The 72089-nt window shown below is 33.2% G+C and overlaps 2 protein-coding genes and 2 long non-coding RNA genes across 6 annotated transcripts; all 4 read right to left on the reverse strand.

Moving 5' to 3' along the window:
• Positions 1 to 9437: 9437 nt before the first annotated feature.
• LOC145797201 (uncharacterized) lies at positions 9438 to 20044 on the reverse strand. Its single transcript, XR_014338424.1, has 7 exons — positions 19761 to 20044; positions 11953 to 12093; positions 10909 to 11001; positions 10628 to 10717; positions 10423 to 10501; positions 10107 to 10179; positions 9438 to 9637 (listed from the first exon to the last, which is right to left on the reverse strand). It is a non-coding gene; the product is annotated as an uncharacterized LOC145797201 (long non-coding RNA).
• Positions 20045 to 25668: 5624 nt separating this feature from the next.
• LOC114311621 (chorismate mutase 1, chloroplastic) lies at positions 25669 to 27103 on the reverse strand. Of its 3 annotated transcripts, none has more exons than XM_082883795.1 (3): positions 26924 to 27103; positions 25999 to 26135; positions 25669 to 25847 (listed from the first exon to the last, which is right to left on the reverse strand). In XM_082883795.1, exons 1-3 carry the CDS (start codon positions 27014 to 27016, stop codon positions 25844 to 25846), a joined length of 234 nt encoding a protein of 77 aa, XP_082739921.1. In that variant the 5' UTR covers positions 27017 to 27103; the 3' UTR covers positions 25669 to 25843. The 3 variants fall into 3 exon arrangements, 2 of the variants coding, with proteins under 2 accessions (XP_082739921.1, XP_082739920.1); XM_082883794.1 differs by adding an exon at positions 26220 to 26358 and having other exon boundaries at positions 25669 to 26135; XR_014338425.1 differs by lacking the exon at positions 26924 to 27103 and having other exon boundaries at positions 25949 to 26916.
• A 21-nt stretch (positions 27104 to 27124) lies between these two features.
• Positions 27125 to 28616, reverse strand: LOC145797202 (uncharacterized). The gene is made up of 3 exons (XR_014338426.1): positions 28372 to 28616; positions 28150 to 28214; positions 27125 to 27402 (listed from the first exon to the last, which is right to left on the reverse strand). It is a non-coding gene; the product is annotated as an uncharacterized LOC145797202 (long non-coding RNA).
• A 35628-nt stretch (positions 28617 to 64244) lies between these two features.
• LOC145798178 (uncharacterized) lies at positions 64245 to 64883 on the reverse strand. Its single transcript, XM_082885664.1, has one exon. It carries the CDS (start codon positions 64881 to 64883, stop codon positions 64245 to 64247), a length of 639 nt encoding a protein of 212 aa, XP_082741790.1.
• Positions 64884 to 72089: the final 7206 nt, after the last annotated feature.

Here is a 72089-nt window from a genome sequence, read left to right on the forward strand (position 1 = left end):
CAACCTTTGCTGCACTTCCGGGGACCTCACTGAAAAATATCCCTGAAAGTTGGGCCACACCACAATTTTCTAAAAATTCTGGGCCAAATTGCAATTTTTAGAAGTTCAGGGAATTTCTGTGTACCAACAGAATATTTCGTCCGCTGTAACTGATGCCGTCTGCCACTTTAATCTGCTTTCTTTTTACAGAAAATTCGATTCCAAAATATGACCATACAGATGTGTCCGGAATACTCTAAATAGTTGGAAACCACTATTGGATCACCAAAAACAGACTCCAAATGGCTTAGATCAAGCCAAAACATTTTGTACGCCTCAGATCTGCAGTTGCACTATAGCCGCAGCATACTGGATCACTCCTCATGTGGCTACACCTTAGTCGCGAAGCACTGGATCCTTCCTCAGGCGGCTGCACCCTTGCCGCGTCGCACTGGATCTCACTTCTGATCGATGACGTGGCAGATGACTGTGCTGCCATGTGGCGCTGACAGCCTGATGTGTCGATGACGTGGATGACACGTGGCAGTGGTGCTGACATGCTATTGCTGACGTGGCTGTTGACGTGGCGCCACGTGGCTAGCGCGTGTCGCACACGTGCGATCCCCAGTCACCTTCTTCCTCGCGTCGCGTGTGTGGCGCGTGCACGAGACTAAGACGACGCGCCGTATGTCTGCACGGCGCGTAAAGGCACGTGCCGAGATTGGGCTTCACGCGCCATTTTCAGGAGGCGCGTGAGGGCGCGTCCTTGCTCTTCTGAGGCTCTGCTTTGTATGTTTGGACTCCTATCATCGAGCCCTTGCTCTTGATATGCTCAAAATCGAATTTTGAGCAATTTGATTTCTGGGCTGTTTCGAACAACACACTGTTTTTGTTCCGAAACGCCACCGACGAGGCTTTGATACCAATTATTGGATCGGAGATCCCGCCCAATACCTTATAGAAATTATAGCAAGCAGAAAAACACACCTACACAGAAAGAGACACAATATTTAACGTGGTTCGGCGTTAAAGCCTACGTCCACGGGAGAGTAACTGGTTATCACTATAACAATGGAGAGATTACAGAAAGATTACAATAGAGGAGGAGCTCACACTCTCCTCTCTCAGCCACTCTCCCGTCTCCCTCGCTCACACCGAGATAGACGGTCTCTCCACCTTACATCTCTCACTCTTTGGTTTGTTCTCTCGGTTTGCTCCCCCTCAACTCTCCTCTCAACCTCTCTATATACACATTACAGATGAAGGTGGAGAGGCTGGCCTTGCACATGGCCAACTCATTTCTTCTCCTTTCGGTGGCCGTCTTCCTTGACATGGTTGGTGGCCTCCATTCTTGACTTGGTTGGTGGCCTCCTTCCTTGACTTGTGTGTGTTCCCATGGAGAAGAAAAAACATCACCCCCTTCACGTGGGGTGATATCAACAAATCTAATTATACCTAATTTTACAACTTATTTATTGAATAATTAGCATTCATCCTATCTAAATCTAATGATTTATATTTTTTTTATGTATCACATATGAAAACCACTTTCATGGATGATAAAATTTTTCAATATAATAATGAAAATAACTGGCCGGTGATGAAAATGATATCCCAGCAATCAAAGATGACAAATTGTCAACAATAATAATGCTCATATTTTTCCAAGTGGGACATGGGGATTCTCTGTGAGTTCTCGTGGAGAATGGAATCCAAAGATCTAGTAACTCCATTAAGCAAAACATACATCCACTCAGGAGGAACTTCCTCCATCCAAGTCCGCTTCTCACATACATTTTTCAACAACCTTATCCTTGGATTCATCTCAAAAAAAAAAAAAAAAAAAAAAAAAAAAAAAAAAAAAAATCTTATTCTTGGAGTTATATTATAGGGGGTCCAATTATCGTATAACCATACACAATTAATATTCTAATAAAACATCTTTCAACAACCTTATTCTTGAATTCATCTCAAAAAACCAAAAAACAAAAAAAATCTTATTCTTGGAGTTATATTATGGGAGGTCCAACTATAGTACAACCATACACAATTAATATTCTAATAAAACATCTTTCAACAACCTTATCCTTGGATTCAGGGCTATTTTCGAAAATAAGTTAAAATAGCAACTTATTTTTCAAATTAGGCCTAGTTTGGACGAAATTCTCAAAATAAGTTGAAACATTATTACAAACCACACTTTCACCATATTTCTGGCCCCCCCAACAAAAAATTGATAAAATCGTAAAAGTGTGGTTACAAACCACGCTTTTAATTAAGAAAGTGTTGTTACAAACCACGCGTTTAAGAAAATCTGTTTTGTAAGGAAAGCATAGTTACAAACCACGCTTTTAAATAAAATTGTTTTGTAATCAAAATAAAAGACAAGTAAAGAGATAGCTCAAATGGTCGTGCACTCCTGAGAAGTATGGGTTCAATCCCCCTCATCTCCAAACTCTTGCTTTTTTCAAATGCAATTCAACTTTTTTTTTTTTCCCCTCTTCCACTTACTCTATACTTTATATATTTATTATGTAATTTTTTTTGTCATAAAAAGTAAAACGTTTGTTTGGTTAACTAATGTTTATAATAAAAATTATATTTAAAATAAAAAAATAAAATTTCTTAATATTTAAAAAATATATAATTTTTATTATAAATATTTTATTTTATTTTATAAATATATTTTTAAATATTTTATTTTATTTTGTTATGTGTTTGGTTACGATTTAAGTGTAGAATTTTGAAAGCAGTGTAGAATTTCGAGTTATTTGTTTGGTTATGAGGTTTGAAAATAATTTTTTAATTGAATTTTGAGTTATATGTTTGGTTATGATATGAGTGTGGAAATGTGTTTTGAGTTTAAAATATTAAAATTAAAAAAAATTAAAATATTTACAAAATAAAATAAAACATTTAAAATAAAAAATTATATATTTAAAATAAAAAAATAAAATTATATTTTTTTTATTGTAAAAAAATTATAAAATTATACATTAAAATTATATATTTTTTTATTGTAATTATTTTTTTATAATAAAAATATAAAAATTATGTGTTTGGTTATGAGGTTTGAAAATAATTTTTTAATTGAGTTTTGAGTTATGTGTTTTGTTATGATATGAGTGTGAAAATGTGTTTTGAGTTTAAAATATTAAAATTAAAAAAATTAAAATATTTACAAAATAAAATAAAATATTTAAAATAAAAAAATTATATGTTTAAAATAAAGAAATAAAATTATATTTTTTTATTGTAAAAATTATATAAAATTATAAATAAAATTATATATTTTTTTATTGTAATTATTTATAATAAAAATTATATATTTAAAATAAAAAAATAATTTTTTTTAATATTTAAAAAATATGTTTAAATATTTAAAAAATACAACACATAAATATTTATTTATTTATTTTAATGTGCATTATATTTCATACATTTATGTGTTATATTTTTTACATATTTTAATTATTAAAAAATTTAAAAAATTTAATTTTTTATTTTAAATATAATTTTTACTATAAATATTAGTTAACCAAATAAACATTTTACTTTTTTGATAAAAAAAATTACATAATAAATATATAAAGTATTGAGTAAGTGGAAGGGGAAAAAAAAAAAAGTTGAATTCAATTTGAAAAAAGCAAGAGATTGGAGATAAGGGAGATTGAACCCCGTACCTCTTCCATGAAAAGGAGTACACTACCATTTGAGCTACCTCCTTACTTGTCTTCTATTTTGATTATAAAACAATTTTATTTAAAAACATAGTTTCTAACCACACTTTCTTTACAAAAAACAGATTTCCTTAAACGCATGATTTGTATCCACGCTTTCTTAATTAAAAGTGTGGTTTGTAACCACGTTTTTACGATTTTATCAATTTTTCGCAACGGGGCCAGAAATATGGTGAAAGCGTGATTTGTAATAACGTTTCAACTTATTTTGGAAATTCTGCCCAAATTAAGTCTAGTTTGGAAAATAGATTACTATTTTAGTTTATTTTGAAAAAAGCCCCTTGGATTCATCTCAAAAAACAAAAAAAAATCTTACTCCTGGAGTTATATCATAGGGGTCCAACTATCGTACAACCATACACAACTAATATTCTAATAAAAAAGGGTTGGGTCGTTGGGAGTCACTGGTTTTATCAGTAATGTGATGTGATTTGATATTTATTTATTATTTTTTGAACTTACAAGCGGCATGGAAAAATTATTTGGTGGTCATGGAACATGGTTAGGTGATGTTCTAAATGTATTGTTGACCCCCTTAGCCTAAGAAATAATTTTTCAATGGTATGACCCTTTTTTTACAATATTTCATAGTAAATTATATACATAAAAAAATTAGAAAAATATTTTTCAAGATTTAAAAAATATATTAAGTACCACAAAATTTGACATATTTATGTTGAATTTTCTCCAAAATTTATCAATTTAAATAAAATTTAGCTAATTTCTCAATAGTATTTTGTTAGTTACATGAATAGAAAAATAATGTCATTTATTTAATATTGGAATATATATACATTACATTTGTATTTATTCTTGTGTTTATAAAAAAAAAAAATTATAATACACATTCTTGTTTTGGATGTGTACTAGATGTTATGAACTTTGTAATATTTGATTATTACTTGTTGTGTGTTAATTATGAGTATAATTATATCAAACTTATAAGATTATTTGTATTTAATAGTAAATTAACTCGCAACAAATGATAATTAGAGTCCTATTAAGTAATAAACTTGTTTATTAGGGGTGAGGATGAATTAATTTGATTTGCTTAAAAATAAACTAATGATCAAACAATTACTTACAGATTTGTGAAATTTAGAATGAAACTATAAATATTTTAAAACCAAATCAAACTAAAGAAGCAATTTTACAACATGATTGCAAAATATATATATATATATATATATATTTTTTTTTACAGGAAAATCCTCTCACTCTCCTACAGGTCCAAGGCAACGTCCTTTACAGAGATCACTAAGGTATCCTGTTGTCCGTTCCGAGTTAAGAGAATATAACCTGAGAACTTGCCCCGATCTCCCAATATAAGTTTTGCTTAAGTAGGTATCTTGCTGTCTGTTTCGAATTAGAAGACTATAACTTGGGAACTTGCCCCGATCTCCCAAGATAAGTTTCGCTTAAGTCGGGACTCGCGCAGCGAGAGAGAATTGAACCCACACTGTGGTAGCAATAACTTGAAACTAACCTCCCAACCAACTACGTTACGCCCAAAAGATTGGCCCAAAGTATTTTGAACTTGAGACCTAGGGTCTTAACCCCAGGCCTTTATCAAGTTGCCAACACCCTTGGGTGATGATCACAAAATATTACTTATAACTTCCTCAAACATCAAGCAAATAAAAATAATTTACATGGTTATTAAAACCTAACTGTACTACTATTCAATTAAACATAATTTACTACTTCATAAAGGTCCACCTACTACTACATTAAATTATTAAATAAATTAGTTGGCCATGTTAGATATTTTTTAAAAATATTTGAATTTATAAAATTACTAAATAATTTTCATTTATCCTACTTATTGATACTTCACTTACTACTCAATCAGATTGACTTACTACTGAATAAAATCTCACTTACTAGTTAATAAGACTCCACAAACTACTTAATCTAAGTTGACTTACTATTCAACCACCGTTGTTACTACCGCCGCCGCCGCCACTATTATCATCGTTATTGCTACCACCACCACCACCACTACTATCTCCATGCCACCATCAATATACTACCACCACTTTCATCATCATTGTCATTGTTGCCATAAATATCACTAAAATTTTATTACCACTACCATCACTACCTTTACCAGCACCATCGCTACCACCACCACCACCACCACCATCAACAATACCATGCCACTACTGCCACCACCACTACTACCATGACACTGCTACCACTAATACTATCACCACCACCATGCCACTACCATTACAATCACGACCACTATCACCACCACCACCATCACCATCACCATCACCTCATTACTACTCACTACTACAAAATTATAAATAGATCACACATTCTATGTGTGATGCATGTTATTTAATTACACATTAAGTTTTGTCAAAGTGTGATATTTGAAAGTTTGATTAAAAATGAATCACATGTTTTGAGTGTCATTAAAAGATGATTCCATCACACGTTATGCATGTGATAATAAACATTTAAATCACACTTTTTACGTGTGATAATAAACATTTAGATCACACTTTTTATATGTAATGTATAACTAATAAAATCTGTGATAATAAACATTTAGATCACACATTTTAAGCATGATGAATATCTAATAAAACATGTGATTAATAATGAGATAAGATCACACATTATATGCATTTCTCATCACAATTAATGTGTGTGAAAAAAAAGGATTCGACATATTTGAAGAATAATCAATATTATTTTTGTACACATTTGAAGAATGTAATGCACACTATATACTATCCTTTGAATCACAACCACATATTGAATGAAATAACGTCATATATTTCATAAATGAAAGTTGAATGTTCTAAAGTATATATAAAAGAAATTAAAAAAAAAATTTAACTGTGATTATATATATTAAAAAAATGAAAAAACTTGAAGCACAAAGTCTTTGAATTCTTTAACCATATTATGCATTTCTCCGAGCAATTTTGGACCTAAAAAATAAAAACACAAATTAATTCAGAGGCAAAATTTGCCTCTTCTTTAGAAATAATTTTGGGCTAAAGGCAAGAAATTCACAAAGATGTGTTTGATCAAAATAATTGAAATAATGTGATTATTATGTTTTATGAACTTTGACTACAAAATAACTTCTGGGTAGTAGCACATGTGAAAGAAGAATAAAAATTGGATAGTCAGCGTATTTTTTTGGTACTTTTTTTTTGGATAAATTACCAATAGGTCTTAATAGTTGGACTTAATTCCCATTAAGTCCTATTGAAAATAAACCTTGATAAAATTGTCGCTAAAAATAATTTTTTTGTGACAATTTTTTATATATGTCACTAAAAATTGACAATTAGTGACTTTTTTTGTCATGATTTTTATAAATTGTTACTAAAACTTACAATTAGTGACTTTTTTTATGACAAATTTTTCCCATAAGACCTATTAGACAATAAGTCCACTTATTAGGACTTAAATATAAGTATCCCCTCTTTTTTAAATCAGCAAAAGAGAATTTATTAATGAGAAAAAATGTACAAGATAAAATTTAAAATTTAAATTGCATTGTTGTCAAAACCACACATCCCAACTATGTTGGCACCCATGGCAAGACCAATTATGTGCATAATCCAAAACCACATTAGAAAGTTGGTAAGATTCCAATTCAATAACAGACAAACCTCAAGCCAAACAAGCACACAAAAAACAGAGGCTACCCAAGCCTCAAACCAAACAAGCTATAAAATTCAATAATTTAAGTGTACAAACCAAAATTTTAAAAATTACCTACTTGAGAGAAGACCCATCTACAATATAGTCATAGAGCTTCATCTTGATGAATATTAAATAGCAACTCGTTAATACAAACTACTAATATGTTTTTAGTTGCTTTAACCCAATAGGACATGCAAACCTTAAACCCCAACTAATGACATCTACAAACATGAAAAATTAACATGTATACAATTTCAGAGAGGGAGAGAACAATCTATGTAGAAGCCATAGATTTTCAATTGATCTCCAATTTTCAATACAACTCTCAAATTTTCTATGCCAATACAAATAAAATAAATAAATAAATATATAACAGACTGATCAAAGATAGGAATTGAGTTAAACCCATTGAAATTATATTACCAAAATGGAGGACTTTCTAATGCCAAACTGAATACAAAAAGAGGTTAAATAAATAATAAAAGTTGTAATTACAATAGTTAGGAACACTAAAATTTACTACATTAGAAAGAACTATATATAGGCTATGCTACAAAACAGTGTAAAGATCAAGGGGTGGATTAAGGGAAAATCCAATGGAGGGGGGCCAAGGGTTGAGTTGTCTAGTTATAGTTTACTTTAAAACTTCAAGCCTCTATTTAATTACAATTTTAAAGTACTACGCTTAATTTTGAGAGCAAATATGCTTTTTCACTCTCAAAAAATAAATGCTTCTAAAGAGTACCAACGAATAACATAATTAACATAACCTTTTTCCACAAGGAACCTTTTCCATCTCTTTAAAACTGCCACCTTAGCAGCTGCCAGGGACGGACCTGTGGGGAGACCATGAGGGGCCATGGCCCCCCGCCTGTTTGGAGAGTGCAACTGTTATGGCTAGTTCTTTGAAAGTTGTATACAATTTTTATTAATGTGGCCCCTTTGCTTTGAATAGATGTAGTCCCATCTTTTTTTGATTGCCCACGTCATTCTATTAACAAAAAAATAATTGTGTATTTGAAATTTTTATTTATTTGTTTCTTGCAAGTTTCATAATACAATTTATAATGAGCATATTTTTAGGTTGTATTTAGTTTATAAATTTGAAAAGAAAAAGAGAAAATGTGTGTACAATGCAAGTGAAATATAATTATATTTCATTTATATTTTATCTTTTTTTTTTATTTCTCTTTCTAAATTTATTTTCAAATTTATGAACCAAACATAAGGATATAAAAAGAGAAATGTTATTCCACACTATGTGGATGCATGTGTAAATTATTACGTGAAAAATTAGATAACTCACATTACACATGAAAAAGAGAAATTCTCAAACAAGTGCATATTGTGCGTTACGATTTGGAATAACCAAAAGGAAGATTACTATCCTCATTTAAATGACAATTTTTTCAATGGCTTGACATCTCACATATAAATTTGAGTCATTCTTTCCATCCCATTGCCTATTATGATAGTGAATATTATTGTTATACTAAAAATGTTGAGCAAATTTTATTAAAATAAAAAAAAGACTAAATAAAAAATTTAAAGTGAAAGAGAGTTGATTGCAGACAAGTTTTATCTTCAATACTTCACGGATCATAAGAAAATACAATTGAGAACTAAAGAGATTACAAAAAATTTGCGTCAATGGTTGAGAAGGACTAAAAAATGAAACAATCTATCCACCTGTTTGCAAAGTAATTGCATTTGTGTTTACTCTTTCAGTTACTACTATAATTATGAAGAAAATTGTTAAAATTACGTGTTGTAACAAAATGGGTGATGATTTTTTAACTAATTGTATTACTTTGTTCAAATAAAAACTTATTTTATTTTTTACGTATTAATTTAGTATTACGTATTAATTTATTTTTCATTCTTTAATTGAAATATAATTGTTTATATCAATTGATATAAAATTTAAATAAAAAAAAAATTATTTTTGCCCCCCCGAAAAAAAATTCCTAGTTTCGTCCCTGGCAGCTGCTGCTTTCAAATGTTTGTTATGTACCCTAACTGTCATTAGGAATGAACAAGAAGTTTCAAAAAGACCCAAACATAAACTTAATGGAAAAAAATTAGTCAAATCAAGGATAACTTCGGAGAGAACAATTACTATATACAAAGATATCAACAAAAAGAAAGCGACAATGATTTTATTTAGTGCAAAAAGAATTTAAATTTATTACCGACAAGGCAATCCCGGATACGTAGTACTCGCTCCACTTAAAATTGTAGAGCTGTAAAAATTAAAACAAATTAGGAGTTAAAAAAATAAATGAAATAAACCCGACAAAATCATTTGTGTAAATACAAGTACACTCTGAAAATCAGAATTCTAAGTGTTGAGAATGCTCCAACAATATCGTAATTTCTATTGAACTCCACCAACAAATCAATGAACATAATGTTAATCAATGAGCATAAGTCATAGGGAAACACATAGTGGTTATATATATAAAGAGAGAAACACACGTTAATGTTAATCTTAGAAATGGAGACAAAATTCATAATCATGAAAATTTATAAGGCTAAGGCTGAGACTGAGAGAGACTTTATTTGGTTCCATACCATCTAAAGTATTAAGCACCAGGTCCATTACTCTCATCCTGGCTCTTATTAGTTCCTCAGATGTTCAAAATCCAACCAAGCCACCTTAGCATACAGCAATAGAAGGGTAAGATGAAATGTGGGACTAAATGTACAAACCTCGAACTCTTTTTTCTATTCTTTGGTTCATGGAAGGCTTCCACCATGAGTTTTGGCCCCATTCATCTGCCACCTTCAAAAGAATGACAACAGATGCAAGTTGTTTAGGTAAACTGAATAAAAAAAATATCATTCATCAAAGATGAAAGTTTCAATAAAAATAATATTCCTATGTTTATGGATACGAATGTGAGCTGCCTCATAATTTTTGAAATTTCTTAGCTCATTAACAAGTATAACTGCCATTAGAGAACAAGGAAACAAAGACATGAAAATTACTAGACATATTAACAAAGCCTAGCAAAAAAATTCTAACCTGTAGAATTGAACACTTTGTCATTACAACATGTTCAGCAGCCATGGCAGCCAACCTATTCCAACTCTTAGTGTACTTTCTGGTCCATGGATGGTTTTAAACAACAAAGTGGGACAAAGATTAGCTATAAGGCCCATTACTTATAAAAATTAAAGAGCTACATTTTGAATATTGCTTCTAATGAGATGCGAATATCAACAAAAACCTTCTCTTGTAATGCTTGTGCAAAGGCTTCAGAGGCATCATCACTAGCAATAGCCAGCCACAAAGCTTTACCATGATTTTCTCAAACCAACTAATCAACCAATAAACACGAAAAGAATCGAAAAAAGAACAAAAAATTAGAAAACAAAACAAGCTATTTATGGATCAAAGAACCAAAACAGAGGTAAAAAATAAACAAAAACAGAGCCAAGGGCAGATCTGCATTGCGATGCTGAATACATATACAGGACAGAGAAGTTGACACCCTAAAGTGTAACTTACGGCTAGAGAAGTAGCTCGAATAAATCTCCCTATAAGATTCCACTTATCTAGAAATGCCTGTTCAAGTTCCTCTAGATGATGCTTCCTTAAACTCTGAACACAAGCAGAACAATAATAATTGCATTCAAGATCAAAAGTGCATGCAAAATGATGGTGCAATCTAGTTAACAAGCCTTTTCAACAAGATTGTAAGAACCAAAGTGTCAGGTCAGGTAAATGAAATCAAAGTTCACTCGAATTCAAAATATGAGAGATTCTAAATGTCATAGTTGTACCTACTAACTATGACATTGAAGTTAAACCTGTAACATGTTGTAAGATGCAGGCAATCGGCTCATCAGTCACGGATCAGGAAACTTCAATACATAGCCGATTTGGAAAGGACTATACAAGTTTTACAGGCAGGGAAGCATAAACATCTGTACTTTGTATTTACTATTGTTTCCATGTAAAATGATTGACACTTCGCGGTATGTGCATGATACCAGTTTTGACACATTCTTGCCTATTTCTTGCCTTACAGGCTGAACAATCTGAAGTTTCAGCCGCGCTTGAATTTCATGATCAGAAAAATCTTATATTAGGAATGGAGAACAGAGCCCTAAGGCAGTGATTAGATCCCAGCAGCATATGATAAAACACTGTAAATATTCTTTCCTAATGAGATGATTTTATCTAGTAGTAGTAACTTCATTACTAAATCATTCTATTTATTGAACACTGATGTCTAACACAAAACAGAAGCTAAATTTGCCTCACTTCAATCGAATATAAATTATGAAATATGTTGCATCAATGATATTACTCCCCTTGGTTTTCTTTGGATCAAATTTGTAACTTTGTAGATGTTTTTAAATGTCGATGTTTTGTGCAATAAACTAAGACGAACTCTCTTAAATTTTCCAATTTGTTTATCAAACAAATCAGCATCAGAATTCCAAGCATCGGCTACCTTAATACAGTAACAAGAAGAAAATAGAGGACAGGAAACATGATATTGAAGACTAGTATGTGATTTGCCCAATAATTGAATCATTCAAACACCTTTTTCTGATGCAGAAGCAAGATGAAAAGGTCCAATAGCAGGAAGATAACATTCCATATGCTATATATTGGTTTTTGGCAATGCAGCCATTCAGCACATCCCTAGTGAATTCATCCGGATTCTTCCCCTCATCAATTAAACTAAGAAATACCAAAAAAACTAAAAATTATCAGAATCTCAGCCAAAACAGTTTAGATCTCTTCATACCAATTAAATCCTAATCAAACCAACCCAGATCAGGAATAAAACTAAAAACTGTTGGAAAATCTTCACTGTATTTAAAAGGATTTAATTCTGTTGTGTACAAAACAACAACAAGAATAAAAGAAATAGAGTAAAGGAGAGAATATGTTTGATTACAAAAATCAAACTCGAAATAAAAATAAATAAATTAAAAAACAAAACAGATTTTATTTTGTTACAAAAACAAAATTAAAATCCGAATAAATAAACAAATAAAAACAACACTGAAAGTAATTAAATAACTTACTTGATTTAATTTCTTCGAATTATTTTTCTGATCAAGTCCAGTGTTTAACACTGTGTCCTTAAGACAGATTCGTCCTCTCCACGGTGCTTTCAGAATTCGGACGTCTATCTCCCAGGATGAAATGATCTACCACAAACAATAGCAGCACTACTAACTGTTTGCCTTACGAACACACTAAGTGTTTACACTTTTTCTTTCGGAAATAAAATGCAGCAAGATGAAGAATAGAAAACAGAAGTGAAATACGAAATTTCTGAATGCAAAACATCAAATGAGGGTGGTCCTATTTATAGATGTGAAGGTGGCTCTTGGATTTGAAATAAACAGGTATGTAGCTCTTAGTTTTGAATTGAACAGGTATCATACTGTTGGGTTTTGAATTCAAACAGATTTGAATTAATTCAAACAGATAGTAAAACGGGAAGGGCCCTGTTTGGGTGTGCATTAATTCCAAAACAGTTTATTTCTGTTTGAAACCGGGAAGGGCCCTGTTTGGATGAACAAAAAATCCAAACTAATTTAATTTGAATTCTGGATTTTATTTTAATAAAAAATAAAATTAAATTCAAATGTTTTTGGCCCAAAAAGATTAGAAGCCCAACCCAACCACACACCCGCGCCCAAGCCCAGGCCCAGCCCAGCCCGCCCGCCCGCCCGGACGGACGGCGGCGGCGGCGCGCGCGCGTGGTGATTTTTGGGTCCAATGGGTCTAGCCCATTTTGCCCATAACCTCTCCCTCTAAAACACTTGGGTACCCCTTGGGGCACACCCCAAGTATCTCACCCTAAGCCTTATAAACCCTTTCAAAACCTCCCACCAAATCAATGTGGGACAAGCCAATTTACAACCTTAAGGAATTTCCACCAAAACTCCATTTCTATGGAGCACACTTTGGCTTCAATTTTCCATTCACTCGGTAATGGTTTTGAGCAACCAAATATACCACGTGAATCACAACGCGGCATAGAACGCGTTACCACTTTGACCCGAGTAAATCGACACTCGGGGCCCACCTAAAAAATAGACCGAACTTAGGAAAAAATTCTGGTTTTATCCAGAATTTTATAACCATTCCAACAATCCCCCACATGAATGGAATTTGATGACAACGGAAATGCAACAAAATGCAGACTTTAACGAAAGAGTATAAGTCGAAAATATCTTGCATCAGGATAGGTAGTTTTCGGCTTTGAACCTTCCCTAGTGATAACCTATCGGACTTACTGGCTAACCAATGGACGCGATGCCTTGAATTGTTCAGCCGTTTGTGTAAGCCAAGACAATAGATTTCACACAAAATATCTTCTAACACATCGTGGTTCTCACTGTTGTGTTCATTTTGGCCTTGAACGCGCCTGGTTTTCATAAGTGTTTCTAGAGAATTTAGCCTTTGCATTCTCATAGAACCGGCCCCAGTTCAACACTCATATAGGTGATTCTTATTGTGAGTATCTCCTTATACTCGTCTTGATTTTATGTCTTAATCAAGATATAAGTAATCATTAAAAGCAAAGCTTATCCTTATACCTCTGCATACAACATATGTTGCAGATATCACTCTCACCATAGGAATGGGTAGGAATTTTAATCCCTTGGTGATTTCTGGCGAGCCATACATAACTTAGTTGTCCCTTTGAACTTAGTTCTTGGGATCTCCAGTCATATAAGTAGGGTTACCATTATGACGACTCTTATGTAATAGGCTTTAATCCCATCCCATTCGATGAACTATACACTAGCTCTTTTGTCAAACCTTTTGTTAACGAATCCGCAATATTCTCTTTAGATTTTATATAATCTATTGAGATTATTCCGTTTGACAACAATTGCCTTACGGTATTATGTCGACGACGAATATGTCGTGACTTACCATTATACATATGATTTTGTGCCCTGCCTATTGCAGATTGACTATCACAATGAATGCAAATAGCTGGCACAGGTTTTGGCCACATTGGAATGTCTTCTAAGAAGTGACGAAGCCATTCTGCTTCTTCACCTGCTTTGTCTAAAGCAATGAACTCGGATTCCATTGTGGATCGTGCGATGCACGTTTGTTTCGTGGACTTCCAAGAAACAGCAGCGCCTCCTAGAGTAAAGACATATCCACTAGTGGATTTTGAATCTTTAGTATCCGATATCCAATTGGCATCACAATAACCTTCGAGTACTGCTGGATATCGAGTAAAGTTCAAACCATGATCACGAGTAAATCTTAGATATCTAAGAACTCGAATGATCGCTTTCCAATGGTCTTCTCCAGGGTTACTAGTGTACCTACTCAATTTACTTATAGCATAAGCTATATCAGGACGAGTACAATTCATTAGGTACATTAGGCTTCCAATGATTTGGGAGTATTTTAACTGAGACACTGCATCACCTTTATTTTTCGATAAATAAAGACTGATGTCTACAGGTGTTCTAGCTAAATTCAAATCATCCTTGATAAATTTATCAAGAATTTTCTCAATATAATGAGATTGAGATAATGCATATCCGTCAGATGTTTTAGTAATTTTCATTCCTAATATAACATCTGCGACCCCCATATCTTTCATATCAAATCTTTTGTTAAGCATCTGCTTAGTTGATTTGATCATGTTTTGACTGCTTCCAATGATAAGCATGTCATCCACATAAAAACAAACTATGACATATCCTTGGTCAGTGTTCTTAACATAGACGCATTTGTCACATTCGTTTATCTTAAACCCATTAGTAAGCATTGCATGATCAAATTTTTCATGCCATTGCTTAGGTGCTTGTTTTAATCCATAAAGGGATTTTACAAGTCGACAAACTTTCTTTTCTTGCCCTGATACTACAAACCCTTCGGGTTGTTCCATATAGATCTCTTCATTTAGATCACCGTTTAAGAAAGCTGTCTTAACATCCATTTGATATATTTCTAAATTAAACAACGCTGCTATAGCAATAAGCATGCGAATGGATGTTATTCTTGTCACAGGGGAATATGTGTCAAAATAGTCCAGACCTTCCTTTTGTCTGTAACCTTTAACAACAAGTCTTGCTTTATACTTGTCAATTGAACCATCTGCTTTCATTTTTCTCTTGAATATCCATTTATATCCAAGAGGTTTAGAACCTGGTGGAAGATCCACCAATTCCCAAGTATGATTTTGCATAATGGATTCAATTTCATTATTAGCAGCCTCTTTCTACAAAGGTGCTTCAGGACCTGTCATTGCTGCCTTAAAGCTTTGAGGTTCATTTTCTAACAAGTATGTCAGAAAATCTGGACCAAAGGATTTTGATGTTCTCGCTCTTTTACTTCGTCTTGGTTCATCATTAGTTAAATCCAGTTGGTCGAGACTATTACTAGTCTCTTGTGTTTGATTGTCATTAGTCTCTTGACTTTGTGTACAATCATAAGTTCTTTTCTGTGAACTTAATTCCTGTCCTTTCTTGTAAGGAAAGACATGTTCAAAAAACACAGCATTCCTTGACTCTATAATAGTGTTCACATTTATATCAGGTATATCTGATTTATAAGTCAGAAACCGATATGCACTACTATTCTGAGCATAACCAATAAACACACAATCTACTGTTTTTGGTCCTATCTTAGTCTTTTTAGGAACAGGTACTTCAACTTTTGCCAAACACCCCCACACTTTTAAGTATTTGTAGGAAGGTGGTCGACCTTTCCACAATTCATAAGGAATGCTTTTGGTTTTCTTGTGGGGTATTCTATTAAGAACATAATTAGCAGACAATATTACTTCCCCCCACAAGTTCTGTGGTAAGCCTGAACTTAGTAACATGGCATTCATCATTTCTTTTAGGGTTCTATTCTTCCTTTCAGCAATTCCATTTTGCTGTGGAGAATAAGGGGCTGTAGTTTGGTGAATAATGCCATGTTGTGCACAAAATTCATTTAATGGTGCATCATATTCACCACCCCTATCACTTCTAACCATTTTAATGGTTTTACCAAGTTGATTTTCAACTTCTGTTTTGTAGAGTTTAAACATTTCTAAGGCTTCATCTTTACTTCTAAGTAAATAAACATAACAATATCTTGTGCAATCATCGATAAATGTTATGAAATACTTTTTGCCACCTCTAGTTTGAATAAACTTTAAATCACATACATCAGTGTGAATTAATTCTAGAGGTTCGGTTTTTCTTTCAACCGATTTAAATGGAGCCTTAGTTAGTTTCGCTTCTACACAAATTTCACATTTATGATTAGGATTAATTTCAAACTTTGGTATATAATCTAAACCAATTAATCTACGCAAAGCATCAAAATTCACATGTCCTAATCTACCATGCCATAAATTTGACTCAAGAATATAAACAAAAGATGTGTTATTCTTATTCATAGCAACTTTCGGTACAACTGTCATTACATTTAACTTAAAAAGACCATCACTCATGTATCCCTTACCAACATACATACCACTCTTTGTTAATACAAACTTATCAGACTCAAATACAAGCCTAAAACCATTTTTACTTAACAAAGACCCAGAAACTAAATTCTTCCGGATGTCAGGTACATGTAGTACGTTGTTGAGGGTCAGTTCTTTCCCTGATGTCATCTTCAAGATTACTTTCCCTTGTCCAGCCACAGCAGAAGTAGAAGAATTTCCCATGAAAAGTTGTTCACCATTTGCAGCCTCATTGTAGGTAGTGAACATCTTCTTGTCCGCACATATGTGACGAGTTGCTCCAGTGTCAACCCACCACTCTTTGGGATTTCCAACCAAGTTAGCCTCAGACACCACAGCAGAAAGGTTGATGTCATTCACTCCGTCAGAGATGTAATCCAATTCTGTTACATTGGCCTGATTGGTGGTCTTCTTACTTGTACTTCCATGATTCTTTTTAGGGCGGCGGCAGTCAGAAGCTCGATGTCCAGTTTTGCCACAGTTATAGCATTTTCCTTTGAACTTCTTGCTACTATCGCCTTGTTTAGGACCATCTCCAGTAAACTTCCTCTTTTTGTTATGTGGTTTATGAACTTGTTCAACCACATTTGCCTTGGACTCAATGGGATTTTTCCCATTCCTCTTTTCAGCCTTTCGGTTATCTTCTTCAATTCTTAATCTTACAATCAATTCATCCATAGTCATCTCTTTGCGTTTATGTTTTAAATAATTTTTGAAATCTTTCCAAGCCGGTGGTAACTTTTCCACTAAAGCTGCGACTTGGAATGACTCGCTAAGAGACATACCTTCTGAATGAATATCATGCAAAATTATTTGAAAACTTTGAACTTGAGATATTACCGTTTGGGAGTCTACCATAACAAAGTCCAAAAATTTACCGACGACAAATTTCTTCGTGCCGGCATCTTCTGTCTTGTATTTCTTCTCCAAAGAATCCCACAATTCTTTTGCTGTTTTCAGAGGACTGTATACATTATACAGCATATTGTCAAGGCCATTTAGGATGTAGTTTCTGCACAGGAAATCTGAATGTTTCCAAGCATCTACAGCGGCAACAACTTGCCGATCACTTTCACCCTCTTTAAATGCTGGAGCCTCTTCATGGAGAAACCGGGCCAAATTAAGAGTTGTAAGATAGAACAGCATCTTCTGCTGCCATCTCTTAAACTCGGTACCATTAAATTTTTCCGGTTTTTCTCCATGATTGATTGGTACATGAACATGGTTCTGGATAGGGACCGATGTAGGTGTAACAATAGGAGTACCACTGCCAGATGCAGTTTCAGTTGTAGTAGCCATAATCTCTGATTACAAAAATCAGAAAATATTAAAACACAAATTAATTTTCTAGTTACTAAAACCAGAAAATAATTATAACAACAAAATAATTTTATTTTCCTTGTTACTAAAACTTGAAAAATAAAATATCACAAGAATTTTCTGTAATACCAAATAATATTCTGAATTGTTAATGACACCAGTATCGTACTACTAGTAGTTGTCAAAGAAAAGAGACAGTATATTACTACTATCTGTCAAATAGCATAAATCACTATTTGTTTTTCCAACCAGAATATTAATTTGAAAACACAGAAAATTAAATACAATGAAGATACCCAAAAAGGAATCTGTCTTAAGATTGTTGGAAAATCTTCACTGTATTTAAAAGGATTTAATTCTGTTGTGTACAAAACAACAACAAGAATAAAAGAAATAGAGTAAAGGAGAGAATATGTTTGATTACAAAAATCAAACTCGAAATAAAAATAAATAAATTAAAAAACAAAACAGATTTTATTTTGTTACAAAAACAAAATTAAAATCTGAATAAATAAACAAATAAAAACAACACTGAAAGTAATTAAATAACTTACTTGATTTAATTTCTTCGAATTATTTTTCTGATCAAGTCTAGTGTTTAACACTGTGTCCTTAAGACAGATTCGTCCTCTCCACGGTGCTTTCAGAATTCGGACGTCTATCTCCCAGGATGAAATGATCTACCACAAACAATAGCAGCACTACTAACTGTTTGCCTTACGAACACACTAAGTGTTTACACTTTTTCTTTCGGAAATAAAATGCAGCAAGATGAAGAATAGAAAACAGAAGTGAAATACGAAATTTCTGAATGCAAAACATCAAATGAGGGTGGTCCTATTTATTGGATTTGAAATAAACAGGCATGTAGCTCTTGGTTTTGAATTGAACAGGTATCATACCTGTTGGGTTTTGAATTCAAACAGATAGTAAAACAGGAAGGGCCCTGTTTGGGTGTGCATTAATTCCAAAACAGTTTATTTCTGTTTGAAACCGGGAAGGGCCCTGTTTGGATGAACAAAAAATCCAAACTAATTTAATTTGAATTCTGGATTTTATTTTAATAATCAAATGTTTTTGGCCCAAAAAGATTAGAAGCCCAATCCAACCACACACTCGCGCCCAAGCCCAGCCCGCCCGACCGGACGGACGGCGGCGGCGGCGCGCGCGCGTGTGGTGATTTTTGGGTCCAATGGGTCTAGCCCATTTTGCCCATAACCTCTCCCTCTAAAACACTTGGGTACCCCTTGGGGCACACCCCAAGTATCTCACCCTAAGCCTTATAAACCCTTTCAAAACCTCCCACCAAATCAATGTGGGACAAGCCAATTTACAACCTTAAGGAATTTCCACCAAAACTCCATTTCCATGGAGCACACTTTGGCTTCAATTTCCCATTCACTCGGTAATGGTTTTGAGCAACCAAATATACCACGTGAATCACAACGCGGCATAGAACGCGTTACCACTTTGACCCGAGTAAATCGACACTCGGGGCCCACCTAAAAAATAGACCGAACTTAGGAAAAAATTCTGGTTTTATCCAGAATTTTATAACCATTCCAACAAAAACTACCTTTCTTGGCCAGCAGCAGTGTCCCAAATCTGAGCTTTGATGACTTTGCCATCAACATTCAATCTTTTGCTAGCGAACTCAACATCGATTGTAGACTTGGATTTGAGACTGAACTCATTCGCCGCCATTGCCGCCGCCCATCACTCTTCACCGGTCGAAGAATGGAGACAGTGCCGGCCGATCGAAGGATATGCAGAAGACTAAGGTTAGGGTTTGGGGGGAGAGAGAGAGATAGAGGGGTTTGGAATCTCAAAAGGTGAAAATGATTTGTTCGTTTGTGGGGGAGTCCGGATTCTCGGTCGCTCTTCTCGGCGGCCGTCCCAGCAGCCCCCCAAAACGACGTCGTTTTGGGGGTTTTTTTGATTTTTTTTTTCTTTCTTCTTCCTCGTTCGAACGAACCAGAGGGGAGGGGAGGGGAAGAAGAGAGAAAGGGGGAGGGGAGGGGAGGGGAGCCGCCGGTGGGCCGGACTGGAGGGGGCCATAATCACCGGGGGAGGAGGAGGAGGAGGCGGAGGCGGGCCGGAGGCGAGGCGAGGCGACGATCGAACGACCTGCGAAGGCGAGTCTTCGGCGAATCCGGACCCCCTCCCCTCCCCTTCCTCTCTCTCTTCTTCCCCTCTCCTCCCCTCCCCTCTGCTCTGGCTCTGCGAAGAAGGAAGAAGAAAGAAAAAAAAAAAAATCAAAAAACCCTCAAAACGACGTCGTTTTGGGGGGCTGCTGGGAACGGCCGTCGAGAAGGGCGGCCGAGGATCCGGATTCTTTGTGGGGGTGGGTCGCTGCTGCACGCCAGAGGGGGAAAACAATAAAAATGGTTAAATGCTATAATGACATGTTAATTAAAAGGTGTAATTAAAATATATATATATATATATATAATTATATTTAATTAAAAAGTGATATAAAAAATAAATATTATCATATTTAATTAAATTAAGTGTGATTAAAATATCAATTTAATTATTTTTATTACACTTTTAATAAAAGTGAGATATTTTCATTTGTCAAAATATGATCTTTAACTATTTTTATAATAGTGTTAATCAAACTCCATTTATTACTCAATTAAACTTGACTTACTACTCAATAAGATATTACTTAATTAAACCTGATTTACTACTTAATTAAATTTCATTTACTACTAATTAGATTTTACTTACTATTTTATCAGATTTATCATTGTCCAAAAAAAAGTTAAAAAATACGCATTAAACTCCTACTTAATACTTAATGAGCTTTCACTTATTACTTCACTAAATTTCACCTACTAGGAGTGTTCAAGCAACCGATTCATCCGATGAAACCGATTCACCCGACTCGATAAAATCACATAACGGACGGTTTAGTCAAAATAAACGATCCTGCGATTGGAAATTTCAAAAAATTTCAAAATATCAATCGAGCCACGATTTCCTAAAGCCAAAAAATCATACAACCCAAACCGATTGACCTAATTAAATATAATGCATCCTATACGTGTCACAGTTTTATTTGCTAGGCAGATTACATCTTTATCTTTTATTAATTTTGTATTTATATATTCTCAAAACTCTACACTATGTCCAATACATTGAAATTTTTAGAACAGAAAAGCTTAGGACCCCACCAGGGGAGACCCCAGCACCTCCAGTGGATGCTGATTGGTCAATTTTATTTTTTTTTCTTCTCTAATCACCAACTCCACGTGTGTGTGGGGGTGGTGGGAGTGGAGGAGTAGGGGTCTCAATCAACATCATATTTAGAAAAGTGGACTGGTAGCCTAGGTGTTTATCCCAAAGCCTAGTGTCGTAATTATTTTTTTTTTTTAAATTTCATTCTGAGACTCTTTATTCAACTCATTCATATCCTTCTCTTCACAGTTTGTTTCATAGTCTCTCTCTCTCTCTCACAGTTTGATATCTTTTTTTTTTCCCCCTTTCAGACTCTCTAATCTTATAAATTTTTAATCCTCAACACCTTTACTCTCGAAACCCCTCATCTCCCTCTCACACTCACCCTTTCATACAAACCAAAAAGTTCTTATAACGGTGATTTTAAAAGCAGAGGACATTGAAGAAGCTTATAATGGTGATTTTGAAAGCAGAGGACATTGAAGAAGCAACTTTGGTCAAAAATCAATAATCTAAACCTATAAATGAATATATATATATATATATATATATGCACTCGTGCAAGGCTGCTACAAATCTCTTTAATTTTTATTTTTTTTTCCTTTTCTTTCTTCACTCTCTTTCAAATCTGAATATCTATGCATATGTATGTATAGATTAGAGTTTGAAAGAGAAAAGGGTAAGGTCACCAGATTTGTCCAACTCGTTTGCCCAACAGAAATCCAACCGCCAAAATTGGTTTATAGTACGGTCGAAAGCAGATGAAGAAATCTCTAACCCGATAGAGTTAGTTCGAATGACGGGTCCATGACAAACCCGAGCCGACTCGACCCGTGAACACCCCTACCACTTACTACTCAATTTTAATTTCACTTACTACTCAATGAGTTTCTACTTACTACTTCACTATACTCCACTTATTATTCAATGAACTTCTACTTAATACTTCAATAGACTTCACTATCTACTCAATTTTGGTTTCACTTACTACTCAAGGAGTTTTTACTTACTACTTTACTAGACTCCGCTTGCTACTAAATTTTGGTTTTACTTACTACTTAATGAGCTTTCTTGTTATTTTACTATACTCTACATAATACTCAATGAGTTTTCACTTACTATTTCATTACACTTAACTTATTACTCAATTTCAATTTCATTTACTACTTAATAAGTTTTCACTTACTAATTCAGTAGACTCCACTATCTACTCAATTTTGATTTCACTTACTACTCAATGAGTTTCCACTTACTATTTCTTTACAGTTCACTTACTACTCAATTTTAGTTTTATTTACTATTCAATAAACTTCCACTTACTATTTCACTGTGCTCTACTTATTATTGAATGAGCTTTCACTAACTACTTCACTAGACTCCACGTACTACTCAATGAGTTTCCACTTACTATTTCATTATACTTCATTTACTACGCAAATTTAGTTTCACTTACTACTCAATGAGCTTCCATTTACTACTCAATTTTGGTTTCACTTATTACTTCATTACACTAAACTTACTACTCAATTTTGATCGTAACAATGCCATCATAGCAATTATAAAAGATCCACTCTTGGTTTCTAATCTAGAAATTTCAAGCTTCTCTGATGATGGTGATGATGATTTCATAAACTATTTACCAAATAGTTTATGGGTTCATGGAAAGCCATTATATATGTTGTTATGAATATCGTGAGTAAAATCATAATGAAACGTATTGTATTAGTAAAATCATATTATAGAAACTTTCTCCATTTTCATTGTGACGCCCCAAAAATAGGGAACATTAGATAATATATTAACCATTAAATACAGGCTTTATCTAAGGTTACAAGAGTAGGAAACGTCACTAATGAGTTCTTTGGCTAATAACCAAGCAAGATCTCAAGAAGGGTCGGAGGAGTCAAAATAGCATCCCTTCTAAGTCCAACCACCTTAGATAACAAAGCTACATTTTTGACAGATCTTGACAAGGTATTAACACAAGGCCTACATGAGTTGACGGAGTATAAGGATAGGTTACAAATGTTATATATATACAAATTACAAAATCATGTCTTAAATATAACATGGGATCTATCACTTACAATCTCAAAACACGTTTAACATAACTAGTTCCTAACTCTCATAGGATAGCCATACGTCTTCAAATACTTCAGTTTTGCCTTCGATCACTCTAATAGTCTTCAATACCTGGCATAAACGCTGTGAGCTTTGAATGCCCAGTAAACGCACACATACCCCGTCGTTTTTTTCCAATCCAATACACCATCACATTTATAACAAGCAAGTAATGAAGCATGATATTCAAGTCAATAACAAGGATTACAAGGTTAGATGTTAGTATTCTAGAAATTTTTCAAAGAGATTTCATCATCCCAACCATAAGAATTGAACACTGGGCTATTAGGAACTCTCCCTTTTGCTGCTTTGTTACAGAACTAACTTCGGATGCCTACCAACGGTTATATACCGCGTAGCGCCAACCGTAGGGCCTCAAAAGGGATGGCGAAAAAAAAAAAAGGTTTTATCACCCAGAATCCATCCTTATCCTTCCAAAAAAAATTTATCCTCCTGAATGTCCCATCCGAACCTAACCTTATCTCACCAATCAAACCATCTTAAGGAGTCTGAATACGTCTGTTCCATTCTAGGATTTACGCAACAACCGCTTGCGCAAGACTTAATCTTCAATTAGGGACTACATCCCATCAATCCATACATAACACATTATCATCTCTTCAATATTCAAGTGATCGAAAACCCAATACCACCCCAATTAAGTTTCCCGTTGAGTTAAATGTTTTAAATTAAAGTTAGAACAACTTAACAAGGTAGTAATATCCACATAAGCATGAGCATCATTAAAATGAAGAAGATAAGGAACATAACCATAACACATGTAATATCATAGCAAGACATGATTATAAACTAATAAGTATATTCATGAACACAAGAACATAAAACACCCATGTAAAACTAAATTTCCAGATTCAGGACCATTTAAAGATTAAAATTAAAAGGGCTATTTCAGATTTTTCCCAAACTCGACCTTCTTATGGTTCGTAGAGAATTTAATCTAGTTTTCAAAACGTGTTTCAGAAATGTGATAGCTTTCCTAGATTTTTAGTTATTTAGGAAACACTCTAGCACCATCCAGATTCGTCGACCGTTATGAAAATCGAAGTTTCTCACAAATCGCTCACTCATTTTCAATGAAACCAATTTTCGTTGAAAGCTGACTCCTTAAGGAAGATTTTGAAATAAAATGGAGGTCTAGAATATTTTTCTAGAATTTCCAAAAGTTGGATGTAAAACAGATTTTTCTGGCACAGTTCTTGAAGAAAGAAAGTTGGTGAGAAAATAGGTCAACTAGGGGAATTTTCCAATTCTCTTGTGATGAAAACTTGATAAATAATATGTATTAAACTCAGAAATTTAAAGTGAATGTGTACCTTTGGAAATTTTGATAGTTTGATATGGAAAAAGATATTCTTATACCGATTAAGAGAAATACAAGAATGGTAGAATCAATACTCAACTTCTTTCATTTTTAATAAAAGAATACTATCAAAACACATCTGAAAATACCATTTAAAACTCCTAATAACATGTATTTGAAAAGGGAAAATGAAAGAGAGAGTTGTGTTGTGGCTTACTTGATTGCCTAGTGAAGTGTTTGCACAATTTTCTCCTCTTTTCCTCTCCTCTACTACCAAAGTTCACTCTCTTCCTCTTCTTTCTTTCTCTCAATTGAATGTGTAGGTGTGCTAGTGCATGAGATGTGTAACATGTGGAAGGTGGTGGTGTTTTTATAATAGAAGTGGGGTAAAAGGTCCAAAACACTACTAAAAAAAATACTTTTTGCGACTGTTACAAGCTGTCGCAAATAATAAAAAAACAGTTGCAAAAGACCTTTTGCGACGGCCTATGCGACGGCAAATGGGGGTCGCGAATGTGGGGGTGGCAAATACTTTTTGCGACCGCAAAACAGCAGTCGCAAACTATTTGCGACTGCTTAATCTACTTATGGCGACCAATGTTTTGCTATCGCAAAAAAATTTAAAAAATGCCTACAATGTATTAGCGACCATCTTGTTACTGTCGCAAAAAATTATATAAAAAAAAACTACAATGTTTTAACAATCTATATTCTCATATATATATATATATATATATATATTCAAATATTATATACAATAAATGTAAAGTGATATTTGCAAAAATTCTATTACACATGTATTATTTTCCATTACTTCCCTCATCAAAATTATATTTCTTCTTCTTCAAAAAAAAAAAAATGTGCATACAAAATATAAACTTCTATACATGCAAAACAAATATCCATCAAACCATCCTTAAAAGTATTTATACAAAAAACTAATAGATTCAAGTACTAAAAAAAAAAAAAAAAAAAAAAATCTCAATTTAGCTCTCAATATCGCCCACCCAATCATATCAACTACTCCCTCAACACTACCTGCAAAAATATACATCAATATATTAGACATCATTCAAATTATCTTTGCTTGAGCAATAAATACCTATTTGGTTCATTTTAAACAATCAAACAACTTAGACCTTCAAGCTTAAATGTTTTTTTTTTGGATAAGCTTTGAAAAATTGTATACTGGATCAGCTCCGCTTTCTCTACATTATTATTATCTGTCACCTCTTTTCCGTAAGCTTTGGCTTTCATCTCTACACTACTCTTTATCGCCTCTTCCACAGTGGGATACGTCAGCAAATCCATCAGTCGAGTCCTATCCTGCAAAATCACAAGCACCACAATTTAACAAAATCAAAGTGATCATGACCTGTTTCAGCACACAAGGTTTTGAAAAAGTTATACTAAAGGAATGGATGCACTGGGTGCATCTGAAAAATAAAATATAAACTTGTGCTCTAATGGCAGCTTCATATGCATCTGGTGAAGCTCGAAATTTGGCCTCTGCTACAAATTTACCATAATGAATTCTCTTTGAGAGAGCCTGCAAACAAAGTACAGCAATACATAGAAGGAATAGTTGCAAGTTAGAATGATTGGTTAATCCCCAACACTACGTTAAATGCCATGCTTTGGGATATATAAAAAACATATCAAAAAACGTTATGCTAATATATATATATATATATATATAATTAGTCAGCATATATCTACAAAAGCAACAAATCCATCAATTACTTTACTTCTATCATGAGAAAGAATGTTGGATCATTAATGTAACTAGTGAAAACAGTAGGCAGTCACTAATACTCGGCAAATGGATCATTCACTGTTTTACAACGGGGAAAATGTCTTGTCTATAATTCAACGTAGGATATTCAGTTTAGGCTGCTTGCTTTACCATTTGTAGAAAATTTAACATGATGAGCTTCATGGACAAAATCAAATTAAAAACAAATTATTATCTACAAATAGGTGTGTTAAAGCAAGCACACATTCAGAAGCATTAAAATGCAGCTCACAGTACATTATTGCAGTGAAATCATCTCCTGTTCCAATAATTCACAGTTCAAACTAATCGAGATTAATTATATGTTAAAAATGTATACCTGCAAGCAGATTGTGTCACAGACAGCAGCTGAACCGCAGTTACCATCATCTCCTTCCCTGACTAGTCTTGTAAGAAGATCCCTAAAATACATATCCCATATTTTATTGTTGATATTGATTGCATCAGCGATGGGATGAAGAACCTATTTGAATATATAAAACAAGGGGCTATGTCAGTGATGGCTGGCATAAAACCATGAAATCAACCGAGCCGTGGAACCCATCCATGAAGAAAGCATTAGGGTCATATGTGTCAACATTGAAACAATATTGAGCTCTCTCCAGGAGGCTAAATATGATGCTGTCCTCTTGTCGAATTAAATAATTTCTTATACCCTCTAGAGTAATATGAACATTAAAATGTTTCCAACAGATTGAGTACACAGCAACTACTAAACAGCAAAGTCGAAAAAAATAAAAAGAGAGAATGATTTTGAGCAGCCACTGTTCGGAAGGATGATAACCAAGCGATACACATCTGCTCCATCATATGGATTTCACCAATAAGCAGAGCATTAACAATTGAAAGTAAAATCATATCATATATACAGATAAACAATGGCCTCCAAGTGCCACAGAACAATACATCAATAGTTTAGCATATTTATTTCTTGAAACCATTCTTGTTGCAGGTTTCCAAGTAAAACATTCATAGATGAACAATGGCCTCCAAGTGCCACAGAACAATGCAAATGAAAAGATCAAAAACACTAATATATTCAATCATGAGCATCTCATCAAACAGAAAAAAAAAGATTGACTCATTGAATATAACAGCTATATAAACAATAAAGGATTGGATTGAATAGCTATATAATCTATTTGATTTTGTTATTTATCGAACACTATAAGGTCTGAATCTATTTTCAAGCAAATTACATAAGAGATGACAGAAATTTGGATATAGAAAATACACATTCATCATTTTCGCAGCACAGAACTGAAATCAAATACACAATTAATGACAGAAAATACACAATTATTTATTGAACGCTATAAGGTCCGAATCTATAAAAGCTTCGTAAAAAATACACAATTATTTATATCTCCTTGATCTAACTTTCAAATCCAGATTAGCTGATGTTACACATGCTCCAATCTAACATGACAGAAAATAATAATAATAATTCGAATTCAGAACTGAAATCAAGCAAGTTCAGAGCAAGTTCATCATTTTCACAGCACAGAACATACACAATTAAGAATTGAATGGTTCAGTTTGTACCTGTAGCAGATGAGGAAGGATTGATTCAAACCAAAGCTTCGTCGAAAGGTGATCTACGGTTGCGACTACAGTGAGTTCAGATGATAAGAAACAAGTGATCGAAGTAGAGAGACAAAGAAGTTGAAATACGCATGAATGATTCGAAGAGACTCACTGAGACGAGAGAGAGAGAGAGAGAGAGAGAGAGAGAGAGAGAGAGAGAGAGAGAGAGAGAGTTCATACCGTTGGAGGTCACTTCTTCAGACGACCATGGTGATCTATAGAGGGAAATCGAGAGAGGGAAATCAGATTCTCTTACTCACACACCATCGAGCGAAATTAGATTTGGGGGAAATGAGAGTCTAGGGGAAATCAGTCTCTGTTAGGGCATAGGTATAATAAAAGGAGGGTGTTATTGCAAATATTAGTTTTTGCGACGGTCAAATAATCAGTCGCAAAAACATTAGTCGTAAAAAGCCAATTTTCTAGTAGTGAAATGTCCATTGGTTGGAATGGAATGGAATTGAATTGAGATGTCTTTAGTTGGAATGTAATGAAATGAGGGATCATTAGGGAGCCTAATCATGTATTAAGGCATGATCTAGTTAGGGTTAGGCTTAGGCTTAAGTAGAACTAAGATAATTACAGTACAAGACAACTTTCCTTGAATTATGGTATCAAGGCCAAATTTTCCTCCATGAATCATGCAATGTTGTTTCCAAAAGTACACTACAAGTGCATATGCTAGGGTGGCTGGCCATGTGATATAGATTTGAGTGTCTTTTCTCATTTATTTATACATATACATATTGTAGATATTTTTTAAAAAAGATTATAATATTGGGGTGTGCTTTTATATGTATAAAGAATGATTTGGGCTCAAGATGTAATTAAAATAAAATGTGTGGGTTTGGAATTGATTAGAATATCTATTTCAAGTGTAGTATTAATTAAATAATGGTAGGAAAAATAATTTGGTTCGAATGATCTTGCTTCGAATTAAAGGACGCACAATCGAATGAAAATGATAAAAATAAAAAATTAGGATTTTAAGCTACTAATCTAAAATTTGAGAGTTAAATAATTAATACTAGAGTATTAGAAATGATTTCTAAGTTAACGAGATCGATTAGGGTTTGTACGGGTTCATTCGTGATACATTTTCGGTTCTAGGGTTAATTTTAAACGAAAAACTAAGGGCTTTATTATAATAACTCAAAAGAAAGGGTCTTACTAGGATTTACAAAATTTAAGGGTCTCACATTCATACTTTTCCTTAACATAATAGATTGAATTATAAAATTTTAATTTTTTTTTTTTAAATTTCACCATAGATAATTTTAACTGAGATAGCCAAACAATATTCTATAAAACAATTCATGCATTTGGTAAATAACCATCTACTACTTCTACATAATTCACCAATTCAATTGTTTAAAATAAATAAATAAATAATTCATAAACTTCATTTTTAAACTACTAATACTATAATATAGTTTTGGTTTACTGAAATGAAATTGAATTGAATGGAATGGTTATTCTTTAGTCTCTTTATTGAATGACTATTCCCTCCTAATGGTAAATGATGATTTCATTTACAATATTTTTTATTATTTTTAGTAAATCAAATGTAAAGATAAACATTATGATGGAATTATTTTATTTTATTTCATTTCAATGGATCAAATATAACTTAAAGATCGAAAATTATTTAGGTGTCCTATTTTTTAAACTGAATTCAAGGATTCAAGACAGCGGCTTTGTTTGCCTTGCCTTAGAGCCAGCCCCAGTAACATTCAGCAAAAGCAAAAAAAAAAAAAAAAAAAAAAAATAATTACAAATATATTAAAAAAACTTATATCTTAAATTATTAAAGTCAATAAAATTTTTAGAATTACACTGACGACTTCCAATAATTGAAAGAGGCTCTCGTGTATATAATTAAATTAGTAGACTTTTTAGTCAATATATATATATTTTTAAAATTTTTTGGTCATCTAGTCTAGTAGTAGAACGTAAAATATATATATATATATATATATATAAGTCTATAAAAAAAGAAATTTTTTTTTACTAAAGTTCAAAAAGTTACTAAAAAACCAATCCCAAACACTCAACTATATTGGCCATTTTTTTTTATTTTTTATTTATTTATTTTTTTTTATGGGTATTGCATAAAATTTAAATTAGTCTATTATATGAAATTTCCCTAACATCTAATGCCAATTGATTGAAAGTATAAGATGTTGAACTAAAGATGTGGTGTCTTATGGCCAAGTTGTTGTCGATATTGGTTAGCAAATCTGTATATTTGTTCTCAATATCAGTGACTAACTCTGATTGAATTTGAACCCACCTTATCCAATAGGAAAAACTCATGATCAAGAATAATATTATTGAGACTTGTGGTGAGTTTATATCTTTTACCTGCAATAAATTCATAACGATGTTAGCATCAACTTCCACAATAACGTTTATGAGCTCCTAGTTTACCGTCAATGGCTATAGCGATGCCAATGCATCTGCAAAAACTGGCTATTGTGATCCTTGATCAGTCCATTAGTGTTGAGTGCCATCCTTTATTAGTTATTGTTTTGGAGTTATTGGCCAAACGATTAATAAAGTCAGCAATTTTTCTGAATTGACTTTGTGAAATTGAAGTGAGTTTTTGGGTCAAGGCCCAAATGCCCAATAGGGCTGTAAATAATAGCAATGAAAGTGGGCCAGGGTGTTTGTGAGTTTAGCCCGACAGATTATTAGCATTGATAAAAGACCAATTGGCCAAATGTCTCATCATCTTTTAGGGGATGAAATTCTCAACAGCATGAAAAAATTATTTCATAGCACATGTGATAATGTTACTAATAGATTTGAATAGTCTATTTATATGAGTCTCACTTGAACTTCACATAAGTCGACGACCTAATTTGTATGTGGCATGGGTATAGTAGCGGTTTTATATTGGTGGAGGTTTGGTTTTAGTAATAAAAAATTAAAAAAAAAAATTAAAAAATTTACTTTACTTCTTTGTGTGTAGATTTGGAGTAGTCAATTAATCTCAATGTTAGTGGTAAAAAAGATACTAATACCTTTTTATCTTCTTCCTTAGTGAAGCAAAAAATTAAAAAATTAAAAATCAAAAAATGAATTATCAATAATGTTTTTCTAATTTTTAACCAATTTCTAGCCTTTTAATTTCATTTCTAATTTAATCACAATAAATTTATATATATAACTAGGGATCATGCTGTGATACATGAATATATACTATATGCAAATCATAACATTTATGAACGTAATTATCTCAATGTCATAACTAAATCATTTTCTGTTATTATTTAATGACTTTCATTAATAAAATTTAACCAATAACATATAATGTAAGAATGTCATTAAAATAAGTCAGTAATATTGCAAATGACAAAAATAACATCCCTTGACATCTACCCAAAAAAACGTCCCTTGACTTTCCATCGAACCTAATAAAATAAAATAAAATAAAAATTAGCTCCACGTGTATAACTTAACTTTTCATCTACTGGCTTTTTTCCCACCAAAACTTTTTTAGAATTTTTTTTTAAAAATTATTAGGTACTTCCGGAGTATCATGTGTCCATATTTCTTTATTAATTATCATTTACTATACCCTTCATGTTTTTCAATCACCCAACACAAAATCATAATACCCCACATTCTCACCAATCATAATACCATAGAGTACCACGTGATCATAATCTGGGAGTACTGAATAATCACCACTATAACATATCAGAGTTTTAGAGACTAAATTTTTTGGTCTCTAAAAGTGAAAATTTTATTGCAAAAGACATTTAGCGACCATTTTTATTATCGTGAGGATAGTCGCTAAAAGGTCATCCTGAAAAGTCCAAAATAAGGCTTTCAGCGACAAAATTTTGAAAATGTCACTAATAAATAGACTTTTAGGGACAAAATAATTTGATCTCAAAATGATTTATTTTTTAAGGCAAAAAATTTGGTCTAAAAAAGATAATAATTCATCATTAATGTCCAATTTTTGTTGCTAAAAATATAATGACAACACTTTTTGCAACAAAAATATTTATTCCCTAAAAAATAATTTTATCTCTAAATTTTGGCCTTTAAAACTTTAATTTTTTATAGTGCACCCGAATTTTCTCACCAAAATTGTGTTCTCAATAACAATTTAAAGAGATGATTTTAATGTGCTTACACTTTTGGCGATCAAATTTGGTGACTAAAAAAAATTTAGTAACCAAAAGTTGTGGAATTGGTGATCAAAAATTATATTAGTCTGCAAAAGTACAAGAGTTAGCTACTAATTTTTTTTAGTCAGGGTATATTGATTATTGGCGACTAAAAAGGAAAAAGTCGCAAAAAATGCCACAATTGGCGACTAAATTTTTTTTTAATCGTTGTATAGTTACTTTTGGCTACTAAAATTATTTAGTCACCAAATGGAAAAAAAATTAATACAAACAAAACAAGCATGCAGTAGATTAAAGAGGTGTTTATTTATTTATTTTTTATTTTTTAAATTACTAAGTACTTGAAAGAAGGATGAGTTAGAGAGAGAAAAGGACAAATGAAGAAATGTTGTTGCATACTGTTCTTTTTCGTATACTTGGTTTGTAATTTGTTTTGATCACTAAGAGTTAATAATTTGACAAAGTATCTAATACTAAAGAGACATAACTCATGTCTCACTCAAGAAGGATTCCTATCCCATAATATTGTGTAATAGCAATGAGTAGCTTATAACAAAAATGTAAGAGAGCTATGAGAACAAGTGAAGCATCTAGTATAAAGAGAAATGTTGCACACTTGGTTCCCATCTCTTTCTTTTTTATTGTATTTGTTCTGATTATTAAGAGTTAACAATTTGATAAGGCATCTAATACTAAAGAGACATATCTTATTTCTCAAAGGTCATTTTTGTCCCATATTATATGATAGCAATGAATTACTCTAACTATGATCGTAATGTAAGAAGGGATTCTCTTTTGCTTTTTCTTTTTCTTCTACTTCTTTTGATCACTGAGAGTTAATCATTTAGGAAGGCACATGGTATTAAAGAGACATATCTTGTGCCTCACAATTGAATTCATGTCTCACATGCATAGTAAAGGGTAATCATTAAGACATTTTATATTTCACATGAAATCTTTGTTCAAAACTAGAAAAGTGAAAAAATTTGTTCATGTCTCACATTCATGTCTCCAGGACATCCATCCGGACGTTCTCTCAGACAACTAAAAAAGTGAAAAAATTTGCTAAAAATTCTACTTTTAGCATTGGAGTGAATAGTGTCAAACTAAATTTTTCATCAAATTTTTATTAAAATTTAATGAAATTTTTTATTTAACATTGGAGATGGTCTAAGAGTTAATCATTTAATAAATCATTTCGTAATAAAGAAAAATATCATGTATCTCACAATGAGATTCATGTCTCATATTGTATGGTAAAATTTAATGATTTAATAAACATATAATGTTAACAGTACATATTTTGTGTTACATATGAGATTTGTATTAAATCATGTAGTAGCGATGAGTTATTTCAGCCCTAATAAGGACCACCAACATAGCGTTTCAGGAAAATTAGATAAAGATTTGGATTGGAAGGTATTGTTCAGACTCGTGAGCCTCACTATAAGTCTTATTTTGATGATTAAAACTGTTCATTTTATAAGATTTTCGTGTATATTACGCATAAAAAAGATTATGTCGATTTGATAATTATAATATATTTAATTTATCGCTTTTGTCTCCAAAAATTGGACGCCTAGTGTATTTTGAAAATAGATTATTTATTTATTTTTTAGGTGACAAATGCAAGAAATTGAGCAGGCTACGATTATTGGATCGATCTAATTCTTGTTTGATTGGTCTCTCTCCAATTTTGGGTTAAGTGCTGGCACAGACCCTTCAGTGCCAACCTAGCTGGGATTGTTGTGGTTAGCTATGATACTCGATGCACTCCCCCCCCCTCTTTATTGATGTATGCTTTTTGTTTGTCTATAGCTTATTCATCAACAAAGTTTCCTTTTTTTTTTGTTGATAAATATATATATATATATATAAAAATGAACAGCCTTACAAAATGAACACTTTAGATTAATCAAAATAAGACTTATGATGCGCTCCACAGACTTGAGCATCACCCACTAGCCTAGATATTGAATTAGAGGAAAACCCAACCCATTAGATAATTACTTTACGTCATTAATTGAGAGCCATGCATAAACAATTACATATGATACTTTAGTACTACTTATTAGAAGTTGTTTGGGGTGCACTAAAAAAGTGTGCACGTATTTATCTTTTTATCTTTTTTGGTCATATTAGTTATCTATTTTTCTATACATATTTTAATAAAAAGTTAAAAAGTATACTTCTTTAGATTATCTCAAATAATCCCTTAATTACCCACAAATATGAAGAATTTCATATATAAAAAAGAAAAAAAAGGTTAACAAACATAAAGAAAGAAAAGCTTGGTCTATATATACATGCCCTCCAAATCCGAAAACGAATAATCTCTTACGTCCAATTCCTGAGCATCCACTTGGGTTATGAAGTAAACAATCTGAACCATGTGAGTTTCTTTATATATCTAATTTAGCATTCTTATTCCCCCCCCCCCCTTGAATCTAACATCTACAATTCATCATGACTCTTGTCACTTTCTTTATGTGTACCAATTTTGTTTTAATTTTTATTTATGATAAGATATTTTCTTGATATTTTTGTTGTATAGTCTTGAATACTTGGAAGTTGGAAAGTTCTTTTACACCCCCCCCCCCCCTCCCCTTTTTTTTGACGGAACCTATTTCTGTTGACAGAAATTGAAAAACACAAATAATTGACAGACATTTGTGGTTGAGATTTATTTAAAATGTAAGTCTCACATTACAATTGAATCTACACCACATATGAAGAAAACTTGTTTTAAAAAAGAAAAAGAACAAAAACCTGTATGTTTTTTTTCCTAGTTTTCTTTCATTACTTAATAGTGTTGAAAATCATTGCACAGAATGGATCCCGATTTGATGGAGGCCACTCGAGCAGGAAATATCAATGACTTGTATGCAATAATTCAATCGAAACCAAACATTTTGGACTGTATGAACAAAAAACTTTTTGTGGAGACTCCTCTGCACGTAGCGGCGTCAGCTGGACAAACCCATTTCGCCTTAGAAATCCTGAGATTAAGGCCATCATTCGGCAAGAAGTCGAATCCAGAAGGGCTAAGCCCCTTGCACTGACATATATTTGGTGTTTTTTTTTTAATTTTTAATTTTTGGATTGAAGAGTACATATATTTTGTGTAGTAAAAATTTCATGAAATGTGCAATTATATTTGATATATAAAAATTGTGATTAGCTTAATGTATGGTTGGCATATGGATATGTAAATTTGAGCCATTTGTGTTTTTAGTTAAATTCTCAAACTGTCATCTTAGTTAAATTTTTTTTCCCCTTTTTTTTGTGTGCAGGAATTAGTTAAATTATTTGGTTTATACTCTATTCTCCCCCCCCCCCCCACCACACACACACTCCAAAAAAAAAATAAAAAAAATAGTGGCGTTTTTTAATAAACGCCACTAAATGACGTCATATGTTCGTGTGTGACGGAAGGGGAAACAGACGTCAAATATTTTGCGGCGTTTTAAAAAACGTCGTCTAATATTTTTAGCGACGTTTTTCAAACGTTGTAAAGCTATTGCAGCAGCCGTATCAGTGGCGAAAATATTAAGTGTTGCTGTAAGTTTTTACGGCGTTTTTCAGGATTTTAGCGGCGTTTTAAAAACGTCGTTGAAACTCAAATTTCCTGTAGTGCAGATGGTTTTGCATATTTTTGTGTGGGAGTTTAAGCCACTTGTTTTGTTTAGCTCTCTACTTTGCTGCATTGTATTTGGCTTGTCTTATTGATGTTTCTCTTGATGTTACTCTCTTTGTACTCAATTAAACTTTTCCTTTACTGATAAAAGAACTAATGCAAATTATGTGTAAACACAATATAAACAATACCAAACTTGTGGGCTTGATGTATTTTCTCTAAAAACTCAAGAGGGAGGTTAGTATAGTTTACCAAAATAAGAAAAAAATTATTTGCTCCTACCTCAATCCAATATGGTTCAATTGTTACCTTTCGAATAACAATTACCCTTCTTGGCTTTTAATGTACTTTAATGTTGTGTTTGGTTAAGGGATTTGGGGAGGAATTTGAAAATGGAAAAGGAAAAGGTCACTACAAAAAATTAAGGTATTGGGGACCAAAATTTAGAAACAAAATTATTTTTTAGGGACCAAATATTTTTATTGCAAAAAATGTCGTCGTTATATTTTTAGCAACAAAAATTGGACATTAGTGATGAATTATTATCTATTTGGGACCAAATTTTTTGTCTAAAACAATAAACAATTTTGAGACCAAATTATTTTGTTCCTAAAAGTATTTATTAGTGACATTTTCAAAATTTTGTCGCTAAAAGCCTTGTTTTTTACTTTTCGGGATAACCTTTTAGCGACTATTCTCACGATAATAGAAATTGGTCCCTAAATGTCTTTTGTAACAAAATTTTAAAGACCAAAATATTTGGTCTCTAAAACTCTTATATGTTGTAAGTGTGTAAAATTAAGTGAAATGTAGGTATATTTTATTCTTATTTTACCTACCTTTTCTCTTTCCCTTTTTAAACTTCTTCCCAAATCCTCCAATCAAACATAGCGTAACTGAATTGCCAACGTTTTTTTTTGCCACTTTTGTTTGTTTTGCTGGTATAACTGTTGTTTTTTTAGCCAAATAGAAGTTTTTGTTTTTTTGAATTGTTGGGCAACTTAAATTGCACTAGTAGAAGAGTTATACACTAGTGTGTAAGCTTTTCCATATGAGCATATGTATCAGTTTTCATAGAAGATTGAAAGGGTTACAATTACTGATATATCTCCCTAATCTTAGATTGGGCCTTTTTTCTAAGGTCTAAACCCTCCTAATAAGTACAAGTGTTTCATTTCTTTCACTTTTGATATATAAACAAATTTCCAATTCACATCAATTTTAACCAGTTTAGCATGGAATTGATTTTCCAAACCAAATGAATAAATCAGAAACTCTGAAACACATTCAAAACTCAGAACCCTTGCATTGCAAAACCTTAACTTAAAAAAATTCCATTATACATTATTCTACTCAACTAATCAACTCCAAAAAAAAAAAAAAAAAAAAAAAAAACCCTTTGAATCTCAGTAGTCAAAACCTTTCACTCCCCCTATCTCATCATTTTCCCATTTAAAATTTCATATACACAGAAACATACATACATATATATGTTGCAAACCCTAGATAAGAAAGGAAGAAGGTTGCGTACATTTTTTTTTATAATTTTTTTTTGAATTAAAATAGTTAAAATAGTCAAGAGAAAATATAGTGAACCCATAAGTTAAAAAAAAAAATTAAAAGAATTAATAAAATAAAATGTTATATCTTATATATTAATTATTATTTTTTTTCCAACCATCTATTCAATCAAAAGAAATTTACAAATCATTTTAAACACAAATTTTTTCATTTAATAAAATAATAAAAAAAATTAATTAAAATAATCAAGCTTTCAAACGAGAAGGGCTTAAGAACAGTAACTTGGTGACGAGACCGCAATTGGAATGAGAGCCTCAACGATACATGTGGCGATTTCCATAGCTGCTCTGTAGAGAGAGACAGAGATGTTCAGTGCTTTGAAAGCATTGGCGGGCCGTGCGTTGTCTTGATTGGGCTCAATAACTTGAGTTGCAAGAGTGGACAATAGCTATTATTGAACTGGAAGCGGCCCATTAGTACTAGGCCCATTGTAGCAACATTAATTGGATAACCCTGAAGTTATTCCCCATGGTTCAAAAATTCTTCAATGTTGCATCGCTTTCTTTTTCCTTTTTAGGTACATTAATGCATCACTTTTCCTTCTTTCCTTTTCTTTTCTCTCTGTTTTTTTTTATTATTTATAATTTTTTTAATTTTTTAATTTTTTATACTCTTTTTGACAGCCAATCTATAATCTTGGTGTGGTGCGTTGCCTGATTAGAGTTTTCCAAAATTACTTTTCAAAAAATTAATCTTTTTTGTTTTTCGTATTTTTTTGTTTTTATTGAATTTTTTTTAATATTTTAAACAATTTTTTTGATTTTTAGACATACCTAATATAAATATACCTAAAAAGTAAAAAATTTCTGAAAAAAACCTTTTAAAAATTCACTAAATACCAAAAACACAAAAAAAAAAAAACGGGAATTCGGTAATTTTTTTTTGTATTTTTATGTATTTATTAATTTTTTAAAATATTTTTCACAAATTTTTTATTTTTTAGATACATCTAAGTAATGTGCATTTAAAAAAGTAAAAAAAATGTTTAAAATCTAAAAAATATTTACTAAAAACAAAAAAACACGAAAATCAAAAAATTCAATTTTCAAAAAACTTAATCCAAAAAACTCAAACCAAACACAAGTTTGCTATAAATTGTATACAAATTGACACGAGTACAATAATAATAAATCAAATTACCCCTAAGCCATTAATTTGAACAATTATTCACTTAAATTACTAGCATTTAATCATTGATGGCGTTAATTTGTTTTACAAAATATCACATTTGTCAATACAAAAAATATTTAAAGAGAAACATCAATAAATTTTAAATAGTGATCTTATTAATTGTTTGATTCTCTCTTTTTTCTTATGAACCTAAAAGTCTCATTCTACTGTGAATTACATAAATGGACAAGTATAAATGCGCGTGTTATGTATTGAGAAATAAATGTGAGCTCTCTCATAATATTAAAATTACTAAACATAAAAAAATTCCTTAGTGTATTTTTTTCAAATATAACAACGTAACATTTCACAAAAATTTCTTAATATATTCTTTTCAAATGTAACATTTCAATCAATGTAACACTAAAAAAATCTTTTAATGTACTTTTTCTAAGCGTAACACTTTAATATAATACACTAAAAAACTCATTAGTGTACTTTTTTCAAACGTAACAACATAATATTCTAAAAAATTTTTTATTGTCCCTTTTCTAAACATAATACTTTAATATAACACACAAAAAAACTCTTTAGTGTATTTTTCTCAAACGTAACAATGTAATATTCAAAAAAACTCATTTAGTGTATTTTTTTTTCCAAACGTAACACTTTAATCAATGTAACACACAAAAACTCATTAGTGTACTTTTTTCAAACGTAGTACTCTGATGTAACACTCTAATCTAACACCAAAAAACACACTAACAGAAATATAGATTTTCACGCTTTACAATCAACACTTCAGCCACCAATTCGTCCAAAAAGAATCTTTGACACCTCACATTTTCATTTTCATCCCAAAAACAAATCAAAAAATTGAAAAAATAAATTACAAAAGGACATTTACACTTAAATGGCATCAAATCAAATAAATACAACTTTTGAAAACAAAAATGATTAATTGATTCATAAGAAAACTCTTAGGACTAAATGGATCAACATTCTCTCATGTGAGATTTATGAATAAAATTTTCAAATATTTATATATGTAGTTTATTTTATTTGATGGTATTTAGAGATGGTAATTTGTTACAATTGGTTGAATTTGGTGTTTTACTAAATATTTTAACTAAAATAATTAAAAATTCAAAACACTTAATCACATTACTTTTTATTTTTTATTTTTATAGATTTTTCATAAAAAATTAAAAAATCAACTACAATAACCACTTAACAAACGAGAGTTTTGCATCGCTTCCTTTTGTGTTTTTCCTTGCTAACCACTTGTTGGTGAATGTATCTTTAAAAAGGAAAAAACGTGGTAGCTCGAATTGGAGGGGTCTCGAATGGGTGTTAGCCAGTCGTCCGCCCGGAGCATCGGCCGGACGTCCGCTTGGACGACCAAGTGAAAGATTTTCTACCGCGGTTATCACCCTTGTCGACCGCGACTATCAACCTCCTCGCCAGACGACCGGCAAGGTGAATTTCATGCCATTCGAGCCAACTTCATATTCGGGCTACCAAGCATTGCTCCTTTAAAAAATGAGTTTAATACCAAACAACTTGGATACACATGCTGTTTTGTGTTCCCATACAAGTTGATAGTGGACTCACGCGCCGAAACAGTTTCAAAGGTAGACTTATCGTTCATTTTTCAAATTATGAATTATTTGATTATTATACAATAATCTAAAATTATTATCATAATTTCACTAAATTAATGGAATCCTGAAAATTGTTTCCCATGTTTTGAAATTTCCTAAATATTGCCTCGTTCTTTTTTTCTTTTTCTTTTTGTACATTTCTTTAGATAGAAAATCACAAAACTTAATATATTGTATATTCGATAATAAGTCATCCAATAAAACACATCATACTAATACGGAACAACTTATTTACACCTAAAGCCAAATTCATTACTTGGTTGGCCTGGAAAGGTGGATTTAAAACAAAGGCTTTCATGCGCAAAATTGAAGTATTGAGGGGGAATGTGGATTTATCTTGTTGTAAGTCGACTTTCTGCACTCCTTTCGGAAGGCAAATAGCTCTACAGTTCGGACTCCACTTGTGGTTCTGAATCTGATTTCACAAGTGCAATGTGAAATAGTGAAAACACAAAAAGAGTCCAAATCCGGCAATTCTTTTTGGAAAATTAATGTTTGAATCAAATGCCAAAAATGGACTATTTTGCCAAATTTCAGAGTCGCCACCTAAATATTTTTGAGAAATTTAGGAAACCTGAGACTCATGCCAAAGGCCATTAGTCCGTCATCACCAAAGTGTCTCGGTTCGGGAACTTAGGTACGAGAGGGGAAGGTCATGAATTGAGCACTCCACTCGCCCGATCAAAGATCGGCCTCTACTAATCATGATGTGTTTCTTATTTACATTATATGTTCTTGTTCCGATTATTAGCTATTTTTTACTATGTGACGCGCACCCAAATATAGACTAGTTTGCAAGAATTGGAACATTTGATCTCATGTTTTGTTTTGAAATTGTTTTGTGAATTTGCCACTTGAAAAAGTGGGCTAAAAAAATAAACATTTAATCAAACGGTCCCAATTCAAGCAATTAGCCTTCATCCACAAGTATTCAAACAGTTATATCAATTAAGCACTTAGCCTCATTGTAGACCGCTTGAGCTCTCTTCGCGCGCCCCCCCTTTCGGAGAGGGCGCGAATTGGGTCGTGCTGCTACTACAGTTCGGACTCCTGTCACGGTTTTGAATCTAATCTCACAAAGTGCAATGTAAGACTGATAAATCATCAAAGAGTCCAAATTTGGCAATCGGTTTTGGAAAATCAATTTTGAATAAAAAAGCGACAAACATGGACTGCTTTGCTAGATTACAGAGACGCCACCTAAATATTTTGTTTTTGGAAAATTTAGGAAACCCTGACTCGTGCCAAAGGCCACATGTCCGTCATCACCAAAGTTGCCTCGGCTCGAGAATTTGGGTACGAGAGGGGAAGGTCCTGAAATGAGCACCCCCGCTCGCCCGATCAAAAGATCGGCTTCTACTAACATGATATGTTGTTTGATAAACACATGTGTTCTTATTCTGGTTATTAGCTAACTTTACTATATGATGCGCACAGCATACAAGTACAGACTCAGTCACGAGAATTAGAACAAAACAATTCATGTTTGTTTTTGAAAATGGTTTGAAAGTGCCACCCTCAAGTGGGCTTAAAACATGATTTTGCTACTTCACAAAGTGGGCTTAAAACTCATATTCATCGAGTTGTTCCAATTTAGGCAATCAAGCCTCCATCCACAGGCATTCATGCAGTTAATCACTTAAGCAAATAGCCTCATGGCAAGTGAGAAGGTAATTTATATGAAAATTGGGCCGAGCTAGGTAATGGGCTGTCATGGGCCGCAATACAAAGGGCTGAGTAACAAGGCTTTAAAGTTAGTCCGGTCCAAGAGCCCCGAAGCTAGCCCGGCCCGGAGGAGACTTGAAGTTAGTCCGGTCTAAAGACACTTTGAAGTTAGTCCGGTCTCAGAGTTAGCCCGATCAAGGCGTATCGTGGTTAGAACGGTCAGAACCTTACTATTCGGTAGCTCGGTCTGATCACGCCATGGTTTGTACATGAGAGAACCGAGATAAGGTGTAGCGAAAGGAAGAACCGAACTAAGGATAGTTCGGCTTACTCTGCGGTTCGGCATAACCATGATTATTTCGGTCATATTAGAGTTCGGCCATGGTAAAAACCATCTCACTTGGTTTAAGCAGTGAGGGGGGTGTTGAAGGATAAGCATTATCTTTCAGGAATATGAATCCTAGGAGGACTCTGCATGGAGGAGTAGAAGTCCTACTAGGATTGTGCCACGCAAAACCTATAAAAGCTCACAAACATCACATTTGGAGAGGTAACACAACTTTGCTTTCTGAATACACAGAGCTTTTGTCTATTTGTCAAGCTTACTGACTTAGGCATCGGAGAGGTTTCCGGGGCACACCCGCCAGCTAGCTCACGTTTGTGTTTTTAGGTGATAAAGCGACGACGTACGGAGGAGCGCAGACTTGATCAACAGGATTATACGAGAAGGTTTATTCCTTTCCCGTACAGCAAGCATGCTATCATGGCAACACTCACACTCATACAAGGATGCTAAAGTATAAACGCTTACAGTGTACTCCGAGCCAAAACAGAAAACTAGTTAGAAATCAATGCATGATCCTAACTATGTTAAGATGCCTAATGCAATACATGCAATAATGCAACTAAATAGGCTCGGCTATCTAATATGGCATATGAATGCAACACTTGATAATATGCTTTGAAACACATATTCAAGTAAGTATTGAAATACAATGCAATTTGAATGATGCGTCGAGCCCGGTGCATGCAAGACAAATGAATGAATGCAAACATGCAAGCATAAGGTATGCTAAACAAAACGTGCCCTAATCTAACCACTGAAAGCGGATAAATAAAAGGAGAAAGAAATGAGGTTGGAAGACATGCACACACACACGCACGCACACTTATTACAACATTGTGCCCTCGCGAAGGAGGGTCCGAATAAGAGCTAAGCTAAGCTAAGCTAACTAATCTAATTAAACTAATTAGACTAACTATTGCAAATCAATTGAATAACTAGCAAACTAATTACTAATTATCACAACACTTTAATTAATTAACAAATTAACTAATCATGACATTTAACTAAGCATGTAAGATATGTAAACTAGGCTGCCTCAGCTCTGCCTTGGACAATGAAGGATGCATGCTCTCGGTTGCCGCCTCGAAACGCCTTCTGGTTTGCTCTCTTGAGGCTCTATTTGCAGGGTGTCTTCAAGGAATTTCTGCTGAATCATACCAAAACATTGTTGGAGATTGCACCAGTGGCCTGCTGACCATGAAGAGTTACTGCCGACCATCTGCCGGCCAAGAGTGGGCCTCTGCCGGCCAACAATGGAAGGGTGCCGGCCATCAGTGTGGCACTGCCAGCCACTGGTGTGTTGTGACACCAAACTGCAACAGAGCACAAAACAGAGAAGATGGAGGGTCTCCCAAGGACATATGTGTACTATGCCACTCCATATCGTCTCAAAACATCAAGAGAGAGGTACCATTGGATCCAAAACCATCAATCAAGCATGCAATGCATGATGGCCAAAGATCTAACTTGCACATATTTCAATAAATGCAATGCAAAGAAGACTCTAAATCCACTACCTCATCATGGACGATCAAAGGCAATGGAGACAAAGGGGATTGGCTCACTTTCATCACTTTGAGTATGAAGTTGACCAATCCACATTGTGTTCAACATAACGTCCGGTTGAACACGATGCAATGAAACACAACACATGTTTATCTTGGCATGTTTTACTTAGCTCAATTCTTGTTTACACATTTTAGCTTACCAATTAGTCCCTTAATTGATTTGTCCAAATGTGGAAGTCCTCTAATGAGAGGAAGGTCAATCAAAAGATGACTTAAGACGTGGGAGAGACCATGTCTTTGACTAGAAGGAACCCTCAAGAGAGGGTTAAAGCCATTTAAGCATAAGCCTCAATCCTATGGCTTAAGCACAACTTAAGACCAACTAAGCCTCAAAGCAAATCAAAAGTGAAGAAATGGGGGAAGGTGGCAGAATTTCAGTGCTGAAATGGCATGAAACATGAGACTCTAACATGTAAACAACTCATGTACAACATTTAGGAGACTTAAGCACCAAAGTTAGTGAAGAGCACAACACTAGGACCATGCAATACAATGCTCAAATGGCCAAATCAATCATGGACAGACCTCAAACATGTCAAAACAGTGGCCAAAATGTGCTGAGATGGTAGCATGAAAGGCAAGAAAATCATGTTCATGCATTGGCTCACAAACAAGGCATAAGACACAACTCCTAAATATCATGAAGGAGTGATATACGTGAGTGTGTGATGGAGAAGTATGCTATGAAATCACATGCTAAATGATGCCAAAACATGCAAACATCACAAACAAAGCATGCTAATGGTCTTAAAACTCGAAGCTAGTAAGGACCAACAACACTATAGCTATACAAAGCAAGGCATGCATGACCAGAGCTATTCAAAACAGAGCTAGAGCATGCTAAATAAAGGCCAAAAACATGCTGGAGCGGAGCCAACACATGCTAGGATAATGAGCTAAAACATAAAGCATGCAAGGCTAATGAGCAAGATTACACTACAAGTGTAAGAAGCATGCAAGAAGTGGCCAAGCCAGCCAAAAACAGAGCTTAAGCATGCTAAAATAAAGCCAAAAATATGCTGAGATCAAGTCAAGAGATGGTAGAAACACATGCTCAACTACCAAGCCATCAACACAAGCAAACAAGATATGAGGAAGGGGGACCACCCCCTCCTATTTTGGTCCTCAAAACCAACTTTCTACCAATGAAATTCCTCTGAGTTTCAGTCGTTAGAAGGTCAAGCAAAGGTTACTACAAAAGCTTAGAAAGGTAGTTCAAAAAGCTTTACAAGCCAAAGAGCAAAAGAGGGGAACCACCCCCTAACCACACAAGGCTCAAACCAACATCTTCAAGCCTTAAAAATAGAACTTTTTTGAGACTAAAAACAGCTTCAAAGGTGCATACAAAGATGACAAAGCAATGAACTAGAACAAAGCTTAAAAGGGGAAAACTCTTACCCTTGAAGCACATCAAGAAAACAGCAAGCTTCTGAGCCAAAACCAAGTCAAAACCACTCAAAGGAGCTCAAACAAGGTCTCCAAGATCCTCAACACTAAGGTAAAGGTGTTTGACTAGGTATTTTGGTGCAAATACGAGAAGAAAACACACTTTCAAGCCTAAAATATATAGAGAGAGAGGATTCTAGAGAGAGAGAGAGAAAGAGAATTCTAACTCAGCTCAATTCTTGTAATCCCTTGCATGCATATAGAAGACCTCTATATATAGAAGATACAAAGGAGCCTTGAAGAGATTCAGCCATCCACGTGGGTGTAGATGAGCTAACCTATGCAAATAGCTGTCAAAATATCTGCAAAAATATCTGCTGAAACATTGGTGGTCGGTCGGCCATCAGTGATGGCCGGCAGTGCCTCATTGATGACCGGCAGGCCTCATCAATGGCCGGCAGGCATAAATTGATGGCCGGTAGTGCACTAAAACAAGCACTATGGAGGGGCCAAAGCATGGTCCAAAAATAAGGCAGAAATGATACAGGGTTTGGAAAGCTTAAACCTGTGACGTTCCGCTGCGAAATTCGAGTGCTCGGCGAACAACCAAACTTGCCATCGGATGTACCTGCAAGCACATCCAAGTCTTGAGGACGGTCAAAAATGGGGTGTCTACACTCATAAAATGCACGATTTGAACATGGCATCACAAACATTCAATGTAAGATGCTAAAATAAAAAAAACTCACCTAGTATTCCGAGCCAAAACAAAACAAAATAATTAGAAAAGTATGCATGTTCCTAATTTTATGCGATTATGGCTAATGCAACACACACATTATGTATTTTATAGGCTCGGCTATGAATATGGCGTATGATTTCATTCAAGGCACGCGATAAGGCACGTATTCAAGCAATTAATTTAAACATTTGGTTAGTATGGTGAGTCAAACCTAAATGCATGCAAGACGAATGGATGCAAAACATGAGAATGCTAATGAAATGTGATGTTCTAAACTAACCATCGTAAGCGATTAAATAAAAGGGAGAAAGACGTGGGGTTGGAAGAGATACACATTATTACAACATTTGATCCCTCATACAAGAGGGTGTGAATCAATGTCCGAAAGTCCGAATTAACTAACTATTACAAAACTAGGCGAATGAATAATAATTAACTTAACTAAGCTAATCAACTAGCTAATTAGGCTATCTATGCTATTACAACGGATAACCAAGATTATTACAACAATTTAACTAGCTATACCAATTATCAATAAGCAATGGCTACAATCATACTAATCCAATAAGATCAATTTATAACTATAATAATCCTAACACTAATGGAAAAATTAATCGCATTCGACAAAAGCGTAAGTGAAGATGGATGAAAGTTGCATGTACAACGCTTGAGAGTTACTCTGTCTGTCCAAGCCAACTTTATTTCACATTCAGCCACTGCCTCTGTTTCCTGCAAAATTGCACTGCATGCCGCACACTGAGGGCCGGCCGTGCCTCAATGATGGCCGACCGGGTCTACAAATGGCCGACCGTGCATCAATTTGGTGCAAAACTCTGTTTTTGTGTTCTGAAGTGAATTAGTGCAGACAGAGTGTTCTCAAGCTCTGTTTGTCCCATTTTCCTTCTCTGTTATGAGAAAAACCTCGAGAGAAGGTTGAAATTAATTCCAAAGCCATCAATGAGCAAATTAATTACTTGATGATCTTGGATACAATTTTGGGCAAAAATCAATGAATGTAATGAATAGGACCACCCCTGTCACGCCCCAAAATTCGGACAATTAAATATTAAATTAGGACTAAACCCCAATTAATATTCCATCATCCAAATCCTAGGGGTGAAACAAAAAAAACTAAAAAAAACTAAACACCAACCAAACCATCAATCATAATTTCATAACTAACCAATACCTCAACATTCAAGTAGTAACAACCAGTCAAAACAACTTAAATAAAGTACGGTTACAAACCATGCTAAATTATTCCAATACTAAAGTCATAAAAATAAATAAATACATAAACTACTAACAACCCTAAGCTCAAGAAAACAAAAGAAATTCAAGAGATATGCCCAAAAACTATAGTTACTTCTCGTCACCACCGTAGCCTCAACTAATCCTGCAAAGAAAGCCCGGCTGCGCTCAAACAGAACGCACCCGAGTTGCCAAGAGACACAACGAGTCAGTATACAGGTATACTGGTATGAGTACAAGATTCAACACTCACGTGTCCACCAGACACAAACAAAAATACAATAAATTCTTATTACGAGACAAGACAAGTAGTTCCAACCGCACCGAGACGAATGGGTAGTTTCTCGAGATACGGTGGCATTTAGTTTCTTGTCCGTACACAACGAAATATAAATCGATTATAAAATAGACAAAATAGAAATAAAAATATGGTGGGTCAGCCCTGCATAAAAAGTTAGTAAGACCCACCATCCTGCAAAAAAAATAAAGTTAGTATAATTTAATCATAAGTAACTTGCTGAATAAGTATAAAAATGCACCGTTTCATGCTTAAATAATTCGAATTGACCAAAACTCAAAGAACGAAAGTTGTATAGAATTAAATTTCCTAAAATAAAAAGGAACGAATTTAACATAAACTGAACAGGTTGAGAGAAAAACTTGATATAAAAACTTAGAGGGATTTCAACCGAAAAATATGAAACTGAAAACGAACAGAAACTATCCTAATATGATTTTTTTCGGAAAAGTTCAAAACATGAAAAGTGTGCAGAATAATGTTTTACTTCATTTTACGCGAAACCAATAAAAATGAGCTCGTTTCGTGGGTTAAAACAGCCTTTAAAATCTGCATTGCTAAAATGAATCAAACCGACAATGATCAAGATAATCCGATTATAGGTTCTAATTGATCTTTTTAATAAAAAGCTAAAACACAAAAGTTGTCTAGAATCACGTATACATGTCTCTGCTCAAATTTCATAATTTATCGAGGTCGTTTACTATTTTTCAACATGAACAAATCAATACAATTCACACTATAGAAATAAACTCATAATTAAATTCTTTATACCTTAACTCCACCACTTCGGCCCTCCACTTCTGGCCTACACATATATCTTATGTGCCTCCCGTATACCTAACACCGCTCCGAAGCCAAACTTGCACGGGGATATCGTCCCGAGTTTGACTCACACTTCCCGGATGGTTAGCATATATATACGCGCGTAAATCAAAGCACTCGTCTACTCATGAGAACGATGCAACAATATATATATACACAACATCTCACACATGAGAATAAATATAACAATGCCAAGCTTAAGGCATTCAAATAAATCTCATAATCTTCACTTTTTTTTCTACACTCTTTCTCACCAACACTCAAATAAAACAACAATCCATGGAGTCATGGTGGAGTATAAGGAATTTATCTATGGGTTCCTAATTAATTTTAATTTCATATGTTCATGAGTGTGATTACAACTATAAAATAAATACATATATAAAAACTCTAAACTTGGCATACACAACTAATCTAATAATGAAATCAATCAATCATCTACATGCAAATACAAAATCAACATCAACATCAAATAAATAAATAAAAACAATTAATCAATCCATCATCTAACCAATACCTATAGATTCTAAGTTTATTTCAATTTCATATAATCATGAGTGTGATTACAATCATAAAATCAATCCATATAAAAACCCTAAACCTTGCATACACAACTAATCAAAATAATTAAAATCAATCAATTATCTAAAAATCCTAAACCTTACATAAACAACTAATCAAAATAATTAAAATCAATCAATCATCTAAAAACCCTAAACCTTACATACACAACTAAACAAAATAATTAAAATTAATCAATCATCTAAAAATCCTAAACTTTACCTACACAACTAATCAAAATAATTAAAATCAATTAATTATCTAAGAACCCTAAACTTTACATACACCACTAGTCAAAATAATTAAAATCAATCTATCATCTTTATGTGAATACAAAATCAAACTAATATCAAATAAATAAAAATAAATAAATAAAAACAAAGAATTAAACATAAATCAAGAGAAGTGGATTTTGTACTCACAATATTTTTTTGAAGATCAAAAAATTATTTGAAGAACTAATAAAACCACCAAAATAAAATCCTAATCTTTTTTTTTTCTTCTCTCTTTCCACGCCAAACACACACAACACTCTCTTTTTTTCTTCTTTGATGATCAATCAATCTCTCTCTCTCTCTCTCTCTCTCTGGCTTGTCGCCGCACAACACTTCTCTTTTTTTTCTTTTGTTTATAACCTAATAATTATTATATTGTATAACCTAATTGACTTATATTATTATACTCTATAAATAAAACGTAAATACACCATATATAAATATAAATATAAGATTATATATATAACACCTTATATATATATATATATATATAAATATTCAATTTAATTATATATAATTAAACACCATATTAAACTAATTAAATGCCACATTAAATTCTCATAGATCCACACAATTATAAAGCCAAATATAAAATAAAGTAATAATAAATAAATAATGGCTTATGAAAAATTAGGGTCGCTACCACCCCTCCCTCTTGTCATAGAGTGAGTTCAAAGAGGGAGGTTGCAGCGCGTCAAGAATCATTAAAATGCCATGAATTAGCATGTGACGACTCTTGACACAAGGTACTTGACATAACATCCGGTCAAGTTCAAGCAATTTTAAGCCATTTTCTTTGTATGGGTTGTTCCAAATTTTAAACCAATTTTATGAAGTCTTGCCATTCTTTAGTCCATTTGTCCATGGTGATGTTAAAGTCCTCCAAACAAGACGTAATGTCAAACGAGAGGTTCTTCAAAAATATGAGAGAGAGACTATACCGTTGACAATGAATCTCCAAAAAGATTAAGCCATTAGATAGAAGTCTTTCTTACATATTTTGAGCAACCTCAATCGGTTAAAATCATTCTTAAGAATGAAAGAGATGGGTGTTGGATTGACTGCTAAAATTAGACTTTGACATGGAAATAAATTGAAGAAAACTTGGAACAACTTACAACAAGTTATGTATGCAAACTTATGAGACAACAAATGAACTAAACAAAGCATGAATCAATTTAAAAGGCTTGGACAGCCCTAAAACAACCCTTATACATGAAAAATAGAAGCTTAAAGTTAATGAAAAGAACCTAAAAAAACTAAATAACAAAGAGAAGGAACAAAGCTAGTAAGCAAGAACAAGTAGGGGTGGCTAACCCCTCCACTTTTGAAACCTCAAAACATGATTTTTAGCTCCTTTTTGACTTTGAAAATCAGTGCAAGGAGCAAAGAAAAAGAGTGTAAAAGAAAGGTTTGAGCTATAGGTAAAGATATAGAAAGAGTGTAAACTCTCTTTACTTTTTTGGTAGCTTTTCAAACCCAATCTTAAACACTTCAAATAGGATCAAAACAACACAAAACAACAAGAACTAAGTAGTAAATGGAATAAATGAAAGCAAGAAGGAAAATAACAAGCTTATACCTCTCAAAAGAGTAAGCTTGTTGTTTGTGATCAAACCAAGCTCCAACACACTCTCAAGCTTGAATTATGCTTCTCATAGATCAACCGAGGCTCTAAAATGGTGAAACAAGGTTGTGTATGGTGTATGGAGATGACACAAGGGAGCTAGGTTAGCTCAAAGGTTGTTTGCTATGGAAGAATGAGGAGGGAGGAGCTCTCAATGTGTATATAGGCTTTCTAAATTTTGTTCAATCCTCAAAACAATAACACAGCTTTGTTTTTATAGAATTTGAGCTCAAAATGTGATAAATATCTTCAAAAATGGACTACTGCCGGCCTCCCGCCCAAAACAGTGTTTTTTGCCACCAAGGGCCAACCGGCCATTCATAACCACGGCCGGCCATCACTGATGCCCGGCCGGGCTTTGATGCCCTCCCCTGTTTTTTGGTTCAAACTCAGCTCAGGGTGGCAAAAGGTTAAAAAATGAGACTCAGAGGTACAGACAAGGTAAATGTTGAAGATTTGAGGTTATTTCGAGAGCCTGACTGAATCCGAATCACTGTAAATTAAAAGCACACAATTCCAACTTTCATCATCGAGTGTATCGAACCAAGTGCCTAAATCTTGCGGGTGGTCAAAATGGGGTGTCTACACTTGTATGTTCTGCAAATCTAAATTGGAATCTTCTAATCATATTTTATTGTTATGCCCTTTTGTGTGGCATGTATGGATATGCATAATTGAGTGGTGGGGGCTAGAGCGAGTAACACCAGGTTTAGTTGAGTGCCTATTGCAATGGTGGTTGAGTTGGAATTTCACAAAAAAAAAAGAAAAAAGAAAAAAGGGATGATTTGGAGAGCTATTCCCTCAACAGTGTTTTGGTCTGTATAAAAAAGTAGAAATGAGTGTATTTTTTCTGATAAGCATCCAGATTTGGTGGAGTTATGTGAGACAATTAAGGTAAGGTTATGTCACGACCTAAACCCACCCCTATGGGTTTAGCGTCGTAACTGGCCAGTAATCCGTGATTACCAAATGTCTGCTTAACAATAATGACAATAACACAATAATAGGGGCTGTTGGAAGCCAATCAATAATAGAAAATAATGTCTAATGAGCTATGAGGACTTAAATGAATAAAACAAATTTCACATACTTGTGATTTCACAAACACTCAAGTCCATAACACACATGTGTACAAAACAAAACATAAGCTAGGGAATTAAATCCCATTGCCAAAAAAAGTTAACAAAACTCAATAAACATTCTTATCTCATAAACACAATGCCAAAATAGTGAATCTGAATCACCTAATAAGCCCTGACATGCAATAATTCAGAACCTCGCAATGAGGCACAGTAGTTGGCTTGACAAAAAACAAATTTCGGGTCGACGCTGCTACAATTGATCCGGTGCTTGATCAACTACATATATATAATAAACAGTGAGCTAAAACCCAGTGAATAACAAATGTGTAAAGGAGTCAAGAATGAATGTCCTTTCAGTATTTAAAACAGTCAATTGCATTAGTAGATCATTTATTCGATCAATATCTAAGATTTCATATCGTATCTGTCATATAGTAATCATAGCAGTCATACGTGGTACATCCAATAGTAGAACAGCACAATAAGTCTTAAAAGACTGAACAGTCAGTTGATGTCCATCAAATAGTAAACAGTAGTTCCAAAAATTGGAACTGATAGAGATCTCTATAGCAGTAGCAATAACAGTAACAGTAGCAGTAGCAGTAACAGTCCGTTGCTATGGATGCCACGATTATAGTTTATAAAATAGGATAAACATTCACTCAGTAAATAATATCATTTTAGAAAGTAGTACAGTTAATCATTTAAAAAATAATTATAATTGAACATAGCTTTACAACATTGTTGCTCACAGTAGGCTCCTTAAAGTACGTGCTAAAGTTGCACCAAGGATGCGACATCCAACCTAAGCAAACAATTCAAGCACAATATCTCAATATACAGTTCAATCATTCAGTCGGTTACTTGATTTCTATTCGGTTTCACTTGTTCGGTTCTAATTGTTCATTTGTTCGATTCAATGCACATATGTAATGCAAATGCATGTTTAAACACTTTAAAATCATGCAAATGAGGCTTGGAGGATAGAGAAAAGAAGCAAAAAAAATGAAACCAAAATTTTTCCTAAAATAGCACGTGAGGCAACCCCATTTCGCACGTGCAGAACTACAAAAATACAGCCCGAAAATCTGCTTTGTTTTTGGTATCATTCCTTTCAAAATCTGACTTCATTTTTTGTATAATTCAATCCCAAAGTCCTCAAAAATAGTTATGAACTTTAATTTTCAACCATCAAATTCAAGCCATAAATTTATAACAATACCTAATTGTTCAATTTATAACCAAAAATGTTTAAAGCAAATTGTAAAATCTTAAAATGTGTATTCAAGCTACTACTCAAGTTTTTAAATGAGAATTTCTTAGAAATTATGAGAGACCAAGCAAGACTTTATGTGTATCGAACAAATTTATCCATGAGATGATCATATTTCTTGGACTCAAACATTTTCAAGTGCAAAATCACGATTATATATACAAATTATGTTTTTTTCCATAACTTTTGAGATTTCCTTCTTAAAGTTCATAAACCATGCAAGAAAACAATTGTGTTCATGGATTCTTAAAAACATGAGATGTATGTAAGGATCATGCAACCTAATACGTGTTTGAACTAAAATTATGCCATGTGTGTATAATTTGTTTCCAATTTTATCAACAATATGTACAATTAAGCTCATGTTCTTCTTTTATGATCTTGATTTCCAAAGTTATGAGTACAACACTTCAAATTCATGGGAGTAAGGAGTAGAATCTTACCTAGAGAGAGTGAATTGAGGAGAATTAGGTTGATTTTCAATAGTTTCTTAAGCTTCCTCTTCAATTTTCTTCTCCTTCTTCTTGGTGTTCTTGATGAGCTCTTACTCTCTCTCTTGATTCTCCCTCTCTATATGTGTGTATGTGTGTGTGTGTGTGTTTCAAGGGATAAAGAAGACCACTATCCTCTTTCTTTCTTTTTTATTTACTTAGTTGATGAGTAGAACTCATACATTACTTAATTATAATTAATTATTTATTTTCTTTTTATATTATTTCTTAAATTAATTTACATGCAATTATTTCTAATTAAATTATATCTCATCATCTCATAATCTCAATTACACTATATTAAATTATACTAATGTGAATTAGGCTCTAATTCCTATCTAATTATTTAATTCTAACTTGTTAAAATTAGTGAATCAGACAGGTTCAATTTTCATTCTAACCTGTCTATTCAAACAATGCAAGTCAATAAATCTCATAACAATCAATAACACTTAATCACATAATTAACATGTAGGAACATAACTAACAGTTTCAATTAAGGCTTAATTCAATCACAGACAATTTCAGTAAACTGAATCAATTTTCAATTAAGTTTTCTAAATGGCTCTAAAAATTCCCATAAGTCCATCCATGTACTCAATTTCAATTTGTGCACCCAATAAGATTGTCGATTTCAGTTTCCAAGTTGTAACCTTAATAGGTAATTTCCAATTTGGACAGATATGCACAAATTAAATTACTAGTCACCTAGTTCAATTAGAATTAACACATAATTAATTAATTAAAATCGCGATTAGTAAGTTTGGGCCATCACAGGTTAGCACTTTGGTGGAAATCACATGATATTGGGTGCTCTTACTCTGTTAATGATATTGTGAGTGATATACAATTGGTGAAAAAAAGCATCTAAAATCATATGAGGTGAGTTGCTATTTGGCGGGATGGTTTAAGTTTTTATTCTTTTTTTGCTACACTTTGTAAGCTTTGTTTCATGGTCTTTGTAGTTGTTGGTTTCTTATCTACGTGTGATTGCGTGCTAACATATGATTATGTGAGTTTTTTGATGCCAACCTAGTTGGGACTGAGCGGTTTCACTATGATGCTCTTTGCACTCATCTATTTTATTGATGTAAGAATTCATATTTCCATCAATTAAGAGTTCTATTTTGCTGATAAAAAAAAACAAACGTAAAAAGACCTCCACGTAGGGAGAAGAAAACCTCCATGAAAGAAAGAAACCTCTACATAGAGAGATATTATTGCAACACAAAAAATAATACAAAAAAAAAAAAACGAAACAATCACCATCTAACAAACAATACAAATCACCTTCACGATCCGTTCATTATCGCAACCGGTAATTTCGGTACCTTAATCCCTGCCTCTACATTACAAAATAAAACATTATGGATTTGAGGGGGTTGCCTAGCGTATAACAACGCGTTTAATAACATCGAATCTTGGTCATAAATTAGATTTGAGATTAAATCTGAAAGTTTTTTTGGTAACAAGTCGATGATGGAGACAAGAAGAGCAATTGTAACGCCCTTAAAAAAAAAAAAAGTATATAAATCAACCATTCATAAGATCTATAGACATAATAGAAATGTTATATTTTCATTCATCAGAATTAGTATCACAAAAGATATTACATGCATTACACTTTCATAAACGTTCATCTTGAAACTATTGCATGTAACTCTAACTACTAATTAACAAAATGAGTGCCCTACGAGCTTACATCTTCCCAAGTAATAACTTGGTTACAACAAAAGAGAGTCAAAATCTCTTTATAATTTAAAGCCCTTGGCTAAGAAAAAGAAAATATATAAACACAAAATGTAACAACAAAACGGAGCCTTCAGGCCCTAAATCTCCCAAGCTAAGTCCTTGGAGACGGCATGTCACCTGTACCTGAAAATGGTTTCCCATGTAGGGTGAGCCAAAGCCCAATAGAGATGTGTTAAACAATATATGAGAATTAACTAAAATATACACATCAGATAAATGTGTAATATTCTAAACCAACACATATTCTTTCCAAGGCCATTCAATATAGATAACCAATACCTCAATTCATTTCTATTCATCCATTTCGGGTAAATTTATTAGTAAAATTCATTATTATCAAACAACCAAAATGAGACTACAACTCAATGGTTCACAATTCAATACATTCTTCAATTCAACACTTCTATTTCTTGCTATTTTACAGAATCACATCCGAGGGAACCGGTACCCATAAATATATAAGATTTCGGGACTTTCACCCTGGACACTCCGGCCAACTTAATTATCAATGGAGTCCATCACCTATCTTCTCCCAAACAACGGAGTACATCCCCTATCTCCTTCCAAACAAAGATACATATACAATGTATTTAGATACGTTGTCATATACAATGACTAATCAAATCACATATTCAATGGTTTAATCAAACCGTCCCATTCAATGACGTAATTCAATTGATTAGTTTCAATCTCCCTAATCCTCATACAGTTTCTACAACAATCATAGCTATCCTCCACCGATAGCCCAAAACAGATATTTTCTAAACAGATAAACAAATCTATCAAACAGATAATTTGCCAAATTTTCCATAAGTAAGTGATTTAACAAATCCAATGACACCATTCAATTACACGCCCCTCCAATTTCATATTCCCACATTAATTTCATTATTTATACAAAATGATTTATTTAATTCAAATTGGGGCAATCTTCACCCTTTTCCAAATTGTTACACCCAAGACCAAATTCCACCAATTACACCCAAGCAACATCATGTTCAAGACCTCTTATATATATATATATATATATATGGCACCAAATATGGAAAAAAAAAACCTCTCTTTCAAAGATTCAAATCAAAACCCTAACTTCACCCAAATCTTTCCAAATCCCACCATTTATGCAAAATGACAAATATCTAGGTTAAAACTCATATTAGAGAGTAGAATATCCCTACCTCGAAGTTAGGAGAGCAAAGGAGAAGATGGAGACACTTCAAACAAGCCATAACCAAGATCTATTCAGATCAACACAGAGCCCTCAAGGTGCTCTACCTCTTTAACAAAGGCTCAAAGGTGTAGAAATCAATGAATGGAGGTCAAAATGTAGAGAGAGAGAGTGATCTTTAGAGAGCGAGAGTGTCGATCTAGGGTTTTGGGGTGAAAAGATGCAAAAATCTGTGTAAAAATGAGCTGTTGTGAACTGATATACGCGAGGCTCGCTCAAGCGAAGGAGTTGTCGCTCGAGCGATGAGATACAACAAGTGACCTCGCTCGAGCACAAGAAGCGTCACTCTATCGCAAGAAACGTCGCTCTAGTGCACAATGCAAAGCTTCAGGTCTGCCACAAACGCAGATACACGCTCGAGCGCAAGAAGTCTCGCTTGATCGTAGGACCAACTAACACAAAGCTCGCTCGAGCGCAAGAAGTCTCGTTCGAGCGAAGAACTTTCTTCTCCCCAGAAAAGTTGCGTTTGGAAGGAAACTTGAGAACTCTCAATTCTCGCTGGAGCGCAAGAGTCCTTGCTTGAGCGAAGAAGCAGATTATATAAGGCTCACTCAAGCGAAGAAGCCAAAATCTGGGCAACAACATTCTAGACCAACTAACAACCAACCTGTTCCAAACTCACCCAACAAGTCTCAAAACTCAATTTCAAAGAATTAAAGGAAAGAAACAAGACGTAGACAACAATATACAATCACGGAATCCGAGTCCAGAACACAACAAAGGTCGGGGTATAACCGGGATCACTATAGCAATAGTCAATAGCATGGTAATAGAAACCACAAGAGAAGAAACGGAGGGAAAAGGTAAGTTAAAAGCACCACCCTCTTTCTCTAAAGAACAAAGAAAGAGAGAACGATTAAGATTTCTTAGAGAGGTTTCTCTTTTTTTTGTACATTAAAACATCACTTCTTTTATCCTTTTGTCTTTTTTAATTTTTCCTTTGTCTTTCTTTTAAAGTTTTTGACCACTAACAATATATAATTTATTGACAATGAACCTTGTACGAAAAAAAATATTATATTATACTTATCTAATGCATGCTATATTTTTCTACTATGACTTTGTTTGAGTATTGGCTTTTAATTTCTATAAATTGCATACAAATGCATATGATTGTACTACAACTACAAACCACATGCTTTATATTAAAATTTTAAGTCAAATATTATAAAATGATTACTATAGAGTAAGACATGTATATTTTGAAATTGACATCAATACTTTTAATGAAAGGTATGATTTTCATTTTTGTCTCTTTCCACTAGTTTTCTATTGACCATAAAAATATAGATGAAATGTTCTGTTTGTAAATATAAATATGAATAACAAAACATTTAACTTGGTTCAAATGTATCCCATAAATGTTTTTTGTAAAAAAAAAAAATAAAAAAAAAATACTCAGGTCAAATGTAATACATAAAAATTCTATTTCCGAATTTTATTTGACTTACACTTTTGATTAATGAACTTGATCTAGAAATTTCACCAATTTGTATTGTGCAATATTATCACCGGATATATGAATTTCCATGTCAATATATTCCAATTTGTGGTTGTGCGTGACACAAATAAAACGAGCATGCAGTAGTTTATAGAGGTGTTTTTTATTTTCTTATTTTTTAAATTACCGAGTACTTGAAAGAAAGTTGAGTTAGAGAGGGAAAAGGACAAATGAAGAAATGTTGCATACTGTTCTTTTTCATATACTTGGTTTGTAATTTGTTTTGATCACTAAGAGTTAATAATTTGACAAAGTATCTAATACTAAAGAGACATAACTCATGTCTCACTCAAGAAGGATTCCAATCCCATAATATTGTGTAATAACAATGAGTAGCTTATAACAAAAATATAAGAGAGCTTTGAGAACAAGTGAAGCATCTAGTATAAAAAGAAATGTTGCACACTTGGTTCCCATCTCTTTCTTTTTTATTGTATTTGTTTTGATTATTAAGAGTTAACAATTTGACAAGGCATCTAATACTAAAGAAATATATCTTATTTCTCAAAGGTGATTTTTGTCCCATATTATATGATAGCAATGAGTTACACTAACTCTGATCGTGATGTAAGAAGGGATCCTCTATTGCTTTTTATTTTTCTTCTACTTCTTTTGATCACTTAAGAGTTAATCATTTAGGAAGGCACGTATCTTGTGTCTCACAATTGAATTCATGTCTTAAATGTGTAGTAAAGGGTAATCATTTGATAAGACATTTTATATTTCACTTGAGATCTTTGTTCAGGACAATATAGTGGTGAGGAGTTACTCCAATTCTAGTTGTGTCGTCAGGAGACCCCATTTTTTCCTTTTGATTTTTCTTTTACTACTTTTGATCATTAAGAGTTAATTGTTAAACAAGGTGTTTGATACAAAAGAGATATTTTATGCCTTACAATGGGAATCATATTGTCATGACTCGAACCTGCCCCTCTGGATTAAAGTCATAACCAGCCAGTAATCATGAGATTGGCTATAGCCTCAAACCTGATTAAACATGTCTCAGAAGAAACAAAGGGGCCAAAACGAAAGCAGACTTAAAATTTGTGTCCAATAAGCTATGCTTATATGGCATAGCAACATTATTCCAAAAACATATCATAATAACTCACACATATAAGCAAACTTAACATTTTGTACATTCAGGAACTTTAAACATGTAGTCAGCCAAACCAAAGTTTATATACATGGGTGATCCAACGTATTCACCAAGATAGCAAAAAAAGTAAACAAAAGAACAAAACAAAGTCTCGTGCAAAACAAAGTCTCATGCATGAGACGTTCGGGCTGACTCCACAAAACTTAACTTCCTCTTACATTCTTCACTGAGGCTGGGTTTGGACATCTCTTTGTTGACCTACATACATATAAATGAGAGTGAGCGAAAGCCCAGTGAATAATATCAAAATAAAAAAGTTACATGAATGAAATTCGTAACAAACATATCAAACGGCCTTAGGCCTATTCATATTTCTATCTAATACACCAAACGGCCTTAGGCCCAAACACATCAAACGGCCTCTGGCCCATCATATCAAATAGCCTCGGGCCCAATTCATTCTTATCAGATGGCCTCGGGCCTAATTCATTCATGTCAAACGGCCTTTGGCCCAATCATTCATGTTAGACGGCCTCTAACCTAATCATTCATGTCAAGTGGCCTCTGGCCCAATCATTCATGTCAAACGGCCTTTGGCCTAATCATTCATGTCAAATAGCATCTGGCCCAATCATTCATGTCAAACGACCTCTGGCCCAATTATTCATGTCAAACAGCCTCTGGCCCAATCATTCATGTCAAACGGCCTCTACTCTCTCTCTAGAACACTCCATCTCTCTTTCTGTAGAGTGTGTTTCAGATTTTGAGCTCAAAAATGGTGAGCTTAAGTGTGAATAGGCCTATATATATGCTTGCCTAATCAATCTTGATTAAGGCTAATTAATTGTGCCTATTTCAATCAATTTAATCTAATTATTTCGGTTCGAATCAATTTTTAATTAAATTTCACTATAGGCTCTAAAAATCACGCTAATCACAATGGTGTAGACAATTCTAATTTCTTTAACCTCTACGGTCTTCAATTTTCAAATTATAGTAGTAAGTTGAATAGATTTTCCTATGGTGAACAAATAGAAATTCAAAAACACATATAATCATACAAATGGCACTCAAAATCATATCAAGCACATAATCACAATCATAAATAAGATTAATTAACATAACACGGGACAGGGTTATCACAATCTTCCCATCTTTAGGAAGTTTGGCCCTCCAAACTTGTTTTACCTCTGTTCGGAAACAAATGTGGATAGCATATTCACATCTCATCCTCTTTTTCCCATGTAGCGTCCTTTCCATAGTGTTCTTTCCATTCTACCTTCACCATTGGAATGGATTTGTTCCTCAATTGTTTTACTTGCTGGTCAAGGATATGTTCTGGCCATTCTTCATATTTCATATTCTCATCAAATGCTATCCGGTGGTAATCGATCACATGAAACGGGTCTTGGAGATAACCTCTCAACATTGATATGTGGAATACATTGTGCATTTGTTCAAATCCCGGTGGCAAAACAACTCTATAAGTGACTGGGCCAAGCCTTTCCAAGATTTGAAACGGCCCAATGTAACAACTTACCTTTCTTACCAAATCTCAAATGGCCCTTCATCGGAGTCGTACGAACAAATACATGATCGCCAACCACATACTCAAGAGGTCTTCTTCGAACATCCGCATAGTTCTTTTGCTGGCTTTGTACTGTCTTGAGCCTTTGTTAGATGATTTTAATCTTCTCCGACGTGTCTTACACAATTTCGGGCCCAAGTAAAGCTCTATCTCCGACTTCTGTCCAAAAAATTGGCGATTTACACTTTCTGCCATACAAGACTTCGTATGGTGCCATATCGATGCTGGAATGGAAGCTGTTATTGTATACAAATTCAGCTAGTGGCAAATAGTCTTCCCAGCTCCCTTGAAAATTTAAAGCGCACATCCTAAGCATGTCTTCCAAGGTTTATATGGTCCGTTCTGATTGCCCGTCTGTTTGTGGATGGAATGCAGTACTAAACCTCAGTTCTGTTCCCATAGCTCTTTGCAAACTTTTTCACAATCTAGATACAAATTTCGGATCTCTATCCGAGACAATAGATACCAGCACTCTATACAAACAAACAATCTCATCAACATATATAGTGGCTATTCAATAAGCCTCAAATGTAGTTCTAACAGGCAGAAAATGCACGGATTTAGTCAATCTATCAACTACAACCCAAATAGAATCCATACCTCTAGGAGTTCAAGATAGACCAACAATGAAGTCCATAGTCACATGCTCCCACTTCCATTCCGGAATAGGGAGAGGTTGAAGTAAACCGCTCGGTTTCTGATGTTCAGCTTTAACTTGCTAACATTGAAGGCACTTGGACACATACTTTGTGATTTTCTTCTTCATTTTGGGTCACCAATAGCTTTGCTTCAAGTCTCGATACATTTTCTTGTTACCCAGATACATAGCAAATATCGACTTGTGAGCTTCATCTAGGATTCTCTTCTTTAGTTCAGGAATGTTTGGGACAACATTCAGTTTTGAAATCTCAACACTTCACCATCAATGCTGAATTCTGATTTCAATTTTGCTTCAAACTTATCAATTATTGTCTTGAGGGCTTCATCCCCTCGTTGCCTTTGCTTTACTTTAGTAATTATTGCTGGTTCAGCAGAAATGGCACCTATCAACCCAACTTGTTCACATAACACAACTTCAATTTCGGCTTTCTCAAAATCTTGCAAAATTTCTTTCTGTTCAGTGAGTAGACAAGCCATGTTCTCCGTTGATTTTCTGCTCAATGCGTCGGCAACTGTATTGGCCATTCCTGGCTGGTACTGAATCTGAAGGTCATAATCCTTTATCAACTCGAGCCATCTTCTCTATCACATATTCAGCTCCTTTTGAGTAAAGAAGTATTTTAGGCTTTTGTGATCCATGTAAACTTCATATCTTGCCCCATACAGGTAATACCACCAAATTTTCAAAGCAAACACAACTGCGGCTAGTTCCAAGTCATGTGTTGGGTAGTTCTTTTCATGCGACCTCAATTGTCAGGAAACATAAGCAATCATCCCTCCGTTCTGTATTAGTATACAACCCAGACCTTTATAAGAAACACCACTATATATTACAAAGTTTTCCATACTTGAGGGCAATGTCAAAACTAGTGCAGTAGTTAATCTCGTCTTCAATTTGTGAAAGGCAAACTCCCTTTCTTCAGTCCATTCAAATGGTTGTCCTTTGCATGTTAGTTGAGTAAGTGGTATGGCTATTTTCAAAAAATATTTCACAAATCGTCTGTAGTACCCGAGTAGATCCATGAAAATGCAGACTTTTGTTACATTCGTCGGAGTAGGCCAGTTCACAATTGCCTCTATCTTCTGCGGGACAATTAAAATCCCCCCATTGTTAATAACATGCCCTAAGAAAATAACTTCATCCAGCCAAAATTCGCATTTCTTTAGTTTAGCAAATAATTTATACAAATGATTTATACTTTCTAAGTGTTTGCAAGACGATTTTCAAATGTTGTTCATGTTCAAGTCTACTCTTTGAATATATCAGAATATCATCAATATATCAGAATATCATCAATTAAAACTACAACAAATTCATCGCGGTAGGCTTTAAAATTCGGTTCATAAGATCCATAAATGCTGCAGGGGCATTAGTCACTCCAAACGACATAACAAGGAATTCATAATGACCATACCTCATTCTAAATGCGGTTTTCCCAACATTTTCTGCCTCTACCTTCAACTGGTGATACCCGGATCTCAAATCAATTTTTGAAAATACTTGTGAACCCTGTAACTGATCAAACAAGTCATCAATGCAAGGTAAAAGATATTTATTCTTTATTATTACCTTGTTTAATTCACTGTAGTCAATACATAGGCACAAGGTTCCATCTTTCTTTTTCACAAATAATACCGGTGCACCCCATGGTGAAGTACTTGGTCGAATCGACCCTTTGTCAAGTAAGTCTTGCAATTGTTCTTTCAGTTCTTTCATTTCAACAGTAGCCATTCTGTAAGGGGTTTTTGAGATAGGCTGAGTGCCTGGTACAACATCAATAGTAAACTTTATCTCCCTGTCAACCAATTCTTCTGGAAATTCATCTGGGAATAAATCCGAAAACTCGCTAACAATAGAGATACTGCTCAATTCAACATTCACAGATTGTTTAGACAATACACAACATAAGTAACCCTGGCACCCTTTCCTGATTAATTTATATGCTTTCATTGCCGATATTAAATAAGGTGGAGGCATTACTCTATTACCCACAAACACAATTTCTTCCTGTCCCGGTGGTCTAAATACAACTCATTTCGTTACACAATCGATGGTGGCACAGTATTTAGATAACCAGTCCATGCCCAGAATTATATCAAAATGTCTGAAGTCCATGGGTAACAGATCTACATATAAAGTAGCATTCCCACTATGCATATCGCAAAATCGACACATAGATGTACACAACACAGATTCCCTGGATAGAGCAAATACACATAACTAATATGACAATAATTCTAGGGGTCTACTCAATCTAGATGCAAATGTATAAGTTACAAATGAGTGCATTGATTCAGAGTCAATTAACACAAATGCATCCTGATTACATATAGAGATAGTAACTGAGACGACGGCTTCTGCGTTCCGTTTATCACTCGGAACGAGTGCAAAGACTTTTCCTTGCCTCACGGTGTCTCCGGTGGTAGTAGGTCTCATAGTGTTTCCCGGTTTTAGGATCGATGCAGTTGAGCTAGCAGTTAACTTCCCACTGTTTTGATTACAATCCCTGGCCATATGCCTTGTTTTACCACACTTAAAACAGGCCCCTGATACACGGTAGTAAACCCTGCGATGTCTTTTACCACATTGGTTGCACATTGGAGACATATCTCTGGAAGAATTTGAAGTGCTTGAGGAGCTCGTATTCTGTTTCTTTGAAAGCCTTTTCTTTGAAAAGAAGCCATGTCTCTTACTTTTCTAATCAGCTGATGATTTGCTCTGCCTGGATATGTTAGCTTCTAATATTCTGGCCTGGTCTAACACATTAATATAGGTTTCCAGCTTTAATACATTCACCTTCTCTAAGATATCATCTCGAAGACCTCCTTCAAAGTGTCTCGCTTTCTTATAGTCGGTATCGACCATGTGTGGTGCAAATCTGGCAAATTCAGTAAACTTAGCCTCGTACTCGGCTACTGTCATGCTGTTTTGCTTAAGTTCCATGAACTCTGATACTTTCCTGTCACGAACACATTGCGAAAAGTGTTTGTCATAGAAAATTTCCAAGAATCGTGCCCAGCCAATATCTTTATTGCTTTCACGCATCAACATCCACCACCTTCTTGTTTCATCTTCTAGTGTAAAGGTGGCTAGCAATACTTTCTGCGTTTCTAGGCAAGAAAACACTTCAAACAATTTCTCTATGCCAAGAACCCACGCTTCAGCCTTTAATGGATCCAATTCTCCATGAAACTGTGGTGGTTTCATTTTCTTAAACTCTTTCGTGAAAGCTATTGTTCGATCATCATTCTGTAGATCTTGTACAGGCGATACTGAAGGTGGAGGCGGAGGGTGTATCTGTTGCCACTGTTGTTGTTGCCTCAATGTTTCTGCCATATCCTATATTAATCTTTTCATCCTATCCATTCTAGCAGTAGATGACTTCTCTAATTCATCACCTCTTGTTCTCACTATTATTTTATTAAACTTGCATTATTCTTTATACAAAAATGTTTACAAGTATGCATCTACAATAGAGCATACATATTCAAGTAAGTTACAATGCAAGCAAATCACAAAACACATAGCACATAGTCATTTATTTCGAAACATTTAAACATATTTCAATGTCTTCAAGTTCATACTTATCGCATGAATTCATCCTAGATCTTTTCTAGATGTTTATTGCTCATTTGGATGAGTGTGTGAGTTATTAACTCGTGTTCTGATACCACTCTGTCATGACCCGAACCCGTCCTTATGGATTAAGGTCATAACCGGCCAGTAATCATGAGATTACCTACAGCCTCAAACCTGATTAAGCATGTCTCAGAAGAAACAAAGGGGCCAAAACGGAAGCAGAGTTAAAATTTGTGTCCAATGAGCTGTGCTTATATGGCATAGCAACATTATTCCAAAAACATATCATAATAACTCACACATATAAGCAAACTTAACATTTTGTACATCCAGAAACTTCAAACATATAGTCAGCCAAACCAAAGTTTATATACATGGGTGATCCAACGTATTCACCAAGGTAGCAAAAGGAGTAAACAAAAGAACAAAACAAAGTCGCGTACGTGAGACGTTCAAGCTAACTCCACAAAACTTAACTTCCTCTCACATTCTTCACTGAGACTTGGTTTAGACATCTTTTTGCTCACCTACATACATATAAATGAGAGTAAACGAAAGCCCAGTGAATAATATCAAAATAAAGAAGTTACATGAATGAAATTCGTAATAGACATATCAAACGGCCTCAGGTCCAAACATATAAAAAATGGTGAGCTTAAGTGTGAATAGGCCTATTTATATGCTTGCCTAATCAACCTTGATTAAAGCTAATTAATTTTGTCTATTTCAATCAATTTAATCTAATTATTTCGGTCCGAATCAATTTTTAATTAAATTTCTCCATAGGCTCTAAAAATCACGCTAATCACAATGGTGCAAACAATTTCAGTTTCTGTAACCTCTACAGTCTTCAATTTTCAAATTATAACAGTAAGTTGAACAGATTTTCCTACGGTGAACAGATAGAAATTCAAAAACACATATAATCATACAAATGACACTTAAAATCACATCAAACACATAATCACAATCATAAATAAGATTAATTAACATAACACATGACAATGATATCACACATATACTGTATTGTGTGATAAGAGTTAATTAGTTGACAAGTTATTAAGTACAAAATTGATATACTTTGTGTCTCGCATGAGATTTTAGTCTCATTTTATAAGGTAGTGATGAGTTATTCTAACTCTAATCATGTTAACAGCAGGTCTATTCATTTTTCATTTTTCATCTTTACTTTTCCTTTTTTATTTGTTATTTTTCAAAATTTATAATTTATCAAGGCTCCTTCCAATAAAGAGATTTCTTGTGTATGAAATGAGATTTCTATTCTATTTATGTGCTAAGAGTTAATCATTTGACAAGATATTTGATATTAAAAAAACATGTCTTATATGGAATCCATGTCTTATATAGTGCTATAGTAAGAATGAGTTACCTAGCTCTAATCATGTGGTAGGGTGCTTGTTTTTTTTTTTTTTTTTGGTTTACTAAGAGTTAACAAACACTTTAGTACTAAAAAGATATGTTGGGTCTCTCATGGGATTTTGTTCCATATGGTGAGGTCGCCTTCACTTTTTTTAATTTAAAATTAAAGAGACAAGACATACCTTGTGTTTCACACAGTATAATCAGTTGAGAAGTTAGGTATTTATTACTAAAGAGATATATTTTGTGTCTCGCATAGCATAAGACCTACTTATAATGTATAGTAGCATTAAATTATATTTGCACTCTTGTTGTAGGGTAGGGAGAAATTTAAACAAGAAGATAAAGGAGAAATGAGAGAGAATCTAGTCACATTATGTATAATATATGCAATATTTTCTTGAAATTAATTATTATATTATTATTATTATTATTATTTATTTTTGGTGTGCCATGCCAGAGAAGACAACCACAACTATGTAGAGGCTCAAATACCGCTTCGCAGAAATTTGATGTTCAATTAGCGCATGTCATGAACACATGCTTTGTAAACAAGTCTTCCGTTGAATTCGACTAACAAACAAACATTACGATTGTATTTAGATAATGAATTTAGATAGGGATTTAAAATAAAATAAAAAAAGAAAAGAAAAAAGATGAATGAAATATTTATATTTAAATTGATAAAATTAAAAAATTAAGGTTTATTTTGTTAAAAAAGATTTTTTTTTCTCAAAAGAAAAAAAAAGAGAAATTGATAGTAATTTTTTGTTGTTGTTGTAATATTTAGGGAAATTTCTAGAAATTTATGCTCTTTAAAGATAAATTTTACAAAGAAATTTTAGTCTTCATTGAAATTCCTTAATAATATTATTAAGGGATTTTAATTAATAAGAAAAAATATATTAGATCTCGCCTACTATCCAAAGTTAGAGGGATGTTTTACTAATTTTCTTTTTCTTTTTTTTTAAATTAGAAATATATGATTGAATTGAAATTAAACATTTTATAAATAGTCTAATTTAGTAAAGATTAGTTTCATGAAATAAATTATGCGAAAAAATTTCTATATCGCCATACATTGGGTATTTTAACTAAGAGTGAATTTTTGAAATGGCACATTAACACAATAAAAATCAAACACATATTGAATAGCTACAACACAATAATACAAAAAATAAAGGGGATTTGGTCAAAATTCCATCATAATAAAATTTTAATGTATTAATGATAAGCATAAAAAGTTTTTTCTTGAAAAGTTCAGTACACACCACTATTACCCAAATATTCTTAGTGTCTAATTTACTATTAATTTACTATTTAAAACTTCAAAATTATATAACTTTTGATTTAAATATTGATTTTTAATAAAATTAATATTTTTAGAATCTTCTTATTAAGATTTATCAAACAAGATCTAAATTAATTATAAAATTCTTAAAATAAAAAATAAAATTACCATCGTAATTTTTTTTTTGATCGATGAAAGTCAATTGTTAGTTGTTAGATTAGCACCAATGAGAATTAGCCTCCCCACCTTATACAAAGCACTAAGTGTGTACTCCCTTAATTCAAATGCCCCCCTAAGGAATGTTGAACCCATGACCTTTTCCTAAGAATTAAGCCCTTAAGAAAGTTATGGTGGCCAACTAGATTACGCCTAGTTGGTTAAAAATTATCATTATAATTGATGTAAACAGTAAAATTTTACAGTTGACGTTAGTTTCAAAAAAAAAAAAAAATTACATTTTTTAAAATAAAAAAAATCTCAGCCAATATGCATCTTATTTAAGAGAATTCTAAAAGTATTAATTTTATTAAAAATTAATATATAAATAAAAAAATAATATCACTTTAAAGTTTAAAATATAAAAATAATTACCAAAGACAAAATTAACTATAAAAAACACAGGAAACATATTTGTTTGACAAAGACGCTTCTTCTCCAGGAAGTTTACAAATTAAAAATGTTTAACATGTCCTGACTTGAAATGGGACCCATGAAGGAGTTTTAGCCAAAAATATCAAAAATAAATAGATTGGATTAATGTTAACAAAAATGCTAGAGGCCCCAAAAATTCTACTAAAAATTTTACCAAATGTCTCACATGGGTGTGGGACCTACATGGGACCCACATTGTGTGGGTTTCACACCCATGTGAGACATTTGGTAAAACTTTTAATAAAATATTTGGGATATCTAGCATTAGCGATCCTAACATAAACTTGAAATGACCAGTTTACCTTGACATCTGCACCAACACAACCTTTGTCGGCTTGGCTATGAACCAGTCTTGAAGAGAGTGCCGGCCCCATCTGATATTTTATTTAAAATGATTTAAATAGTTATATTTATTAATTTTTTTTATAAAAAGATGTATAAAAAAATAAATAGGTGATATAATCTAAATAAATATATTTATTTAATTTATATCAAACAATATCTTAAAAAATACATTTTTTTTTTTTTTTGGTCTCAATGATATTACTGTCCCTTATTTAACCAAAAAAAAAAAAATTGATATTACGGTCCCATGTTGTGGGTTAGCGAGCGACAAACTATGCTTATCGTAATGTAGGAAGTGCATTTCTTCTTGCTTTTTCTTCTAATCCTTTTGATTATTTAGGAGTTAATCATTTAGGAATAGTTTGGGATGATCTAAATAAATGTATTTTTTGACTTTTTATGAAATATGAATTGAATTTAAAATGATGTGTTAGAGAGGTGATATGACTTAAATAGGATAGTGAATTTTTAACTTTTTGATTTTTTTAGATCATGCCAAACAAAGCCTTAATAAGACATCTCGTAAAATAGATATATTTCATATCCCATAAGAGCATAAGGCTTTTTGGTTTGGAAAATAGGTTGGCTTTTTTATTTTTTAATTTTTTTTAACTATTTTAATTTAGGGTTAAAAAATTTAGTTTGGGAAGGGCTTTGAGTTTTTTTGACTTTTTTGTGAGACAAAGAATGTAATGATTATGGGTTGAATATGATATTTTGTCTTATTAGATTAAAAAGCCTATTTTTTTTTTTGTGACTATTTTAGTAAAAAAAAAAGCTCCAAACCCTCTTCCCAAACATAATCAGAGTTGCTAAATTCATAATTTTACAAGAGTAGAACAAAAATAGCGTGAATTACATTAACAGTCTTTATAATTTGGAGTTTATATTATTTTGGTCATTAATTTTTTAATTCTGACATATTTAATCATGAATTTTGAATCTTCTTTTAAATAAGGACAATTGAGGATACCATTATTCAATTTCAAGAGTAAGAGCAAAGTCATCAATTTGATAAAATATAAATTAATTTGACAAAAATAAATGTGAAAAAAATATTTTTTAATTTTTAAAAATTATTTCTACCCACCAAATAAAATTATGTAAAATTGATAAATCCTTTATGCATTTCTTTATTTTACCAAATTAATTTTTATTATGTGTTTGAATAATGATCATGTAATGTGTGGTTGTTAGACTTTTAATATGTAATCAATATATTTAATAATGATATCAAAGTTGTTGCTATATTTTAGTTTTGGAAAAATAAAAACTAATTTAATGAAAATAAAAACAACTATTCATTACATGATCATCCTCCAAACATATAATAAAAATTAATTTGGTAAAAAAAAATTAAATGTTTAAAAGATTTATTAATTTTATATAATTTTATCTTTGGTAGGTAGAAATAATTTTTAAAAATTCAAAAATATTTTTTTGACATTTGTTTTTGTCAAATTAGCTTATATTTTATCAAATTGACGGTTTTTCTCTTGAAATTGAGTAATGACATCTTCAATTAGCCTTATTTGAAACAAGATTCAAAATTTAAGGTCAAATGTGTTACAATTGAAAAGTCAGAGACTAAAGTGACACAAACTTCAAACTATAAGGACAGTTAGTGTAATTTGCCTAGAAAAATATGTTTTAAAAAACAACTGTCAAATTTAACAAATGTCAAAACTTGTGTGGCAGCGGCCATATCTGCCACTTTTGCAAAAGGAACACAGAAATTGGTGTATTCGGACGACCAGCTGGACCTCTGGCCGGACACACTAATTTCTGTGCCAAAATGACAAAAATGGTAGCTAAACCATTGGAGTATGATTCTGTGTGTTTAGTATATTTTTAAAATTTTAAGCAAATTTTTTTTAACGTTTTTAAATGCAAAAATATTTTTAAAATTAATAAATAAACAAAAATACAAAAAATATATTAAATTTTAATATTTTTTTTAAATATTTTTTGATATTTATTGAATTTTTTAAAGATTTGTTTCATAAATATTATACTTTTAAATTGTATTTATACTAAGTGTGCCTAAAAATTAAAAAAAAATTAATTAAAATATTAAAAAATTCATTAAAAACATTAACATACAAATAATTAAAAAGTAAATTTTTTTAAAAACTATTTTTTAAAAATCGAAACCAAATAAGTTGATCATTGTTTTTCATCTAGTTTTTACTATTTATTGACAATGGCAATACCATTCTAATATTTTCTACTCAAGATATTCTAATTAGATTTAAATATCAGTGTTAATAAAATTAATTATTTGATAAGACATCTGATATATTTCTCACATGGGATCTTTGTCCTTTATGGTATAGCAGTGATGATTTACTCTTGCTCAAATTGGGTGCTACCCCCCCCCCCCCCCCCCCTCTGGGATCTTTGTCCTTTATGGTATAGCAGTGATGATTTACTCTTGCTCAAATTGGGTGCTAACCCCCCCCCCCCCCCGCCCCCACACACACACACACACACACACACATCTCTTTTTACTTATTTTGACATATTTTGACAATTTAGAGATAACCGATTAACAAGAGGTATGGAATTTGTTTGTCATGATCTATTGTGATATATTTTTTATTATAATATATTTTCTTTTAAAATGGTTTATTAGATTTGAATTCTTTGGTGATTATCAATTTTATATTGCACTTATGAGATTAAATTCAGAACTGCGGGAGTCCAAACTGTAAGACTTCTTTCAAACTTCCAAAAGGGGAGCGCGAAAAAGCCGAACTACAGTTTCTGGCGACTCTGTTGAGGATTTAGAGAACTTAACTCGAACTCATGATATGAAATTTTATCTATACTTATGTGTTTTTTTGCATTTACATTTGCATTGGTGCGCTTAAGTCACTGTGTTTACCATCTGCTATTCCTGGACGATTTGTTGGAGACTTGCTTAGAAAAGCTTGCCAGAAGGTTGACCGGTCGCGAGCTCTGCCACGATGGGAACACAACCCTTGGATCTGGACTACCACTGTACCGTTTGATCCTCCTTTCACTTCTCGGTGTTAGGTGTGAGAGATATATTAGGTAGTCTTGCTGAGGTACCCTTTCTGACCATTTGGCCTAGTTGCATATTGAAAGCCATAGAGACTGTTCCAAACTAGGACATGATACTTACCCGAATACAAGATTGTGTGAAACCACTTTGTTTGAATAATGAATCCTAGCTCTTGACGAAACTAGGACAGGGTAACTGTACCCCTTCATAGGGGTGTTTTAGTTCTCACTTAACTATTATGTGCTTTTAGAGTGAAACTCTACAGGAA

Source organism: Camellia sinensis, chromosome 8 (genome assembly GCF_055761805.1).
Source record: "Camellia sinensis isolate YWXY chromosome 8, ASM5576180v1, whole genome shotgun sequence".
NCBI lineage: Eukaryota > Viridiplantae > Streptophyta > Magnoliopsida > Ericales > Theaceae > Camellia > Camellia sinensis.

Bases quoted from the DNA above. Each gene is read 5' to 3' on its own strand.
- LOC114311621 (XM_082883794.1), bottom strand. From the start codon at position 27,016: ATGTATTTTAGGGATCTTCTTACAAGACTAGTCAGGGAAGGAGATGAT. The intron at 26,359-26,923 runs GTATACATTTTT...CTTTGTTTGCAG, and splicing joins GTGACACAATCTGCTTGCAG to GCTCTCTCAAAGAGAATTCA.
- LOC145798178 (XM_082885664.1), bottom strand. From the start codon at position 64,883: ATGGCAGAAACATTGAGGCAACAACAACAGTGGCAACAGATACACCCT.